Below are 72089 nucleotides of genomic sequence, written 5' to 3'. Positions count from 1 at the left end.
CAGAGAGAGCGAAAGCTCTGCAGGAGCAGAGCCAGATAGTCCAGAAGCTCCAAGCTCACTTGTCCCAATAATGAACTAGTGAAGTTAAAAGTTTCTAAATCAGGTTGGATAGACCGAGGGGAGGACTGAGAAGCAGGAGGGAAACTCCTCAAAGTACCTTTTCTCTTCTTACCAATGTCCTGAAGCAAAACTTGAGAAATACAGTGGAAAAACCTCCAGGAAAAAACCGACAAAAGGGGATGCGATGATGTCAGCGGCCTCAGCAACAAGGTTCCCGGATGTAAGGCAACTGACAGGGAAGCCTCCAGGCCCTCTCCCAGCGATTTTTCTTGCACACTGCACTTTATCAGTGCGACCTTGGGCTTGCGATCATGTCAGCGGCCTCAGCAACAAGGTTCCTGGATGTAAGGGAACCAACAGGGAAGCCTCCAGGTGCTCTTCCGGTGATGAGTCTTGAACGCCGTGCTTTATCGGCGCGACCCTGGGCATGCGATAATGTTAGCGGCCTCAGCAACTAGGTTCCTGGATGTAAGGGAACCAACAGGGAAGCCTCCAGGCACTCTCCCCAGCATCAGTAGAATTTTAATCCTAGTTTTCAATGTGCCAGCCTTCTGCTTTAACCATTAGATTCTAGTGGGGGGTTGGGGTGGGGGGGGGGGGGGGGGTGTGTGGCAGAGTTGATGGGTGTTGGATAGGGTATATGAACTTGTATCCTCATCTAGCTGCAATCTGCTGATTTTTGACTTTATATACTTAAAAATCTCTTTATTTTGACCTGCTTACCTTTAAAGTTTGTGTTGCTAATCTTAATCTATTTTGCAATTCTAATTGTGATGAGCAGTGTGAGAGTAATGAGCAGCATGAGAGTGAGCTCTTGTTGCTGTGGTACAGTTGACACAGCCTTGTAGGTGAACCTATGAGGCCTACACTGACAGCTGGCAAACATGCCCTGATATAGGACAGAATGGTGCTTGGCCCATGCCATCCGCCTCCCTCACAGGTTGAGTCCTTGGGTTCTGGTGGCCAGCATGATTTAGGTGTATCCCTAGGGCAATGAAGTGAATAATAGTCCAGAGGCACATTGGGGTCAGGAGAGGCAGCAGATTGGAGAGGCATGGAATAGGCCAATAATTAGGGTAGGTGGCAAACAAACGTAGACAGGATACAATGCAAGAGGCCAGGTTCAGGTGGCAGGCAAGCATTGTCAGGTCCAAGGCAAGAGGTCAGTCCAGGTAGCAGGCAAATAAAGTTAGGTCCAATGCAAGACATCAGATTCAGCAGATCAGGCCAAGGTCAGGTGAAGACACACAGGAGATACTGAATGAGACAGCAGGGCAAGGCAGGCTGGGCAAAGCAAGTCTGGACAAAGCAAACTGGGCAAGGCAAGACTGGAGCACAGGAGCAAACAGGAGCTCAGGAACAAATGAGAATGTAGGACAACTAGGAATGCAGGAGCAAAACATACTGTAAATAGGCAGGAGACCCATTGCTAAGGCAAATTTTTGCTGTGGGGCCTTTGCTTAAATTGCCTGGTAGAGCTGACTTCATCGGGAGGTGTTGCTAGTGTTTCCCGCTGTGGGCCTGTGTACATGCCTAAGGGGAGGTGGCGGCCTGCTTGGAATGGCGGTGACAGCAGCATTTGCCACAAGAGAAGGCCTCCAGCAGCATCAGGCAGTGGCTGGGATGAGTGTGGCAATTCATGGGCAATCCCGTAAGCTGCCAAACATGGGGCAATCCCATGTTTAATAATTAAACTTTTGTGTGTAGTTTACAAAATCTCTTGAAATGTTTTGTTTGTCTGCTCTAGCATTGAATAAAAGCTTTGGGGGTACACAAACAATAGTCTGGGTCTTGCCACTTTCTTCCCCTCCTACAGTACCCGTCTCCCACCCACCCCAGAACCTGCTTTTCTTATATCGTCTTCCTATATTCATATATATTCTTATATTTTTCTATTAAATTAAATATTAAATGAGTTCATTTTTAATTCTTTAGAATACAGGTTTGAATATCATAATTTTTTAACTCATTATTTATAATATTTTATAGCTTCAAGAAATTACTTGAGATGAAATACAAAGATAGTGTAATGTAAGTGAAAAACTAATCATTAGGAAACATAGGGCCTCATTTTCCAATATTGCATTAGTGGGTGTTACCAATGCAAATGAGGCTTCTTTCATGCAGTGGGGAAACATCATGTGTGGCGATGATTCTGAGAGAGAGAGAGAGAGTGAGAGAGAGAGAGCGCCTTACTATAGTGCCTATGCCCTAGACATGTGTAGGGCATAGGCACTATAGTAAGTCTCTCTCTCTCTCTCTCTCTCTCTCTCTCTCTCTCTCTCCCTGAAACAGGCTGTCCGGAACTATCGTGGACAGTGATAATCCTTTTCTGGCCCGTAGCGCAGTCCATAACGCAAATTTGAGGGTTGTAGTTATTAGCCGTGCTAACACTGCGGCTGTTTCGCCACACACGATAAACAGGTTCCCGCTTTACATATGCTCCGCCCCAACTCCGCCCCCTGAATACCAAATTACTAATTTGCATTCGCAAATCGCGTTAACAGCTGTTAACGCGATTTGCGAATTTATCGCACGCGGTAAAGTGCTTGGAAAATGAGGCCCATAGTAAAGGAGAAACAAAATCCCTTTTACAAATGCCAGCTTATATTATCAAGCACACAGCAATGTATACCACAATCCAAGGAATATTTTAGCAAAAAGAAGAAAGTCAAACATAATTAGAGGGACTATACTTCCTAGAGAGAGAGATGAAGAATGCAAATTGATTCAAAGGGAAGACAAGGAAGGTGAGGAATCTTCTGGTTGCCTTATCACTCAAAAACATAGGTTCAAAATAGATATTTAACACATTCTGGTATGAAATAAAACACTTTTAAGAAATATATTTTCGTACACTGTGGTGAAACACATTGGGGCGGATTTTAAAAGGGTTACGTGCATAAGTTATGTGCGTAACCCTTAAAAAAACCTCCGGGGCATGCCGAGCCTATTTTTCATAGGCTCGGCGGTGCGTGAAAGCCCCGGGATGCGCGTAAGTCCCGGGGCTTTTCTAGGGGGGGGGGGGGGGGCGTGTCGGGGATGGTGCGACATTCGGGGCGTTCTGGGGGGCGTTCCGAGGGGCATGGTGCTGGCCCGGCTGCGATCCAGGAGGTGTGGCCCAGGCCTCCAGATTAGCCCGCGGGTCGGGTGATGGCGTGCCAGCGGGCCACCGGCGCGTGCGAGTTACACCTGCTTCGGGCAGGCGTAACTTTTGCGATAAAGGTAGGGGGGTTTAGATAGGGCTGGGGGTGGGTTAGGGAGAGGGGGGAGGGGAGGGAGGAGGTGGAGGGAACGGGCAGCGCACACAGGGCTCAGCACACGCAAGGTGCACAAATGTGCACCCCCTTGCACGTGCCGACCCCAGATTTTAAAAGATATGCACGGCTACGCGCGTATCTATTGAAATCCGGCGTACTTTTGTTTGCGCCTGGTGCGTGAACAAAAGTACGCACTTGTGCTTTTTTTTTAAAAATGTACCCCATTTTGTACTTTAAGCCAAATATCCGATCCAAAAACTGAGACTTCTAAGCATTCTTCACTGGAGACAGACATCCCTTTCAGAAAGCTGGAGGACTTGCCAGAAGGAAAAGGCTACCAAGCTCTGTAAACATAGACAGCAGGTGACACTGATTTCCAATCCTACATATATCTTAAAGGCAAATTTTAAAAGCACTGTGCATGACAAAACCGGGAGATACTCATACAAGTTGGGCCGGTACGCACTGAGAGTATTATAAAAGCCACCCAAGTATGTGTCTATCTCCTGCTACAAGCACAAAGAAAAAGTTTCCAAAAAGCTGGGCGTGTCGGGGGAAGATCAATTGATGTGTAAATAATTATCATGCACAGGCATGCCGGGGTCTCCAGCTGCGTAACTTTACTACTGTTGTGGATGGCATGTAAGTAATAAAATAAAAAAATCAAGGCAAGTCATCAGGGTTTTAAGAGTTAGTACTAACAGAGGGAAAGGGAGGCTATTAAACTAGGAGGGTATGAAAGTCCTACCCCTTGCCTGGGTGAACTGAGAATGAATTGGTGAAACTGGCAATGGCATGGATGTGCGCCCCCTTTTAAATCCCCATCCCACTTATGTAGTGGAAGCAGGATTTGTGTGCATATGTGCGCAGCCCATTAAAATTGCTCACAGTTGTGCATGCGCTCAGCCTATTTTATAACATACGCACTTGCTATAAAATAGCTGCGTCCATAGGCATGAGCCGGCAAACGTGTACACGTGCGCTTGTGTGCCTATTTAAAAGTTACCATCTTAGTGGGGCCAATATTGAAAGATTTTCCAGGTTAAGTTCGAGACTAGCCAGACAAACCTTGGGATTTAAATATCCTGCCTCTCTGAGCACATCCATCTGACCCAGCTAACTGTTTAGCCAGACAGAAGTTAGCCAGGTAAGTTAGAAGAATTTTGGGCTGGAGTAAAGTTATCCGTATAAGTTATATGACTAACTCTGATATTTGGAGTTATCTATACAACTTATCCAGTTAAGTCTGGTTGTACTAGAGAGCAGTCCTAAAGTAAGTCAGAAAAGTATATCTGGCTACTGGGACTTTATCCAGCTATGTTCAGCAGAGCAGCTGTTTGACAGTACTCCACTGAATATCTGTGACAATTTATCCAGCTAACTTTAAACAGATAAACTGACTGCTCATCATGCTGCTGAATATGGACTTCTGTGTTCCTAACAGAGATCAGCTTCCTTAGGTATATATGCTTACCATAGTGTTATAGGCTTTTCTGTCCTGCCCACACCCATCTACATCTAGTAGCTCATGTACACATACACATCCATTGAGACAGCAACATAGCTGCATGCCCCCAGTCAGTTTACAAGCACTGAAATACAAGTTGCCAGCTGTACCCATGTACACATAGCTACCATGCTCATTTGTTTACCTCCCTCCATTCAGCCATTTCTTCTTGCCACCAGCACACTGCAAGCATTTACCTAGAGTCGCGAGCATATATTCATAACAAAAGAAAATGCATATGCATACTAATCCTCTCTTAGAAATGCAACCCTGACACTTGATTTCAGCCTTCCAATTCCACAAACCTCCTCCAGTACAAAACACTTTCTCCCCATCTCTGGCAGCACACATTTTCCCAAGGTACCAAAACAGCTTAGTACATTCCCAACTTGGACACATTGTTTTGAGGAAAAGTCCAATTATTAAGGTGGAGTTGCAGAGATCCTCTGCTTATGCCTGGGATAAGAAGCTTGGAATCTGTCTACCACTTGGGATCCTTCCAGGTACCTGTGAAGTGGCTTGGCCACTGTTGGAAACAGGACATTGGGCTTAATGGACCTATGGCCTGACCCAGTATGGAAAGTCTTATGTTCTTATGTTCTCTCTTTGGACGAGTACCCCATCTTTGTCTCAAGGTTGGCTTTGCACATCGCCAGTGGTTGCTTTGTAGGCTTGCTCTTTAAACACGCTCTACCTGTTTCTCAGGCTCGCTTTTCAGTCCAGTGCCTCGCCTCTCTCCTTGGATTGCTCTTGAGTCTTCTGCTCCTCATTTCCCCCAGGAAGCCTCTCTGGTTGAACTGATATTTTCCCTCCAGCACAACACAACATGGTGCAAAGTAACACAAAATTTGCTGTCTTGCCTCTATCATGCGGAATGAGAATGCAATGAGACTTGGATTCAGTTTTCATTAAGACCGCTTGTTAAGTAGTACATGCCTATTAAGTCTGCTTATTGGATACACCAAATGGATTATTTTTACTAGCATATTGTTTATGTTACGTCTGCATAACAGGAGTGTTATACAATAGAAAACCACTCTAAGGCTAGAGACTGGGCCATCTCATATGTCAGGTAGTAGAAAGCCCCATAATCGTGGAAGCAGGACATTTCTATTGTCCAGAAAGGTATACCATTAGACGAAGGTGCTAATTAGCAATAAACATCAATACAGCCTTTAGAAATAGTATAAAATTTGCCATATATTTCTTTGAGAGTGATGCCTGTGAGCCAGAGATCCAATGATAATCTCCCAAGTCACGGATTGCACATAACAGTGTGAAAGCTGCACCCGGCTCCAGCCCATGTTCTCGGTATCACTGCTCTGAAATTTACTTTTCATCTGCCTGTAATCAGTCGGGATTTATTTAATATTAACCTGTTGATAAAATATACAGAACAAAAGTCTTACTTAAATCATTTTAACCAAAAGCAGCAACACAAGCTTTTTTTTTTTTTTTAATGAATAACAATACCCATCAGATCTCTTCCCTTCTATTAATGTATCATAACGATCTCCCGCTGTTCTCTGCAGGGTCTAGGTAATTCAGTACCACTCACAAAATTAACAGCAGGAGGCAAGCCTTTGTAATTTTCCTAATTTATTACGAGCATCATTCACCCAGTAAAGAACACCAGTTCCTACTGTAATTGCCCCTGTATTAAGGAAGTTTCACTTCCTTTGCTCTTAAAAAAACCAATAGAAATAAATACACATACAATTAAATATTGAATTAAACAGCCAAGTGGGGGTTAGTGCACTTTTATTTTTGAATCTATCAAGCTGTCTCTTGGAGGACTATTGTGCTAGCATTCTTCTGTATGCACTCAATAACTCAAAAAGTGCTTTGAAGCTGTCATTGGAATAAACAGAAGAACAGATGGGGTATGAATAAACTCGTACTGATATTTTCCTAATCTGAATAAAAGCAATTTTTTTCCCTTGGCATAAAGTTAATATTCATACTACATAGATGATTGTGGTTTTTGATGCCAGATGGGCAATCAAAAGATGGGAAGGAACAGAGACCTTATGTACAAAATTAATGCTCATTTAAATCCCCCTTTATTATGGCAAAAAATATCTGTAGGACAAAGATACAGGGTTTTAAAGTTATAGAGTTACACAGGTTAAAAGAAAAACTGAGGGTCCATTGAGTTTTCTGACCACCTTACAGCTTCCCCCTCGTAATTCAGTGAAAGTGGAAAAAAACACTGTAGATTAGCAGCCAATTTAACAGCACAGAGGAAAAAAATGTCCTTCCCAGTCCCAAAATGGCCGTCAGTACAGGTCTGGTGATTACAATGCCATGCTTCATTAAAAGCTAATTGGAACTCCATATGAACTGATCTTTTTTTCCGACAGTATTCTATATCATTGTTTTGGGGTACATTAACCCAATAGACCTAATTAAAAAATTATTGGAAAATCTAAATAAACTGATTCTAAGAGTTGCAGTTGTTTGACATAAACACAATATCATGCATGTTGTCATGCCAAGGTCATCAAAGCCCGGCAATATTTACAGGATGATGTAAATTCAGCCTCGACTAAGATTTTTTTTTCTTTTCAAACACTGCATGTTTAGGATTTCATTTACCCCATTCAGAACTTAGAAAACTTTCTGGCAACTCACTGGACTGGGAGAATAAAAAGCATTGCATCGTAGATTTTTAAAATGGCACCAAAGAGACCCGGAGAAGGCAAATAACCACATTCGCCTGGTTTTTAGGTCAGCCCCAGTGTTCCAGCTCATAATATAGTAGGTTACAGTTTTATTTATCCATAGATCTATTATCCTGAAAACATACTCGGTTCCTGGGCCATGATCAATTGACTGGAAAAATCTCATTTATTCAGAATTTGCACACCCTGCAGACCTTAATCCAGTGGCCTCAACCTCTTTCTCACCTGTTTGCAGCCATAGCTGACATTGTGCATTTCTTGTCTCCTTTTATGTAATGTTCTGGCAGTGAAAGGTCCTGCAGAAAATTTTCCAAAGAAGCTGAATGTACTAAATACTGCTCCTGTGCAGACTCACGCATGGCAGAGCACATCCTTGCTTCTGGCAGTGGTGGGCCCAGCCCAGTTTAAAAAGAGTCTGGAAAATCCTAGATCATTCCAGAACTGACATTAAAGAGGTAGGTGCTAGTCCATTTAAAAAGTAAGCAAAGCTGTTTAACAGGGGAGGGGTGTGCAGGCCAAACAATTTAATTTAGGTTTGGCGATTTTTTTTTCATTTAGGGGATTTTTGTTTTTGGGTTGTTTAATGGTTTCTTTTCAGCTCAGTTCTTTCCTGACGCAAATAAACATTAAACAAACAAAGAAACAAACAAAAAATATATAACATGTCTCCCTGAGGCATCCACCCCCCCAGGAAAGCCCTGGGGGCCTTCCCAGACTCCACCAAATCCTCTCCTACCCCACAAAGAAAACTGCAAGCGCCTGGGCCTACTTGGTTGAGCGGGATTCTGAGCCCAGTCAGGACCTCCCCAGGCCTCTTGATGCCCCTTCCCACTCCTGAAAAATTTGCTGTGGCCAGGGTTCTCCCAGGTCCCCAATTACCCTTCTGTGGGGGACCCGAGATGAAAAGGGCAGGGGTGATACAAAAGGGCAGGAGGGATATTCACTCACTGCTGCCCGACTCTTTTAGAAATGTGCTGGGCAGCCCTGAGATTGCTGCCAAAGTGATATCAATTTGGCATTGGTCTCAGGGCTGGCAAATACCATTATGTTGCATGGCAGAATGATACTGGCCAGCCCTGACACCAGTGCCAAAGTGCAATTAGTTTGGTGCTGGCCTCAGGGCTGCGAGGGCCAATTTTAAAGAACTGTAAGTTAGTCAGGAGTGAGTGGCCATTTCTCCTGTCCCTTTTTGACCTCTGAGAACCCCAGAAAAGGGATAAGTGGGGCCAAGTACCTCCAATTTTTCAGGGGCAGGAGGAGATCAGATGGGCTCAGGAAAGCAATGACTGGAATCGTCTCGGCCTATCTGAGTAAGTCTGGACCTCTTGATTGTTTTGGGGGATCAGGAGCAGATTGGGAAGGACCCAGGGAGGCACTCAAGCTTTCTTATAGGGCAAAAAGAGAGTTGGAAGACCTCTGGAAAGCCCTTTTTTTTTTAACAAAATGAAAATACCAGTTAATTTCATATGGCATGAACTTAAAATGACCTGTTTTAATGTAGATGCACCATTCGTTTAAAACTAATCAAAATCCCTAGTAATTAATTCAATTTATCATGGGCATGCATTGCTAACATCCAGCTAAACTTTGGTGTTGGGCAAAAGACCCTCTATTATTTAAATACACAGAAAGACAATATTCTGAAATTTTATGATTACATCACAGTGAGTCTCAGAATTTGGATTTAGACATCCACCAGTGTGGAAGTAAAAAGATGTGCCTGTGTCAGGATCTGTGTAAATGGAAAATGCCAAATTTGTCCACACCAGGAGTAAAGGTGAAAACTGCCCTCTACCCCCCACTTTGCCTCCTGCTTTCGGCCAATCAATCAAGGAGTAAAGATGCAAATCTGTCTTCTACCATTCAACTCAGCGACTGGCTGTAATGCAACTGGTATGGTTTGGAAATAGAGACCAGCCTGCTTCTCTGGAAAGTACACTGTCCTCTTCTGTTTCTGAGGCATTATTGCTCCTGAAATCACAACAGCTTCCTGTTCTATATCAACACCATGCAACTCAAAAGCTTCACACATGTGTTAGCCCTTAGTTAGAAACAAGTAGAGACATAGGCACTTCACATGGTCAGCTTCACACTATTTTTTATGTTACTGGCTTATATTCAATAATCTGTTTTTTCTTTGAGCAATCGCATCATTGTTTTGTTTTGTTTTAAATAACATATGGGGTGAACACCCATTATCTGGAAAAATCTATTACCTGGAATGGCCTCAGACCCAAACATTTCAATATTTATGATACCCTACTATACATTTTATTAAATTATGCATAAGTCTATTTCTTTCTGGACATCCATAAGATATATTTGCATACAATGGAGACAGTGCTTGCAAATCTTTTTCATGCAGATTCATTATGGATATTCTGAAGACCATATCTGTTTGTGGTTCTTGAAGACCAGAGTTGGTGATTCCTGGAGTAGGAGCTTTTTAGCCCTCCTTCTCTGCAAATTTCTATTTATTTATTTATTTTCATTTATATACCAGTATTCTAGTACAATCATACTGGTTTACAACAGTATAAAACAATAATAAAATACATAAAATGAGATAAAAAAATAAAAGAACATACAATTATCTATATAAAATACTTGTATAGTGGGTGCCCTATTTGGCTGTATGGAATCATCCAGGGGGCTACAATGCTGGAGTTCAGGTTTCCGACAGGGGGGGGGGGTGGGGGGGGGGGTGGGGGGGGGGGAGGAGCTTAACTTCCTGGGTCCCTGGCTTGATTAGTAAGTCCAGTTCCCACTATCTATGGATGGGGGTGGGTGATCCTCAGAAAGTGCAGGAGGAACCACAAAGAGACCCAGAAAAAGAAAATAAACACTAGCCAATAACCGTCACTCCAATCATTGTCCATTCACCACTGAATAGCAGGAGGGAAAAAAGCTAAAGTCCTATTGGTGTTTGAAAGAAAAATATTTTCTTTAGTTTATAAAAATAAGAATCCAAGCAAGAACTGTGAAAACAGAAACAGCATAAACAATATAAGTAAAATAAATCATAGTTTTCCTTGTACATTTTGTTCCTCCTATTTGGTCTTCTTCATTCTGGCACCACAATCTATGCTTAACAGCCCCTCCCTTTGAAGGATAGGGTGGCTGGAATGCAACTCCAGCATCCACTGGGCAAAAAGATGGAAAAAATCCCCAAATCAAAAAATAGTCCGGAAGTTTCAACAAACAAACTTCTCAGTTCAATCACCAAACCTAGCAAATCCTATTGGGAAAGTCAGACTCTCAATCTTCTCTTCACTCTTGCCTCTGACTTTCAGCTTGGGCAAAAAGATCAACGACCTAGTCCTTCTGGATTCTGAGGGAGCAGCCTTCCTTCCAGAATGGTGAAAATCCCAAAAATCTCTCCAACAATCACCAACAGAATCCTTACTCTTTCCTTCTGATAAGGCAATTACTTAACCACCAGGAAAGCCCCTACTCTTTTCCACTCTCCAGTCGCCGTTCCACTGAATTTGAGCTTGCTTGGGGGGATTTTTATAGCCCACTCAAGCCTCTCACAAAAAAGGTGGGGTTAAAGCCATAGGAGGACTCCAAAAAATCAAACCCCCCCCTCCCCACTGCTGAAGATGTTAAAACTGAGAGGAAGGACCCAAAAAGCACGAAGGAAGGCGATCTATGAAAGCCGTCAGGATGAACAAAGAAGATAGATGCCTGATGTCTTATGAATTCCTTTATTGAAGCGGAGACACAAAATTTGCCCGACTCAGGCCGAGTTTTCGCCGTTTGAAAACGGCTGCCTCAGGGGCTACAAACATAAATAAATAAATATATAAAATATTAAAACACAATGATAGTATAAATCCAAAAGAATCCTTATTTTTTAAAAAAACCTGTTGAATATGTTAAAATGGTGACATATAAAAAGCGCATGGAAATACATAACGTTCAAAACATAATAAACAACTATGAAATACTTATATTTTAAAAAAATACTTATATTTTAAAAACTCACGGTTTGTATAACAAATTCAATAAAATTTAAGAGAAGAATTATTAATAGTTACCTTATATTCTCTCTAATTCACAATGAGGAAATTATTGGGGACATTGAACGCTGGGTCACACTTGGTTTCAGTTTGGGTTTTTTGTAGAATAGCTGCTATCCCATGTCAGGGGTTGGTGAATTAGGTCTCTCCATTGTATTTCCTTAAAGGGAATATTTTTCACCAAGTCCTTCCTAAGGAGAGAGAACTGAGGTTTCCCACGCCCTAGATGAGAGCATAAATCCTACGGCTTTTGTCCCTTGCTAGTGTAACCCCCCCTGAGGGAGTACATAAAATAATGGAAGGGGGTTCCCTATTGTACAAGGGTCATCCCTTCCAAGTTTTTTTGGTGGGTTATAAAGTTTGGTCTTGCAGATGGTGAAGTGGACCTTAATTGTAACAGCAGGAGTAGTGAATGACCCTATTCTCTTCTTTGACTTACTGGACAAGGAGGTTACACTTTAGCTCCCTTCCATGAACTCCAAGCCCATGTCTCACCCCATTGCTGGCTAAATAAATGTAGCAGACATCAAGTTTCAAACTTCCAAACCATTAACTTCATTTTTCTGAATGAACCAACCGGTAACTGTTTACATGGAAGTGATGCAGGTTGCAATGTTATTCACTGAATACATCAGAAATTCATGGGCTTTCATCAGTTATAATAACATATAACATTACTGACTTCTGGGAGCACAATAGTCCATTTCTTCCCCTTATCTCTTTTATCGCATAATTGCTTCTACCATGTTCCAACCTTAAGGGTCAATCTGATTCAACGATTAATCTTATATAGATACCTCAGTCCCAACCCTGTTTAACAAGTGATTCAGTAAAGTTTTGTGTTGGATCGCCGTTAAGGAAAACTGACTATGTAATGCCACACAGAAGTTAAGGACACATGTAGTCCTGAAGGTCAATCCTTCCTCCAAACGAGGAATCCACAACAGGATTTTTAGTGTAAGAGTCAAACCGAGCCCTGGGATTCAGTGTGGAGTCCTTAGCCTAAGGACTGACCAGAAAAGGAATTACGATTGGGCTATAATAATCCATCTTTGACTAACTTTCAAGAGATAAGCTTCCCTTATCAATTCAGTGAACAAATGGCACTGTTGTACTCTGTTTAAATAGCACAGAGTCAGCTAGGCAATAGGCATTAGGTTGTCTGCATATGTCATTACAACTCAGAAAGGAGAAGAGGAGGGGAGGAGAAGGGGAAAGGGGGTTTGTTAACAAGGTGACTGTAATAGCAAAACTTTACAATTCAAGATGCTTATAATCCGATAATAGGAGAGAAAACCAAGTACTTATTGAGTTCTTTGTATTTGTTTAAAATATTTTATCTTTTTTAATTTCAATTTTTTTTTACCTCGTTTCCTCCTTTTTTTGTGTACACAAACATTTGAAATCTAGAAGATTTATGTACTTTAAAGCAAACACGAGAGGACTTAGGGCCCCATTTACTAAGTATTTTCTTCAATAAAAATATAAGGGCAGATTTTAAAACCTGCACGCGGGTGCAGATTTGTTCGCACAACCCGGCACAAACAAATCTACGCCCGATTTTATAACATGCGCGCGCTACCGCTGTGCTGGAGGACTCGGGACCACCTCCGGACCGCCCTCAGACCGCCGCCACGCCCCAAGACCATAGCCACACCCCCGGGACCCACCTCTTCCCGCCACTTTTTCGAAGCCCCGGGACATATGCGTGTCCCGGGGCTTGCGAGCGCCACCGAGCCTATGAAAAATAGGCTCGGCGCAAGAAGGGACAGATTTTCTCAGGTTACGCATGTAGCCTTTGAAAATCTACCCCATAATGGGAGAAAATGTTTAGTATATAGACCCATTAATAAGGACATTGGCTTTCTTACCACTATCAAATAGAGGCCCTTTCAAGTTTTACCATCAGTCACCTATATCAACCAACTCCCCCCCACCTTTTCTTCGTCCCTTTATTAAGCTATAATTGAGATTGGTGGATCAGCAGACTAGAAATCATGGAAATAAATAAATAAATACCTATAATGACATATGCAGACAACCTAATGCTTAGCTGACTCGGTCCTAGATAAACCCAGCGTAACTGCACTGATTTGATGAAGGGAGCTAAGCTCTTGAAAGTTGGCCACAGATGTATTAAGTGAGTCCAGTAATAAAGTGTCAGCTATAATTTTATTCCCTGTCCCTTATTCAAGTGGACTAACAAAGTCACCAGAATACTTTTCTCTGAGGGAGTAAAGGCCGTAGACCGCTGGACTGCACCAAATGGAAACAATATGAAAAGTTCAATAGGATGAAGAGCAGAGAATAAAAAGTGCCCCACAGTCTTGTATTGCAAGTATCAACTTTATATCAGTGGATATTGTTTAGGAAACTAAAAGAGGAAAGAGCAGTCAAATATTTGTAAAAAGAACTCTGATTGGCAGTTGCCTACCCTCTCCTGCTGTAATTAGGCATTTCTCAAGGATAAATGTCATAAGGGTACCCAGCAAACAAGAAAACTAATATGGTGCAGTTAGGTTACATGGCCCTTAGTTCTCAGGTCCTATCCAAATCAGTTGTAAGTTGTCAAAGAGTTAACACTGTCAAGGACTCAAAATGATGCAGATTAAATATAAAAGCTGACTCAAAACATCACACTCCTTTTTCTGCTGCACAGGGGATTCAGGTCATTATAACCAAGTCACACTTCTAGAGAGACAGCAACCTGTGGGGATCTTGACCTCTCCAAGAATGGACCATTGCATGCGGTAGCCAGGGCCCTAATCCATGCTCATACTCACTCTAGGGACCAAAGGGAGACAGACAGAGACTTCAAAGGCTACTATCATAAAAAAAAAATAAAAATCACCTGAGAACAGCTTTCTTCCCAATGAAGTGGAAGGCATGCTTATATTTACCAAAATTCTATTAGAAAGACTAAGAATGCTATCAAGCAGCATTTCTAAAGACAAGTTCAGATTGCTCCCAATACTCCGGGAGATGAAGGAGCTCCCACCCACGTGGAGAAAGGTGAGATCACAAGTGATCTGTAAGGTAACCAGGATCAAGCAACATCCAATATAAAAGTAATCTTGCCTCTATATGTATGTTTTATAATCAGGGAGGGCTTAGTGTCTTTTTTTCGTGCATGCATTCCTAGAAGGATCCCAGAGGATCCAAGTCAGTCTGCACGTTCTCCTCCATATAGCCATTCACAGTCTGAAGGAAGAATCAGAGCACCTAAAAATAGGTCTGGAGATAAGCATTCCTTGCAAAGTAAATTGTGCCTGAGGAAAGTAAAGTCAGAGATAGGCACAAGAAACACAAACCTCTGCTGTCATACCTAACAGGTGTTAAAGGAACAACTGCATAAGGTCGCCCTCCAGAACAGAGAGCAAGGGGTTAACATTCCATGGTTTGTGTCACTGAACCCTCTAGGGGAAGAGCTTGGTCTGCAAGGGCTTCTAATCCCCACCTTTCTCCCTGCCTGTTCTTCTGGATACACTCTAGCACAATCATCTGTAAAGAGCCATTGCATATATATAATGTTCATTGTGTTCTCTGTCCTATCCCAGTTTCCCCAAGTAAAAATCCTTGCATGCTGCCACAGACGAGCTCTGGCACATTTTTACTTCACAGCAAGCGTTTCTCCTTGAGTCTGAAAGGCCCATGCTCTACATACATCGTTTGTTTGTTTTTAATAATAATTTTTATTAAATGAGAAATAAGATGTAAAATTAACATTACGAACAGCATCATTACCAAACAAATAAGCATCTTTGCATTATAACCCTTCAAGCGAATAATATCTCACCAGTTTTGCATATTATATCTCATACATTCTCCAGACATACCATCCATACTCACACTCACACCAGTTACATACATGATATAACCCGAGGCAGTCTTTTATCAGTAAACAGATGCAAACTATTTATATCCGAATATTTAGTTCCCCTTCCACACTTCTTCCCACAGCCTAATTTAATCCCTCTGAAATAACAACTTTTTCCCCCCCCCATATAGCTCCTTCGTACTTAACTTTTCCAAAGTGGCTTGCCTGTGCATCATCGATTTCCACACCTTGAAAGAGGGCACTTCAGAATCATTCCAATGTTACAAAACTGGATTTGTTTTCCAATGTGCGAGGGACAGCAATACATTATTTCCTCCCACTAGGCAAAGCAACCTTCCTTTTAAACAAATGTAAATACAACAAATTACCATTGCATTGGATGGAGGTTTTCAGCATCTGCTCCAATAACCCTCATACCTTTCACCAGACTTTTTGTAATTTGAACATATGGCACAAGTGCCCACTGAGAATATGACATTTTAAGAACATGGGAGACTCCCATAAATGCATCTGTACTCCTTTTAATCTGGTGATATATATATATACCCGATGCAGTAGTTTAAATGGGATTTCTCTGAGGTTAGCAGGGAGTAGACAGCGATAAATTGCACCAATCGCTTCCATAATTTCTGCTTCCTCCATCTGCATTACTAAATACACATTCCAGTAATTAAACAATTTTTCTAAATGAGATACCATTGGTTGTTCTTTCAGGCGTCACACCCATACACCTACTTCATTAAATTTGGGCATAGTCTCCAAAACAGATTCATCGGCATCAATAAATGTTATAGTATCAAAATCCCCTTGACTAATTTGCAAAATATAATGGCGAATTTGCAAAATATGCAAAGAAATTACACCCCAGTATATCCCACTGTTCTTTCACTTGCTGAAAAGAATACAATCTTTTCAGCTCAATGTCCACCAGTTGTTCAATACAGTGTAGCCTTTTCTCTTCCATTGATGAAAAACGGACACTTCCAGACCTACCTGAAAGCCCCTATTTCCCACCAAGGACAAAAGTGGAGAGACCTGCCATGATCTTCGATCTCTTCCTCTCCACCATTTCCATGCTTTTCTTAATGCAATCACCCAAAATGTAGAAAAATGTAGTGTTAGAATTGCCACCTTAGAATAATGCAATACATTAATGGGTTTACATAGCTTAATCCATTCTTCCAATAGTTCTTCATTATCATATTTGTTGTGGCCAGAAGCACAGTCTTAGATATAATGCATTAAGCAGACAGCATTGTATAGGCGTAAGTCTGGGACATCCAAACCCCCATGTATTTTCCCACCCATTAAAACTTCCAACTTGATTTTTGCTCACTTATTCCTCCAAATAAAATCAGAGTTTATAGACCTATACATTAGAATTTCTGCATTCCGCCCACAAAATGGAAGCATTTGTAAATTATTAAGAATTGTGGGAAGCATTATCATTTTAACTATTGCACGTCGACCCATAACACTTATCGGGAAAGATATCCAGTTTTGCAAGAGAGACCATTTTTTTTCAATACATTTACAACATTCCAAGAATACATATCTTTAATTGAGTGTGTAAGCCAAATATCCAAGTGTTGCAAGCATGGACCCCTTGGCCCGAGGTGGTATTGGCGCTACTGTCAGGAGGCGAGGCTGCACGGGAAGCAGGTTGAGCCTTTGGGTGCTGGGGCCAGCTGGTCTTAGGTGGGCCTCTGCATAGATGATCCCATGTAACATGTCCAGACGAGGCGGGTGGAAACCAGGAGCTGGTGGTCCAAGGCAGGTAGCAGAAAACGTGATCAGATTCAGTCCAGAGGTCAGAGGCAGGCGGCAGAAGACGTGGTCAGGACAGATCAGGTCCAGAGGGCAAAGGCAGGCAGCAGAAGATGTGGTCAGGTCTGGTCCAGAGGCCGGAAACAGGTAGCAGAAGATGAGGTCAAGGAGCAATCCGGGTCAAGAGCCAAGGTCCATCCGAGGGGAGAGCAGCAAGTAAACAGGAACTGGAACACAGAAACTGGAGCCAGGAATCCGGAGCAGGAGCAGGAAAAGGAACTGGAGACAGGTACAGACACAGGAATGCAGGAACAGGAACAGCAACTCAGGAACTCTGGCAGATGACAGCAAAGAGACCTGTTGCCAAGGCAAGCTCTGACTGTTGGAGCTTGCCTTATATACCCAGGGCCATTGATGTCATTACTAGGGGCCATGGGAGCTTTTTCTGCCAAGGCCCCTTTAAATCCCCAACAGAGGTGCATGCATATGACTAGGAAGAAGGTGGCAGTGGCGTGGTTGGTGCGGCGGCGTACCCCCGCCGCAGATGGGAGACAGCAGGAGAGGGCAGAGGACTATTCCAGGTTGAACAGGGTGGCCAGGAGATGGCAAGATTGCGATGGCAGCAGCCCACAGTGGCCAAGGTGAGAAGGGCTGAGGGGGCCTGGCACTGGAAGGTAGGAGCTGCCAGTCTGCGGCCGCGAATTGTAACACCAAGTACTTCATAGCTTCCACATTCCATTTCAGTGGAAAAGCCTCTCTCCATGTTTCCACGAATTCACGATAAAGAGGAAAATCCTCAGATATATTGTAATTTATTTTCAAGAGAAACCAGTATGCAAATCAGTTTGTTACCTCTTTGTGCAAGAATAGATGCTAGAATTTTAAAGTCACGGTTAAGTAAGAATATAGGCCTGTATGATTCAGGACAGAGCGGATCCTTACCAGGCTTTTGCAATAATATAATAGTAGCTAAATTATGCTCCTTCACAAATTGCCATACCCTTGTGTAGCTTTAAACATTTCTTTAGTGGAGTAAGAACTTTATCTTTTAATATTTTATTAAATTTTGCACCAAAACCATTTGGCCCTGGAGATTTTCCAAACCGCAAAGATGCAATGGTTTCTCTGACTTCAGCCTCCTGAATAGACATTTCTAAAAGTTCCCTGTCTTCTAGGGAGACCTGTGACAGTTCCAAATCTTGAAAGAATTCCTGCAACCCTTCATTCAAGCAGTTTTTTGTGGTATATTTGTTGAAAGAATTCTTCAAACACCTTGACTACCTTTGTAGCACCTTTATATTCCATTTTGTTTTAGAATACCAATTAACAAACACTTGCTTTTTATTATTCTTAAGCAAACATAAGTTTCTGATTTATCCCCCCAGTGGAACAATTTAAATTGATAAAAAACCTAAATTTTCCTTTGCCTTAAATTCCAAGAGGGCATCCAAGCCCCTAGGTGCTGCAAGTATTTGCTGCCTAAGGTCCATTGTGAGCTGCTTAAGCTCTACTAATGTTTTTTTGACAGCTCCAGTATCTGTTTGGTGCACTCTCGATGTTTTCACACTTGATAAGCAATAATTTGACGCCACAGCATCACCTTAGTGGCTTTCCAATATGTAATAGGATCCACCTCCTGCGTAAAATTACATCTTTGATATTCCTCCAATTGTTCCTTATGGAAATTTACAAAATCTTTATAATGATACCATAGTGCAAACATTTTCCACCTGGAAACTTTCCTCCTCTCTTCTGAAAAAACTAATTTATCCTCAATCAAGGTGTGATATGTGCTGGGTACCTTGATTATTTCACATTCTTGTTACCTATCAAACCATGAATTTGGCAAAGAATTGAATTTGGAATAGACATTGTGAACATGTGAATAATAAGTATAATCTTTTTCTTCAATATGAGAAAGACACCGCAAATCTTTTAGCCTCAGCTCCTGACAAAAAAACTGATAACAATATTTGTCTGGGTTTATTTGGGGGGGCATTTTGGGTGGCTAGCAATCAATTAGTAATTTAGTAATATTGAAATCTCTCCCTAGAAAAAGTGTATAACCCTCCCAGGTAAGCAGTTTAGCCACCAAAGAAGCAAAACATTTGTGGGAGTATTGATTAGGTGCACGGATGTTAACAAAAATAACTTTTATCCCAAAAAGAATACCGGCTACCATAGGAAATCTGTCCTCTGGCTCTTTGACTTGTCTTTCAAATTCTAAAGGCAAGTTTTTTTTAACCAACCTTGCCACCCCCCTCTCTGTCTAGTCAAAAAAGAGGCATAGGAAGGCTGTCTCACCTATTCCTTCGTAGGTTTAACATGCTCTGCATTGTCAAAATGCATTGCTTGCAAGAAAGCAATCTCTCTTTTCTGTTTCTTTAATTCTGTCAATACTTTTTTCCTTTTGATGGGCGAATGAAGCCCAAAACATCAAGTGAAGTTATAGTAATCACTATCTTATCTTATTATAAACATAATACATTAGCATATCATGAAGCTTATATCATTTAGCAACTTATGCACTTCCCAGCACTAGTGATCCAGGGCAGCACAAAGCCTGTTCAGCCATCATGAAACAACAAGGATTTGGCAAACTCCATTTTCCCCATCCATTCATCCTTGCACACACGTCATAAAAAAAAAACACACTCAACAACAGGCAAATTTTCCACAGTTTTATCCCTTCCCACCCTCCCAAATGTTCCATGCTACAGCAGTAGAACAATCCCAATCTCCATAGAAACATAGAAATGACGGCAGAAGAAGACCAAGTGGCCCATCCAGTTTGCCCAGCAAGCTTTCACAGTTATTTTTCTCATATTTATCTGTTACTCTGTCCACTGAGGTCAGGGCCCTTATTGGTAACTTTTTGGTTCTGATTTCCTTCTACCCCCGCCTTTGTTGTAGAGAGCAGTGCTGGAGCTGCATCAAAGTGAAGTATCAAGCCTAATTGGTTAGGGGTAGTAACCACCGCAATAAGCAAGCTACTCCCATGCTTGTTTACCTAGCCTGTGCAATTTAGTCCTTGTTGGTTGTTGTCTGAATATAAATCCTTTCTTCATTCCCCCCCTGCCATTGAAACAGTGAGCTGTGCTATATATATATTCAAAGTGAAGTATCAGGCTTGATTGCTTCAGAGTAGTAACTGCTGTAAGAAGCAAGCTACTCCCACACTTATTTGTTTACCCAGCCTGTGGAATTTAGTCCTTGTTGGTTGTTGTCTGAATATAAATTCTCTTTTCTTCATTCCTCCTGCCATTGAAGCAGAAAGCTGCTTGGATATGCAGTGAAAGTGAAGTATCAGGCTAATTTGGTTTTGGGTAGTAACCGCCGCAACAAGCAAGCTACTCCCATGCTTATTTGTGAATGCAAATCCTTTTTCCCACATTTCCTCTTGCCATTGAAGCATAGAGCAATGTTGGAGTCGCATTAATCATGTGTATGTTTATTGAATAAACATACTCAGGCTTGCCAACAGCTTTGGTTCTGGGTAGTTCCTTCCTTTAACACCAAAGCTCATACCATGCATCTCCTGGAGTCAACCGAGAACTTCCAAGCATGCCAAATCTTTATTCATGTTAAGCATGTAATATAATGAGCTCAGTACCATAGGGCAATGTGCCAAAACCTTTGTACACCATACTGTTACCTCTGTTTATCTTCGGTGCATCCTGGCACATGACATGCTGATGAAAACCACATCAACAGATAACGTAATGCAGATATTACATGTCCAGAGTGACTGTGCAACATACATTAGCTCTAGTAAGGAAATACCGCAACATGAAACCTTGCATGTTTTCAGATCTGCATATGGACGAACTGTGGCATTAACTGAACAGCTCATCACTGAAGAGCATAAGAAGACTATACATTTGTTAAACGTTGATAAAGCTTGACTACGCAGCAGCAAGTCTTTTTAGCATAGTAGCCAATAACAGCTGTTACTTTCTGAACTTTTCCCGCCCATATATCTGAATCACCAAAGGCTGCATTTAGGCTCGACAGAGAGGCAATCTAGAATAACCCACTTGACAGGTAGCTATACCCTCCTGAGAAGCATCTACAAACCACTGTTTTTCTCCTTAATTCTTTGCTCTCTTTTTTCCCCCTCCTTCTTCATTTTTTTTTTTTGCATTTTCATGAACATACGATTGTGGTGTTAGTCCACATGTGGGTATTATTATTTGCAGCATTATATCATACTTCTTGTCAATCATTAACACACAATCCTGAGCCTTACATGCGAAAAGACATCAGGGTAATGGTTCCACAAAAGCCTTTGTTTTGGGTCTTGTAGAAAAAACTCTGGTTTCCCCATGGTAAAAAATCCTTAAGCCTGGTGTGGAATTGAGCCTGGCAGGAAATTGCAGTGAAAACCTTATCCTGTTATGAAAGAGTTGTGTACAGTATGGGGTAAACTCCTTTCAGATGCAAGAACCTTGGCTGAGAAGTCACTGAATAGGGATGTGAATCGTTTTTTGACGATTTAAAACAATCGTCAGATATATTTTAAATTGTCAAAAATCGTTAGAGCCGCGATACAATAACAATTCCCCCGATTTATCGTCAAAAATCGTAAATCGGGGGAGGGCGGGAAAACCGGCACACCAAAACAACCCTAAAACCCACCCTGACCCTTTAAAAGAAATCCCCCACCCTCCCGAACCCCCCCAAAATGTTTTAAATTACCTGGGGTCCAGTGGGGGGGGTCCCGGCGTGATCTCCCACTCTCGGGCCATGGCTGCGTTAAGAGAAATGGCGCCGGTGGCCCTTTGCCCTTACCATATGACAGGGCAAAGGTAGCGCCGGCGCCATTTTGGTTCCTGTGACCTGACGTCATGAGTGCAGGAGATCGCTCCCGGACCCCCGCTGGACCCCCAGGGACTTTTGACCAGCTTGGGGGGGCCTCCTGACCCCCACAAGACTTGCCAAAAGTCCAGCGGAGGTCCGGGAGCGACCTCCTGCACTCGGGCCGATTTGCCAATATTCAAAATGGCGCCGGCTCTAGCTTTGCCCTCACTATGTCGACATAGGGTACAGCAGAGACAGTTGACAGGTTTCCATCAGAGACTGCCACATGAATGTCCTGGAGAGGACAGGTATTGAGGTTTGACTATTCAGCCATCAAGAACATCCTGCAGACCACACATCAAGGAGTTAGCAATCTTTGGTGAGTTACTTAACCCTGTAGGGAAGGGGTGGGTTTTCAAGGAATTCTAGATAGAATTCAACCTGTACTAGCATATCTAATCCCCATCTTTAGCCCTTTTTGTTGTGCTGGCTATTTTCCAGCACAATCATCTATACAGAACCATGTAACTGTTGGTATAATGTTTATGGATTTCCATCCTATTTTCCCATGTAAATAATTAACGCATGCTGCTTCAGAAGAGCTCAGACTCGTTTTTGTTTCACATTACGTGCTTCTCAAGGAGGCAAGAGGGTCCCTGCTGCACCCCCCCCCCCCCGTTCTGATCCTGAATAAGCAGTTCAGGCCAGAACTGGTACCAGACCAGGAGAGAAAAGGCCATCAAAAGGCACATGATAGTTTCACATATAAAGTATTATTATATAATTTGATATCACTTATAAAAGGTTTTGTCTGAAAGTTGTATTTCTTTTTTTTTTTGTTTTGTTTTCTGATGAAGAAATAGCAGAGCAATGCACTTTAGCTTCTAAGTGGGTGATGCCACCTAGGAGACCAGAGTGGTTAATGAAGGGATTCTTCCAATATTCACATCACTTCCATCACTCCACAAGCATCATTAATCTGCTGCGCAAGCCCTGCTCCTAACTGTGTGCCCTCCAAGGATGTTTTTTTTTGTTGTTCTATATTTTTTACAATGAACTATGTGTGTACTGAACAGCTGCACATAGATGGATGCTAAATTATTTTTTTCTGGTATATGAGAACAAAGGCCTCTTGCCTAGTATAGACACTATTCTTCTTGACATATTCAATAGGATATTTTGTCTTCAGACCCGTCTTTCATGATTCATGGTGGTTATACAGGTTAAGGTGGTTATAGAGATGTAAAACTATGTTTCTAATTTTATTTTTATTTTTTACAGCCTGATCCATTATATGCCAAGTTATATGAAAGCTTAACTGCAATGAATACTCTGTTCCTTTCTTTCTTTTTTTTTTTTCAGATGAGGGTGTTCAGTAAAGTGCCTTGAAGTCGCGCTGTGCAATAGAAAGAAGGAAAGTTGTTGGTGCAATGGTATCCTACCAGGAGGCCATCAGCAAAACCCCAGATGGCCTTAAAGAGATTGTTATGGAATCAAGAATTTTCTTAGCTTTCCTGGAGAAGACTAAGTATGCATTAAGAAAAATATGGACAAGATTGGCAAAGTAGATGTTTGCAGACAACCAGACGAGCCATCCAATCTGCCCAGTTTAATTCTCTTCCCTCTGCTTTCACTAATGATGAACAAACAAGTTTCCTACTTAAACCAAATCCTAGCCCCGCCCACCCCACCCCACCAGCACCCATTGCTTTTACCCTACCTCTCTTCTCTGCTCTTACCATTACCATTATCTTTGTGAAGCTTGCATGTATTTTGGCACAATATTGGTTTAACTACCTCTGCTGGTAGGGTATTCTAGCATCTACCACCCTCTTAGCCACTTAGTATGCCCTCCAACTTCATATCATGGACCTATGTCCATAGATTTAATTTCATATGAAAATATTGTACATTCTGGTGTTTTACTGAAGACTACCAAATACAAGAAAGTTGGCTGAACAGGGAGATAAGAAAAATTAATGCGTAAGAGTCACAAAAATCTAGTTAATATAAATGGCAGTTACTAGAAATAGCCAAGTGTTTTTTTGCTCATGAGAAAATGAGCATTAGTTTTGTATTAAAAACTAATGTAACTTAATAATAAAATAGCATAATGATGGAAATTGTTTTTAATATATTCATGTGTATCCAGATGACTAAATGAGCCTCTCAGGATATTGCTGCAGCATCTAATCAAGCTTCAAAGCTAAATTAGTCCAACTCTGCAAAAGCAAGAAAAGTGTTAGAAGTTATCAAGATTCCCTCAAGTCCATTTTGTAAAAATGTTAATACACATTTTAGTCATAACTTGATTTCTTTGGCAACTAGTAAAAATCTTCAATGGCTGTTTTAACATATTTTCCAAACAGCAGACAGCCTTAAGAACACAAGAACCTAGCCATGCTTACTGTGGTATCGGGCAGGCGCCCAGGTCGACACCACTCCCTGATGGGAGGGATCCAGTCTGGAACGAAAAGCTCCAGATTTCCTTCTGATAGGCAGGAAGAGAGGCAGCCAAAACTTAGTCCCATATCTTCTCAAAGCAATTTATTCTTCCCAAACTGAGCAAAACACCAAAAGGTCCTGCACCAGGTCACCATCTTCCTTGGTCCTCACAGATGATAGAGAAAGGAAGTTCTTCCCTAACCTGTGACTCCTAGAGAGAGCGTTCCCTGTGCCCTCTCCCCAAGCAGCGTCCAGGAGTCTTACCAGGCTTCTAACACATCAAAATCTCTTTAAGCCCCCAAACCAACCCAGGGAGTAGATAAGCAGGGCAGATCCCTAACCCATCTCACCAACTCCAAGCAGGGCGTGCTTGAGTCCTACGAGAAGGACAAAACATCAACACAGAAAAAATCTCCAACCTCCTCCAAAACTTCCAACCAATACTGCCCCCAGAGCTCTCAGGAAAAAACTGCTTATAAATCCTAAGAAGGGGATGACCACTCCTGCACCCGCAAAGCGAGGGGCTGCATACGAATGACACCACCCCTAAATATTCACTCTAACTGTACTATCTCTAGCTCAAAGAGGATCATCCAGGGCACTACTGCTAATATGCTCAGAGGGGCCATTACACATACATCATTAAAACAATCATGTCATGCTTTACAAGTCAAACATCACCTACATCAAATTCCCAATATCCCAGTATAACAATAAACAATAAAGTGGCTGCCATAGAATACTTGACTGCTATAGAATATGGCTGCCATAGAATACTTAATGCCATATAAATGTTATTACTGGGTAATAATAAGAAAATAATCCTAATCTGTCAAAAGAAACTCTTCAAAATCCTGCTTAAACAGCCATTTCTTTTTAAAATGTCCTATTATCAAGACATGGTTTGTATTTGCTCTGGCACAAGATTAGTCCAGCCACTGAAAAAGCTCGGTCCCTAACCTCACCTATGTATGTATGCTTGGTGGATTGTTGGCTTTTCAAGAACGCCTTTATTTTGTGCTCTCGATGGAGTATATATCCATAGGGCAGTGCTTAGTCATGGCGTATTAGTGTTGCTAGCTGTGGGGAAATGTTTTAAGGACGTGTGAAGCGGGCCATCTCCTAGAATCTGCTCAGGGTGGGCTTTGTACTGATTCCCAATCTCTGATGGTGGAGTGAGTGGGTGAATGGGGTTCGATTGTAGCGAATGTGCGGTGGGGGCTCTGTTCTTATTTTAAAATGATGCTTGAGCCTAAGGTTGTAATTTCTTGGCATATGCTCCTGTGTCGTGATTCAATGACCAGATTTACTATGTATTAGATTTGGCCGTTTATCTTTTTGTTGGCACAAATAAACAGATTTTAAAAAAAAAATAGTATTTTAAATTGTATTGTTGATTGTAATGCAGTCATAATTGGTGAAATGTGATCATAATTTTTGTGCCCACACAGCATCCGTGCTACTGAATTCTGTAATAACTGCAAAGGTGAAAGTGGAATTTGATGCACCCAACAACAAAACAATTACAATAGTCAAATCCAGCAAAGATTAAAGACTCTAAAATAGCCCTGAAATCCTCTTTGTTTGGAAGTGGTTGCAGATGTTTAACAATCCGTAACTTCACATGCCCCATACAGATTTGATTCTTTATTTGTGTTTTCATAGAAAGATGAGAATCAAGTAATATTCCCAAATCTCAAGCAGATGTTGAAAATATGAATTATATGATCATTAAATTCTAATTTTGAGTTTTCTGGAATTTCTTTAGTTCGCAACAACATAAAAACCTCAGTTTTCATAAGATTCAGGGATAAATGGTTATGGCTCATTGTGGTGATTTTGATATGGGTCTCAACGCAAGGGAGGATTTAAAGCTCTGAGGCAGGATTTATTTAAGTGCAGGTTAATCTGAAGCTTTGACTAGTATCTACTTTTCACCTCCCTCCCTTTTTCCCTAAGCTGGATTCAAACTCACAGCCCCTGGCACTCAGCGGAATGAGCCCTTACTGAGCAGGCCACCAGCACACAGTTTAATCTGAAGCTTTGATAATCCTACACCTAGGGAACTACATTTCCCAGGATTCCTAGGGGATGTCACCAGGAAACATCTGATCAGGGAGGGGCCAACCCCCAACCTTGGCAGTGATAGGCTGATAGTTTCCATAAAACAGCAGCAAACAGACAGCAGAGGAGGAGGAGAACCTAGCTGGCCACTATGGAGCAACTCTTGGAGGATGAGGATCCTGAACCAGATAAACTTTTGAGCTAAGTTATGTTTGATTTTACTAAGTGACTAAGCTGTAGCTATACCTGAGTAATTCTCCTGTGAAAAGGAAAGCGTGGAACCTGGGGTGTTGAGTAATTAAAGTGGAATTTAGCTGTGTAAAATATAGCAGGGCTCCTGGTGGAAAGTAAAACATTAAACCCTGTATGTTGGTTGAATGGAAGCTGAGCTCAGCTGGGGAAGAATGCTGCAGCAACCCTGCTGTAGAAACTAAGGAATTGAACCTATGGTGTTTGTTAAGGTTTTGAAAAGGATAAGACCTCTCTTCCATGCTCAAGACTTCAGAACGATCATCCAGGCAGTCATTTTTTCAAAATTAGACTATTGCAACTCCCTATTGCTAGGTCTGCCTTCTTCCTATTCCAAACCATTACAGATGGTGCAAAATTCAGCAGCCCGACTACTAACAGGCACAAGAAAAAGAGACCACATATCTCCCATCCTGAAAGAGCTACATTGGCTACCCGTATACTTCCGTATCATGTACAAAACCATATGTATCATTTTCAAAACTATACATCAATGCACTTCCCTCGATCTTCAATTTCCTCTCCAAGTATACAACTCGACAAGACCTACCAGAGATGTTTATAGAGGCACACTCCAAGTTCCCCCTGCAAAAACGACTAGAGACATTACCCTAAGAGATCGCGCCACCTCCACAGCTGGCCCCCTTCTGTGGAATTCATTGCCCACAGATCTCAGACTGGAACCTTGCCTCCCAACTTTTAGGAAAAGACTTAAGACTTGGTTATTCAAGCAAGCTTTCCAAGACACAATTTAATGACACAATCCAAGGACACAACCCAAGGACTCCTCAAAACATTCAGCCATTAATCATGCCATTTGTACATAACTTGTAATGTGACTTGTATATCGTTTAACCATTTATTCTTTCCTTTTTTCTTCCTCCTCACCAAGTTCTGCCACCCTTGTTAATTGTAACTGTACTTTCGGTCACCTGAGTTCTAGTTTGATGTATTTAATGCACTCCCGTTTCATGTAAACCAGCAAGATATGTTCTCATGATTGCCGGTATATAAAAACCTTAAATAAATAAATAAAATAAAAAATAAATAAGCTGGGTTTGGCTGGGTAAAATGCAGCAGGGCTCAGGCGTTAAACCCACTGTGCTGGTTAATTGAAGGCTGGGTTTGGCTGGGTAAAAAGACACTGGTGCTGTGAATTTAAAACCACTTGGTTTGTGAAATGAAGCTTAGTTTTGCTTCTAAAATGAAACTGTGTTCCTGGAAAAGTTAAAGAGAAACCCTGTGGGTTGAAGTAAACCTTAACTGGGCTGGACAGCTGTAACAAACCGTTCCCAAGGATTATGAATGCTAGGCTTCAATTATTCTTATTTTATGGTGAGACCAAGAGCCTAGTAGCTGAGCAAGGTCTTTGATTACAAGTCTAATGGCTGGTGGAGAGATTCATTAAGGCTGAGGTTGTACATTCTAATAAATATTTATTTTTTATTTTATTTTATATTTTTTTATATACTGACATTCGATCTCAATTGAGATATCACACTGGTTTACATTCAGGTACTGTAGGTATTTTTCTATCCCCAGAGGGCTTACAATCTAAGTTTTTGTACCTGAGGCAATATAAGCAGAGCATTCCAATGACACGGCTAGTGAACAGAAGCTAGCCCTAAGTGCTCTGGTGCCAACTGTGAAGGGTTAAAGGGGGAAAAGGTTATGTGATAGTCTTCCGGAAAATGCCCTGTGTGGGGAAAAACTGGTGATTTTGAAGATTCTGCAAAACTGCCTACAAAGATGGAATAAAAAGGTGTTTCAGTCTTTAACTTCTGAGTCAGTGAGACTTATTGGGGCGAAAGAGAACAAGAAAGGTATAACACAGATGAATGCTTCTCAGGTATTGGGTCAGGTAGAACCCTGCCTTTGTTTGTAAGAGGTCTCTAAATACCCATGTAAACCTAGGCTAGCCTTTAAGGTTCCATGCTTACACGGTGCACCAGTCCCACAGTACCTATCTAGGAAGAATCAGCTAGAACTAGGGCATGCCAGTTGGAGGTGTACTAATCTCCATTGAGACCAGATAACTCCCATCCTCTTACCTAGAATACACTAACTTGACCTCAGACTCCATTATACTGCTCCAAGTCCAGGCACTGCTCGTTATACTCATCCATTTATTAAAAAGCTCCCATGTGGATTTTTAAGAATTCTATAGTTGCAGACAAAAAAATTGAATGTCATCCGTATAAATAAAGAAGTAGAAGCCCAAACCTGTGAGCAATTTGCACAAGGGCATCAAATAAATATCGAACAATATAGAGGATAACATTGATCATTGTTGTACACCTGTTTGAATCTGGTACCACTTTGATGTTTTCGCACCAATACAGATTTGCTGTGATCTATTATTCAGATATGATTCGAACCATTTCAATACTACACTTTCCATTGACAGATTGGAATTTTATGGTTGATTGTATCAAAGGCAGCTGATACATCTAGTAACACCAACAGATAATTCTGGCCACAATCAAACCCTTGCCATATTTTATAAAAAATAGATAACATGAGGGTTTCTGTACTGCTGTTCTTTCTAAATCCCAACTGCTTGGCGAATAATAGTGAAAACTCCTTTTGATAATCTGTCAGTTGTGAAAGCACTGATGACTCAATGATATTTGCAAGAAATGACAAGTTCTAAATTAGAGGATAACCACTAAGTAGTTTTGGATTAATTTTTCACTTTTTTAAAAGGGGGTCTTACTAAGGCCTTTTAATATCACTTTAGAGGTGAACTTCTGCTAGGGAGAGATTCACTAATTTAATAAGGATAGGAAAAATCTCTTCTTGAACAGCTTATAGCAATCTTATCGAGAGAGGACAGAATTTGCAAAAGGCAGGGTTTAATTTAGAGATGATCTTTTGAATCTCCATGTTAGATGCCATAGTGAAGCTTTCACAGCAGGAGTCAACTTTGTTTTTCACAATGTCTATAGGTAGAGAAAATTGTTTACAGAGACATTACACCTTATTCTTAAAGAAAAATGCAAATTCCTCACAATTTTGCAATGGTAATGAATGTTTTTCAATGTTAGTATTGGATATTGTCAGGTTTTTTACAGAGGAAAGTAATAACTGGTTTTTGAATCCAAGCACTTTTTTTTTTGAGTAGTACTAAATTTTAAATTATTAACTGTCTGTATTTGTTAAGAACCCCAGTTGCGGCGCCCCGCGACCGGGCGTCATGGCCGCCGGCCGCGGCGGCCCGCGACCAGAGTCAGGTCGGCGGTCACAACGTTAGCTGTACTCACCGGGAGCGCTGGAGGCTCCCACGGTGCAGGAAGGGCCTGTTCAGGTGTTCGCGGGGGCTGCTGCGGTTCCGCATGGCCGCCTGGTTCTCGGCGGTCTGATTCCTCCCCCTCAGCCCTCTAGGAGCCGCGCGCACGGCTGAAGCAAGATTTAAAGGAGCCATGACCGGATATTGTCATGGCTCCTCCTGGGACTCCACCTCCTGGCTCCTGCATTTAAGGCAAGGTCTGAGAGCCAGACCTTGCCTTGGTATTGAGGCTTTGCTTGGTTCTGGTTCCTGTGTTCCTGGTATCCTGGTTCTTCATCCACGTACAGGGTGGACCCTGATGAAAAATGCCAGAAAATCATTCATACTTTCTTTTTTTTTTATTTTATATTTATTGAATTTACAATCAATTTAAGCATAACTTTCTTAAATTAAATCACAGGTTAATAAAACCATTTTGGATTTAACAGTAATAAAAAGATATATTACCAACAATTCTCAATATAATTGACCAGATAATACACTTAGAAATATACTTTCTTAATAATCTATATATATAATATATACCATTTTACTTAATTATTTACATAGAAACATAGAAACATAGAAATGACGGCAGAAGAAGACCAAACGGCCCATCCAGTCTGCCCAGCAAGCTTCACACGTTTTTTTCTCTCATACTTATCTGTTTCTCTTAGCTCTTGGTTCTATTTCCCTTCCACCCCCACCATTGAAATATCTAGCTTGATTAGTTAGGGGTAGTAACCGCTGCAATAAGCAAGCTACACCCATGCTTATTTGTTTTACCCAGACTATGTTATACAGTCCTTATTGGTTGTTTTTCTTCTCCCCTGCTGTTGAAGCAGGGAGCTATGCTGGAAATGCGTGATGTATCAGTCTTCTCCCATGCCGTTGAAGCAGAGAGCCATGCTGGATATGCATCGAAAGTGAAGTATCGGACACAATTGGTTTGGGGTAGTAACCGCCGTAACAAGCCAGCTACTCCCCGCTTTGTGAGTGCGAACCCTTTTTTCTTCTCCCCTGCCGTTGAAGCAGAGAACTATGCTGTATATGCATTGAAGGTGAAGCATCAGGCTTATTTGGTTTGGGGTAGTAACCGCCGTAACAAGCCAGCTACTCCCCTCTTTGTGAGTGTAACTCCATTTTTCCACATTTCCTCTTGCTGTTGAAGCTTAGAGCGATGTTGGAGTCACAGTAAGCATGTGTATGTTTATTGAATAAGGGTATTGTCTCCAGGCAGTAGCTGTCATTCTGGCGAGTCACCCACTCTTCATTGGCGGCCTCTTGACTTTATGGATCCACAGTGTTTATCCCACGCCCCTTTGAAGTCCTTCACAGTTCTGGTCTTCACCACATCCTCCGGAAGGGCATTCCAGGCATCCACCACTCTCTCCGTGAAGAAATACTTCCTGACATTGGTTCTGAATCTTCCTCCCTGGAGCTTCAAATCGTGACCCCTGGTTCTGCTGATTTTTTTCCTACGGAACAGGTTTGTCGTTGTCTTTGGATCATTAAAACCTTTCAAGTATCTGAAAGTCTGTATCATATCACCTCTGCTCCTCCTTTCCTCCAGGGTGTACATATTTAGATTCTTCAATCTCTCTTCGTACGTCATGCGATGAAGATCCTCCACCTTCCTGGTCGCCCTTCTCTGTACCGCTTCCATCTTGTCTTTGTCTTTTTGTAGATACGGTCTACAGAACTGAACACAGTACTCCAGGTGAGGCCTCACCAAGGACCTGTACAAGGGAATAATCACTTCCCTTTTCTTACTCGATATTCCTCTCTCTATGCAGCCCAGCATTCTTCTGGCTTTTGCTATCGCCTTGTCGCATTGTTTCGCAGACTTCATATCATTAGACACTATCACCCCAAGGTCCCTCTCCTGCTCCGTGCACATCAGCTTTTCCCCCCCCATCGAATACAGTTCATTCGGATTTCCACTCCCCATATGCATGACTTTGCACTTCTTGGCATTGAATCTGAGCTGCCATATCTTCGACCACTCTTCCAGTTTCCTTAGATCCCGTCTCATTCTCTCCACTCCTTCCGGCGTGTCCACTCTGTTGCTGATCTTCGTGTCATCCGCAAAAAGGCAAACCTTACCTTCTATCCCGTCCGCAATGTCGCTCACAAAGATATTGAACAGGACCGGTCCCAACACCGATCCTTGCGGTACACCACTTAAAACCGCTCTCTCTTCAGAGAAGGTTCCATTTACCATCACACATTGTCTTCTGTCCGTCAGCCAATTTGCAATCCAGGTCACCACCTCGGCCCTCACTCCTAAGCTTCTCGTTTTATTCACCAGTCTCTTGTGCGGAACCGTATCAAAAGCTTTGCTGAAATCCAAGTATATGATATCAAGCGCTCTTCCTCGATCCATTTCCTTGGTTACCCAGTCAAAAAAGTTAATCAGATTTGTCTGACAGGATCTTCCCCTGGTGAATCCATGTTGCCTCTGGTCCATCAATTCTCCGGACTGTAGATAGTTCACTATTCTCTCTTTCAGCAGTGACTCCATTACTTTTCCCACCACCGAAGTGAGGCTAACCGGTCTGTAGTTGCCAGCCTCCTCCCTGTTCCCACTCTTGTGAAGCAGGACCACCACCACTCTTCTCCAATCACTCGGCACCACTCCCGTTTCTAGGGATCTATTGAACAGGTCACACAGCGGAGCTGCCAGAACATCTCTGAGCTCCCTCAATATCCTTGGATGAATCCCATCAGGCCCCATGGCTTTGTCCACTTTCAGGTTCTTTAGCTCTTCCCACACATTTTCTACTGTAAAAGGATTTTCATCCATTCCACTTCCCTCCAGTTTCTTGTTGTGTAGAGATGGTCCTTCTCCAGGGTCTTCTTTAGTGAACACAGAGCTGAAGTATTCGTTTAATATGTCTGCCATTTCTTCGTCTCTCTCCACACATTGATCATTACCACCTTTCAATTTCACTATACCACTTTGGACCTTTCTCTTTTCGCTGATGTATCTGAAAAATGTTTTGTCACCATTTTTTATCTCCTTGGCAATCCTCTCTTCTGCTTGACTTTTTGCCAACTTGATTAATTTCTTTGTCTCCCTCAGTTGATACAAATATTCTTCTTTGTGCTCCTTCCTTTGGGATCTTTTATATTTCTTGAATGCTATTCTTTTAGCTTTAATTTTGTCAGCCACCTCCTTTGAGAACCAGATAGGTTTCAATTTTCTTTTGCTTTTCTTTACATTTCTAACATAGAGCAGTTGCCTTGGTGATTGCTCCTTTTAGATTGGTCCACTGTTGATCCACATCTCTCTCGTTCTCCCATCCTTTAAGTTCTTCCTCCAGGTACTTCCCCATTTCCTCAAAGTCTGTGTTTTTGAACTGTAAAACTCGGGTCTTTGTGGTTCTTTTCCCTATTCTTTTAGTGATATTAAACCATACCGTTTGATGATCACTACTGCTGAGGTGGGCGCCCACCTGGACATCTGAGACATTATCTGCATTAGTGAGCACTAAGTCGAGTATAGCTCCTTCTCTCGTGGGTTCCAACACCATTTGTTTGAACAAAGATACTTGCATGGCATCCACTATCGCTCTACTATTTTTAGTTTCTGCAGATGGGATTTTCCAGTCTACATCTGGCATATTAAAGTCACCCACGATCACCACTTCTCCCTTCTTACCTATCTTATGGATGTCTTCAACCAGATCTCTGTCCAGCTCTTCCTTTTGGTTTGGAGGCCTGTAACCACTCCAATATAAATGGACGCTCCGTCATCTTTTTTTAGGTTGAGCCATAGAGCTTCTTCCTTACCCCAACTTCCTTGTAGCTTAGATGCTTGGATGTTGTTTCTAACATAAAGAGCCACACCTCCCCCTTTTCTATCCTCTCTGTCCTTCCTTAACAAGTTGTAGCCTGGTATTGTTGTATCCCATTCATGAGATTCTGTGAACCATGTTTCTGTGATAGCAACAATGTCCAATTCTGCCTCAGTCATTAGGGCCTGCAGATCTGGGATTTTATTTCCCAAACTATGAGTATTTGTGGTCATAGCCTTCCAGGTACTCTCTTTAAGGTTATTGCTTTTCCTGGACTCCTTATAAGATATTAGTTGAGATTTGCTATTCACTTCACTCTCTCTTTTTGTAGTTGTGCCACTGTTGACAGAGTTATTCATCTCAATTAGATTTTTCTTTTGGTTATGGATCTTGAAATACTGCATGCATTGTATTTTCTCTCTCTTTGCTGGTAACACTTCAATGTTTTTCTCAAGAACTTCTTCAGTTTTTAATATAGAGAAGGCTTGTTGTTCTTTTTGCATTTGGTACATTGTGTGTCTCCTCATCACAGGTCTAATTCTACCAGAGCCCACTGTAATCCTGGATTGTAAAGAATTTCTTAATGACCTGTTTGAGTGGGGGGGTGTACCTGTTGGCTGCCCATCTGTCAAGAATGGGTGACTGTGGGTCCTACCTGAGCCTAATGACTCTCCTTTTCTTGACTCCTGGCTTTTCTGTGATATTGGGGAATTATTTTCTGAGTTATGCAATGTGGGTGTATTACTTTTAATTGAAGCTAATTGATCTTTAATCTCAGTATTTGATCAATTAATTTCACACATTTTAAGCATTTAAACTCAATTTCATTGTTTTATCTACCTGTGTCTAGCCCACATTGAAACCAAGGTACACCTTTCCAAACATTCATTAATATTAATATTTAAGGCACATCTAACTGGGATTACTTTAACCTTTTGGAGAGAATCACTTCATATTGTTTATGACTAGGCTAATCAGGTTTTGGGGTGGAGCTGATGGTACAAGATGTTTTACTCTGAATATATTGTGTTAATTGATCCACATGTGAAAAAATATACGTATTACCTTCACTTTTAATGAGGCACTTACATGGATATTTCAGAATAAATAACATTCCCATCTGAACTACTTGTGACTTCAATGCTATAAATTGTTTTCTACGTCTTTGTGTTGCAGGTGCCAGATCGGGAAATAATTGCACCTTGCACCCCATAAATTCCTTAGATCTATTTAGAAAGAATTTTTTAAAAATCCAATCTTTGTCTGTTTCTAACATAAAGGATACTATTAAAGTAGATGGTGTAACATATTCTATATCTGATTTTTCTAACATTTCTGTTATATTGAGATCGTTATTTTGAGGTGTAACATTATTAACTAACTCTTCTATTTTTAAATTTCCAATTTCTCTAAATATCGTTGACTTTTTCATTGATGGTAGATAAAACAGTTTAGACATTATAGGTAGGGTAGCTTCTGGGATATTTAAATTTTCCATCAAATATTTTCTCCAAAGAAACAATGGAGTCAGAGTAGAAGATTTTGGAAAATTAATACATCTTATATTCTTCACCCTTGCTGCATTCTCTAGATTTTCCATTTTTAATTGTAATAATACATTTTCTTTCATCATCGAAATTTGAATCTCCCTAGATTTTCCAATTTCTTCTTTTACTTTCTTTAAATCACTTTTAATTGTTTTATTTTCTGTTTCTATTTCTTCAATATTTTTATTCGTTAACAGAACAATTTTTAATAATGCAAACATTTGATCCCCCATATTTTTATTTACTTCATTTATAGCCTCCCAAATGTTTTCTAAAGAAAAATCTTGTGGTTTAGCTAAAGGTTTAATCTGAATGATACAAGCCTATCCTTCCCTCCCTCATTACCCTCTACCTCTGTCCCGATTGAAGCTTGCCCGATTCCAATGTTGTTACTTGAATCTGAGGTATTGTCCATCTGATCTCCTTGCCTCATGGGGGGGCTAGCACCAGCTTCATCGGCAAGGTGATGTCCCCCTGGTATCAGATGTAGCCGCTCAGCAGGATTCCCAGGCGGAGTTCTCTCTCTAGGGGAGAATGATGTTGATAGATCTAGGAGTGCGGAGGGCTCTTCTTCGCCCCTCCTTTCACTCAGCGATCTTTCTTCCCTTTGTTGTAATCCACGTCGCACATGCATATCCATGGGACCCACTCTAGAGATAGGCTCCATTCCGTCTGAGGCCTGGCGCTCTCTTGCCCTTCTCTTTCGCGCTGAATGTGGCATTTAACAATAATAACTATTAGGGGTGTGCATATGTAAAACGCAACTTATATTTTTAAAAGAGAAAAAAAAGGTTTGAGGAGAAACGCATCGCGAGTTCCAACGTATTCAACATAGCTATGTTGAATACGTTGAACCTAAATAAACACTTAAACCCCCCACCCTCCTGACCCCCCCAAGACTTACCAAAACTCCCTGGTGGTCCAGCGGGGAGTCAGGAAACCATCCCTGTATTCCTTTGTGAGGAGCACGTGAAGTCGGCGTCATGTCGAGTGACGCCGACGTAACGTGCTCCTCCGCGCCTCCACTCCGGGACCCCCGTTGGACCCAACCGGAACTTTTGGCCAGCTTGGGAGGGTCAGGAGGCCCCCCCAAGCTGGCCAAAAGTTCCAGTTGGGTCCAGCAGGGGTCCGGGAGCGGAGGCACGGAGGAGCACGTGACGTCGGCGTCACGTCGGAGTGACACTGACGTCACGTGCTCCTCCGCGCCTCCGCTCCGGGACCCCCGCTGGACCCAACCGGAACTTTTGGCCAGCTTGGGGGGGTCTGGAGGCCCCCCCAATCTGGCCAAAAGTTCCGGTTGGGTCCAACGGGGGTCCCGGAGCGACCTCCTGCCACATGACCTACCTGTCACGTGGTAGGAGTACAAGATGGCACCGGTGACCATGTGACAGGGGCTGACCAATGGCATGGCAGCCCCTGTGACACAGGCTATCGGCGCCATGAGGAAATCGCAGACGAGTGCAGGGATGGCTTCCTAACTCCCCGCTGGACCACCAGGGAGTTTTGGTAAGTCTTGGGGGGGGGGGATTAAGGAGGGTGGGGGGTTTAAATTTTTATTTAGGGAACCGGTGAACGTATGGACAGACCCTCAACTTATGGAATTCTCCATATGTCTGCACATCCCTAATAACTATAGGATATGGTGCGAACAAGTTAGATGTTTTACCTTGGTTCCAACACAAAATGGCAGTTCCAGTGTTGAGTTATAATCCTCTAATCAAAATTTTTTACAGAGGAATCTGAAGAAGCTGAAAAAGCTGAGGCGCGCGCATCTTCGGCAGCGCACAGGCGTCGACTGCGCGCCGCCAAGGAGCAGGTTTTAAGCCCCTTCCATCTCACAGCGATGATGTCACAAATTATCTCAGCTGTTGTCCATCGGGGCCGTCCGAACACCGCACCCCCGGTAGGAGAAATGAACACCACAGTCACTCACAAATGCTGGCGCTCTCATTCATACTTTCTACCTGTGCTGGCTTTACTTCCTCATCATTCTCAATTTCTTCTATCTCCCCCATCACTGAAGTGAAGGCTAAGATGCTACTAACTAATCCTGCCATATTTTTTTTAGTTAGAAGCTCATCAATATCTTCTGATTCAGGGAACCACATACAAGATTCTTCCTCAGTATCAGTTGATGGAACTACTACCTTCATTGCCTTAGCAGCAGTAACTAAAGAATAGCACATTTTGGGGGGAAGGAGGCACGCATGAGCACTGAGGAATATGACTGCCTAATTTCTCAGCTCCTAAAGACTCCACTTCAATTGTTTGATTTGCATTTTTGAATTCCACAGCATTCTTTCCAATTTTGATCCCAGATTTTGTCCCAGATTTAAAGAAGACAACTGACGTTGTGGCCTCAATTAAAGGGCATTCGCACAATATATGGTCTGATTTACCTGACATGGATTGCGGGTCACACTAATAATTCTACTAAAACCTATGGGCTGGATTTTAATATCTGTGCACGGGCGTAGATTTGTGTGCGCAACCCGGCACGCACAAATCTACGCCTGATTTTATAACATGCACCTTGTGCACGCCGAGCCCTAGGGTATCCCCGATGGCTTTCCCCATTTCCTCCGAGGCCGCTCCAAAATCGGAGCAGCCTCGGAGGAAACTTTCCTTCTGCTCCCCCCCAGCCCTACCTAAATCCCCCCCTACCTTTATTTTCTTATTTATGCCTGCCTCTGGCAGTCGAAACTTGCACGCACCGGCTGGCTTCCGGCGCGCGATCCTCCGGCACAGCCGCTATGCCGGAGGCTTCGGTCCCGCCCTCGGACTGGTGCTCTGCCCATGCCCCTGCCCCCTTACCACCCCTTCTTCAAAGCCCCGGGACATACGCGCATCCTGGGGCTTGCACACATTGCTGGGCCTATGCAAAATAATCTCGGCGCATGTAATCCCCCTGTGTACATAAATCCAGCCAGATTTACGCATGCAGGGCTTTTAAAATCTGGCCCTATAATTCTCCCAATGACTTATAACAGTATTTGGAGTCCTTACACATCTCTTCTGCGATACACTTGATTGTCAGATATAGGAGATCATTGTGAAGATTTCTACTTGGCTACGTTGCTCTATGCTGTGGTGGTTTATTGCATTACTTGTAATGTTTGTAGGATTTGGATGATGTTGAGATGTCTACTGTTTTGCTTATTTTTTAATTGTTCTGACTCACTTTATATTTAACAAGCCGTTAAGCCCGTTAAAACGGGCTACATCCCTCTGTCTCTCACCTCCCCCTCTTTCTCTCTCCCCTCACTCTTCACCACCCCCTCCCTCACCCACTCCTCCCCACCCTCCCTCTCCTATCACTCAGTCCCTCCCTCCCACTCAGTCTCACTCACTCCCTCCCCCCTCTCTCCCTCCCTCTCACTCACTCAGTCCCACTCACTCTCACTCAGTCCCCACTCCCTCCGTCCTCTCCCTCAGTCCCTCCCCCTCACTCAATCCATCCCTCCCACTCAGTCACTCCCTCCCCCCTCCCTCTCACTCACTCAGTCCCACTCACTCTCCCTCAGTCCCCCCCTCTCCCTCTCCCTCAGTCCCACTCCCTCCCCCTCACTCAATCCCTCCCCCTCACTCAGTCACTCCCTCCCACTCTCTCTCTCCGTCCCTCCCTCCCACTCAGTCCGTCCCTCCCTCTCTCTCTCTTCTCCCTCCCTTGCTACCGCCCGCTACCGCCGTCGCCGCCCGCTACCGCCGTCGCTCGCTACCGCCGTCGCCGCCCGCTGCCGGTACCGCCGCTGCTGCCACTGGACGCCGCCATTTTTTTTTCTTTCTGAAGCTGCCTCAGAGCGACGTGCTCGCCCGCACATGCGCGGTAGAGCTGGTCTCTACTGCGCATTTGCGGGCCGTCGGTCACAGGCCATTTATAAGGTAGATTATACTTTGGGATGTTGTTGAATATTTCCTTATGATGATGTTGAACAAACATTCCTTTTTGGAATTTAGATTAATAAATTAAAGGATAACTGCAATATTATTTATCGTATTGTCAGCTGAATTTTTAGAGCTGCCTTTCCTTGACTCTCAAAAATCTATTCTTGTTGCCCACTCATAGAGATTTTTAGTTCAGCATGACTTTTTTGGCTGCATCTCTTTGGTTCCTATTTCATTTGGTTTTGTTCTTATCTTCTGTTGTGTATTTCCAGCATTATATCAGCATGCAGATCCTTTTTTATGCATTCCTGAATTGTATCTCTTAGTATGTAACTACTATGTATGATAGTGTGCCTTTAATGTCAATGGTCTAAATCATTGTATAAGAAGGAAAAAGGTGCTGAATTAATTACAATCCCTTTGGGGGAATTGTAATCAATTAAAAAAAAATTTTTATATGTATAATTTTTTTTTTTACAGGAAATCCATTTAACTTACAGCGAGTCCTTGAAACTTAAGAGAGTGAGTTGGTCATGTGTTATTGCCCTAGCAGTGGGAATAAAAAGGGGGAGTTGCTATCTTGGCATATAAAACACTTCCTTTTACTATCATTGAGCAAGAGGAAAATCCAAATGGTCGATGGATTGCAGTGATTGTTAAGATTTACAATACATCATTGTTACTTTCTGTATTTATGCTCCCAATTCAAATGTTGCTCCCTTTTTTCAGGACATCACCATAGTGCTCTTCAAACATGCTGATCTTCCAGTGTTGATGGGAGGAGATTTTAACCAACCCCTTGATTTAGTCTTGGAAAATCTTGTCTGGGGAAAATCTCTCCTTTACATTCAGCTATACATAATATCATGCTCACTCATGGTATGGCTGATCCATGTAGACTTTTACACCCAACTGATAAAGATTGTTGTACATTGTATTCCTTTCCACACAGTCATATACTCATATAGATTACTTTTTGATTTCTAAAAGTCTCCTAGAACCAAACTTTGCAGCAAATATTTTCCTTCTCCTCATCTCAGATCATGTAGGCTTTCTATTTCCATCATTGGTATCTCCCAATTTTTGTTAGTCAGATCTGACATTTTAATGCATAGCTTTTGGAAGACCTGGTATTCATTTCACAAATCTCTAAAGGGATTGATAAATACTTTTCATATAATGAAACCCCTGAAGTTTCTAGTCAGGTTATCTGAGAGGCCTTTAAAGCAACAGTTCAAAGTGAGATAATACGTTTTTCTATTAAAAAGCATAAAGAATTGCTATGGGAGTCCAATGAATTGGAATGACAAATTGTACAAATAGAAAAGGATCACATCCAATCAAATACAAATAACTCACTTGTTTCCTTTAAATACAAATATAATAAGTTACTGAGTGCTTACACAGAGATTATTTTCCTTCAAAAATCAAAGTATTGTGCTGAACATAAGTCTGGTCAGTTATTAGCTTCCTATTTACAAGATCATAGGGAACACAGGAGGATTGTTGCTCTAAAATCAAGCTCAGGGGTTACGGTTTTCAAAAATGAAAACATACTGAAACTATATAAGGAATATTATGCTTCTTTTTATACTACATAGAAACAACACACCTAGAGGACATATATTAAATAATTGTATTCAAACAAGCTTTTTATTCGATATGTTAATACAAAACAATTTTTTAAACCTCTCCTAATACATCAGGTCACCTATCTAAGTGGTCTCTTAACTCCTAAAATCCATCATACATTCATTACCCTACATCCACACTGTACATCCATACCCAATCATACCCTCATAATAACACAACCAACAATTCCAAATATGAAATAAATCTATCAAACATATATTCTCATGGAAAGCGGGTAGTGAAACTACCTCACAATTAAATATTAATTAGAGTGTGAGAATTGATGCTACCTACTTTCATCTCCACATTATAATTTTTATATCGTGTGGTACCACTACTTCATGATTTTACAATAATGTCTCTGATACCGTCCACCACCCTAACTGCTTGCATATAGATATCCAACGAAGATCTCGTTTCGCCCGTTATGATGGGCTTCCTCAGGGAATCTTTATAATCACAAGCACAAACCCTTCTTCATATGGCAATATGATATATATTATGCTTCTAATACTCTATGTTCATCAACTTCTCTTCCTTGTAATCTTTGACTTCATCACTATCACCACACATCGATAGGATCCTATGAAAAATATATATCATTCATATTACACATAATCCTTACCTCATTATCACTAAAAATATATATACAGTCAGCTACACCACAAAACCTCCACCGAATAACAAGATTCCAACCTGCATTGCATCACCCTGGCTTCTTAAAACCATTCACCATAGATATATCCAGCGTGCTATTCCTTCACCACATGCTGCTTCCTGTGTGTTTCATGACTTGTTGCATTTAAATATCTATAACACACATATACAAAATATCCGTTACTTACACATACCCGGATATAGCAGGTATTTGTTAGGTGTTTGTGTGTGTTATAAAGTTGAGTGAGAGGTTGATTCAAGTCATTTTGGATACAGCTGATAGCTAATGAATGGATTTAAAGGTAGCCGCGCTAGGGCATGGGCAGTCATCCAGTGAGGGGATGACGTAAGTGAGATCGGAAAAAGCCCATTGGTAGAGCTTTAGTTTAAAGGGACGCCGGATTTGAGCTTGAGCGTAGCTAGTGATTGTGTAGCGTAATGGCATAAGGGTGTTCTTCTCTCTTGGAGATCGTTGAAAGGAGACTGTTGAAAGGTTTAGAGGAGTGCGGGAGAAAAGACACTGTGAAGTGTTTGCTTTTTAATCGGGTAAGAGTTGGTCTAGGAGCTTAACAGCTTTTGCAATATATTTAGAACATATATTTTTTGCGGAGCGATATGGGGGAAAGAAAAGTTGAGTAGTAAATGTATTCTTCCTCATTGGATGCAATTAGTGTAAGTAACGGATATTTTGTATATGTGTGTGTTAGATATTTAAATGCAACAAGTCATGAAACACACAGGAAGCAGCGTGTGGTGAAGGAATAGCACGCTGGATATATCTATGGTGAATGGTTTTAAGAAGCCAGGGTGATGCAATGCAGGTTGGAATCTTGTTATTCGGTGGAGATTTTGTGGTGTAGCTGACTGTATATATATTTTTAGTGATAATGAGGTAAGGATTATATGTAATATGAATGATATATATTTTTCATAGGATCCTATCGATGTGCGGTGATAGTGATGAAGTCAAAGATTACAAGGAAGAGAAGTTGATGAACATAGAGTATTAGAAGCATAATATATATAATATATATCATATTTCCATATGAAGAAGGGTTTGTGCTTGTGATTATAAAGATTCCCTGAGGAAGCCCGTCATAACGGGTGAAACGAGATCTTCGTTGGATATCTATATGCAAGCAGTTAGGGTGGTGGACGGTATCAGAGACATTATTGTAAAATCATGAAGTAGTGGTACCACACGATATAAAAATTATAATGTGGAGATGAAAGTAGGTAGCATCAATTCACACACTCTAATTAATATTTAATTGTGAGGCAGTTTCACTACCCGCTTTCCATGAGAATATATGTTTGATAGATTTATTTCATATTTGGAATTGTTGGTTGTTTTATTATGAGGGTATGATTGGGTATGGATGTACAGTGTGGATGTAGGGTAATGAATGTATGATGGATATTAGGAGTTAAGAGACCGCTTAGATAGGTGACCTGATGTATTAGGAGAGGTTTAAAAAATTGTTTTGTATTAACATATCGAATAAAAAGCTTGTTTGAATACAATTATTTAATATATGTCCTCTAGGTGTGTTGTTTCTATATATTAAAGATAGAGGGACTGCATGATCATTGTTTATCTTTTTATACTACTGCGTCTTGCAATGAACTTTCTCTTTTTAAGAATTTTTTATCTACTCTTGTTCATCTAATGCTAACCCAGGAAAAAGAAAAAAGGGAATTGGATTCATACAGCATGGGCCCCAAATGTTATGGTCTGGGTGTACTTATATGCAGACATAAGGGAAAAAAGCACAGGACTGCTTCTACGGCCAAGTCCAAAAGCAAAACAAGTATTCATTGTTGGAATTTTATGAACAGCTCCTCACTAAGGGGGTTATTTTCTAACTTGCATTATTGCATGCATTAAGGGGGTCAATTTCCAAGGAGATAATTCCACTAACAGCTGTTAACGTGATTTGCGAGTGCCATGGCCAATAACTACACCTCTTTCATTTGTGTTACAGGCCGGTAAAGGTTTATTGCAGTTCATGATGTTTCTGGACAGCCTGTTTCAGTATGCTGCAGGCTAAGAGAGAGAGAGAGAACCTTGCTATAGTGTCTCCTCCCTAGACAGGTATTTGTATCCCTATGGGAGGCCCACCTAGTAACTCGAGGTGGGAATTAGGTATGAGTGTAGGGGGTTGGGGGCCACTTTCACTTTCAATATGAGACGTACGAACAGAATAGTGGTCTCTTGTGAAGATTTGATGGCCTTCGGAGTGAGGAAACTCACTCCAAGATGAGATTTGGGCAATGTTCTCTCCACCTAGCTTGTTGTTCTATCAAGCTAGGTGGAGAGAACATTGCCTCCAGGCCGCAAAGGCTGAACAGCGGCGGCTCCGACTACCGCGGAAGACAGGCGGCAGCCTCCAGGCTGTGGGGACAGCGTCGGGGGGAGACTGGCAGCAAAGTGAGAGGCTGTTCGTGGCTAGGCCTGCAAGCAGCATTGCAACAATAATAAATAACCTACTGGCCACATTTCCTGTTGCAACTTGCCACATGTCACAAACCCAACAGCCATGAGGCAAGTTGCAACAGGAAACGGATGCCTGGATGCTATTAATGACCTGCTGAAGAAGCAGGAAAGATGACATGTAAAGAAGGGCCGACATATGAGTGTTGGAAGTGGCCTGATACTGTCTGCAGTGGAAATCTAATAGCAATTGGTAAGTAGCAACGAGAACAGTGGCAACAGTAGCCCAAGCACAGCTTTGGGAACCCTATGCCATTTAATTTACTGCCATCTGAAAAGACATAAAATGAGGGCTTTGTGTCTTCTCCTCAAAAATACCATGTCAGAGAGACAATCATAGGGGCACAAATGGTTATGGAGGGGCAACCTCTAAAAAACCATGTCCATAGACTACAGAGCTACCTAATCTCACTTGAACTGCAATCACATTCAGTATATACGTGAAGGGGGAAAAGACTCCATGGAGCAAAATCACTTACTGAAGAAGATGTGTGACAAAGACATACATGAGCTATTCTAACGTCAAAGCAAACATGCACACCAATGCCATAGGCAGAGCACAGCAAAGAATAGATATCTGGATACAACATAATGTAATGAATAAAGTAGCTGATAGCTGCTAGTGCTAATAGTGATATGGCCCCAGGCTATTTTTGGAGATGCATGAGGTGTCATACTGGTCAAACCACATATGTCCCACTGCCAGGCAGGCCATGGCAGATGCAATCAACAATGGGTGCAAATCTGCAGTCATATAATAAACAGCCCAATAAGATTACTGTTACCATCCTAGTGTTGTAGGTTGGCGGGTTATAAATATTGTAAGTAAATAGATAAATTACTCTTTCCTGGGATTAAACATTGCTTAATTCAATTATGAACCTATCTGGACTGATTTCTTGGTACTGTCCTCTGCCTGCCTGACCATTCTCTTGCTTGCTGCCTGGAACTGACCATTGCCTACCTGACCACTCTACTGTCTGCCACCTGGAACTGACCCTCACTAGCCTCGACTATGCACGGACTTATTCTGGTATTGAACTCTGCTTTGGCTGACCTTTCTTGGACTGATACTCTGGCTCTGACCCTTGCGCTTCACTCGGACAATGTACTTGGATAACAACCATGGTTTCCACGTGGCTAGACCTGCAGGCGCTGCCCATCTCATCCGGAGGACCTCCCTGAACTGTTGCCTTCCCAAGGTCTCCGGAGCTTCCGGTTCAGGTCTAGCTCATCCACTCTGCATCAGCCGCGCACCCTTGCTCGTGGTGGATACACCTCTCCGATACCTCTCCAGGAGACCATCTGAGGCCAACCTAAGTCCAGGCAGTCCGGGTACCCAAGGGCTCAACCTGCGGAAACCCTGGACTATTATTGGTGAAGCTCCAGCTAGCCTCTGTCTCCTTGTGTGCTCTGCCTCCTGGAGGCAGGCGCTCTATGGGTCTGACCAGAGCCCATACTAATCCTGCACCAGGCCAAGGCTCCACCTCCAGCTCAACAAACTCCAGCTCTAGGGCTGGCATTAACTTTGCTACATTAGCGAGTGTGCATTGGGCACTGCATTGGGAGTTCCTGCATTGTCAGTAATAGCTAATTGCCTCATCTACATGGCATTTACATGTCATGAGTGTTATGAGCTACGCACTTGTTTGGAAGCACATTTTGGATGTGCTAAACCCATTACTGTATTGGGAGTTATTCTAGCACAGGTCTAGCACACAGCTTAATGAGTGGTTGAACACACGTTTTGGATGTGCTAGAACGGTCCTCGAGTGCCACAAACAGGCCAGGTTTTCAGGACATCCACAATGAGCATGCATGAGAAAGATTTGCATCCAATGGAGGCAGTGCATGCAGATCTTTCTCATGCATATTCATTGTAGATATCCTGAAAACCTGGCCTGTTTGCGGCTCTTGAGGACTGGAGTTTACCATCCCTATTCTAGCACATCCAAAACGTGTGTTCAACCACTCATTAAGCTGTGTGCTAGACTGAGTGCACTATATTGAATCTGCCTACAAGTGTCCTACTGCTGGGACTTATGCCTTCCTATGACGGTGTAACTGCCTCCATTGAACTGCCACATTCTTGTGCACTCATTAGCAACAGCTAGCACTTTTTTGGCACTTAAATAATGGGAATGCGAGACTTGTACACCCATGACAGAGTCTAAGGAACAGATAAGGTACTGGTCCTGGCAAGACCTGCCAAAGTTGTTTATGCTCATATTAATGATGACTGTCTACTCTACATACCCTAAGTAATGTTGCAGGCCTTTTAATTGGATGCCATCATTTTATGCTCATAACATGTCCACTTTCATTACTGCAACTATTAAGAAGATCAATGCCAGCAGGAAACTGGTGTTGGGGAAATCGCCAACATCAGTGATTCCACATTGCGGCCAAAATTTTTTATTTGACTTGTGCTGTCCACTTGTGTGTCCTGCTGTTGGGGCTATTGAAAGAAGATCAATGATAAGTTTGATAACTTCTATAATAGCGTCTAGCACAAAATGTAGCTGAAGGGGAACTTTGCATTTTTGCCTGGAATTCACGTCCCAGCATGTAAGATGATAGCTCCACCCTGGCAGGAACACCTGGGTGCATGGCAGCGATTGCCAATCCCCTTTGCTGTAATGCCTCTGTTCATTTACATTTATCTATATTATAAATCTAGAAGGGAAATACCACTAGAGTAACTGAGGTGTGATCAAATATCAGTAAATTTTGGTATGTGCTAGCAATGTACTCCATCATTTTAGAGCCTCCTATGTTTGCTTATTCTCATGGATAAAATGTGAGCAATTATGTGGTTCACTCGATGTAGGAAGAACAAACACAATAAGGCAATAGTGTTGCCCAACATAAATGATGTGGTACAAGTGATTGGTGTGATCAGACCATAACAGGAGAAGTTTGGACACATCTCGCCACACAATATCAAGTTACGTGTAAACAAAATACCAATTGTTTTTCTAGTTTTTCAGTATATGCTTATGCTATAGTATGTCCGTGTCCGAAGGTAAACATAGAGTAAGACTTAAAGAACACTGGAGCAGTCTTCAGATGGCAAAAATACAAGCACCAATAATAGTGGCTCTCTGTCTACAGATTACAAAATCATAATAGTTTTGATCAGTTAACATGGACTGTGATAAAAGAAGTCCCAGAGGATATTCGAGGGGGCAATAGGGAGAATAAGTTGAATGAACAAGCGGGAACTGTTCTGGATATTTACATTATGCACGTCAGCACTAGATGGACACAATGAAGTGATTGGTTTGAAGCAGTGTGATGTAGATAAGTTGGTAGATATAGGCAGCGTGTTATTCCAGTAGTATATTTCAGATTTGATGACGTTATTATGCTGACTGCCTCTTCCATTTCAGAAACAAGAACCCTATAAAAAGAAGATTAGATTTCCCCTAAAGCAAAGGCACGGTCATGGTCTCAAAACGCTGATCAGTGTCAAGTAAACCATGATTTAATTAGATAAGTTTGTTTTTATATGCAGGGGGGACTAGGTGTTGTTTTTATTATGGATTTCCTATGTTCATCTAACCAAAGTGATATAAAACCAGAGAGGCATAATCTCGGCTGTGCAGACTGGATGAGCCAATTGGTTGTGTTACATTGTTACTATACTGTATTACTTCATCACCAAAAAGAAATATCTTTATCTATCCTTGATATCCACTTCATTTAGTACAAATAATTCTTTTTGTTCTCTGAGATTCAAGCCTTTATTTTTTTTTCTGTAGGAGGGCAGTAGTACAAATGCTTACAAAATCTTTCCTTTTTGTTCTGCAACCAAAGGTGCATAATGATTTAACATGATGCAGAAGATAATTTACCAAATGCATTTCTAAGTTGTGAAACAGCCTAACTCTAATGTGAATGGCTTTTCAGCAAAATCATGTGTGCAAACAATATGACAATGGAAATAATTAAGACCTGACACTTTCTTGCAAAAATAGGCTGCACAGTATTGTGCAATTTGAACAACAGCAAAATGCCAAATGGATTATATATTTCCCTGAAAATCTATTCTATGATAATAGCAAAGGATGAACAAATCTTCTGAATGTTTCTCTTTCAACACAAGATATAATATATAATATAATGTTTTTTTTTCCACTAAGGTACCATTTCAAATTCTTGCAGAATGAAAATAGAAGTAATTTTAAGAAATGTAGCTTGCGTATTCTGGAAGTCGGTTCCTGTAAGCAACTGTTGTTGCTACATAATAAGTCTTTTGTTTTATGGAAATGTCTGGCTTGTCTTCCTCCACACCTGAGCTTCCAGCCCTCTGCCCCAGATACTGCAATTTGGGACAAGACTTGCAGCCTTCATTCAGTTAGTGGGGGATTTTCCCTTGATGAGACCCAGGCACGAGAGTGACAGGGAGGGGGTTTAAACCTGCAGCTCCCTTCAGACCTCAGTGTGCGCAGATCCATGGATTCCACCAGCAGGCCTCACTCTTGTGCGACGACTGGAATTCCACTCATTGGGAGCCATGGATTTTGCCTTCCTACCATGCATAGCACCTATGGCGCACTGAGCAAAAACAGAGCCCAGGAATCCAACATAATTGTACCACATGGCATTGTACAGGATTGCCACTGGGCTGTCAGACCAGCCCTAGCATGAACGTTCTTTTGGTTTCTGATAAATCATGGCTTTATTCTATTCTATGCTTTTGTGACAAGCCCTTTGTAAATCAAATCAAATGATTTTTTTGTTTTTTAAGTTTTATCATTTCCTCCTGCTCCTTTGGTCTTCTTCCTTGAACAAACCCAGCTCTTACTGGGTCTCTGAAACGATGAGCATTCCTTTACACAAACTTGAGTTTTCTCCCCATTCCTGTCTAGTCCATCTAGTAGAATGACAATCCTCAGCTATGCTTCGGACATTCAGCTCCCTCCGGAGCAGAGTACGGGCGCATCCTCAACCTGGCCAGTAGATCCTGATGTAAGCCCTGTGGCTATAAAAGTTTCCTCCAAGGCATCCCCAGCAATATTTGTCTTGAAGATCCACAGACAGGACCAGAAACTGAATGTGTGTTTTCTGCATGGCAGCAGACAACTATTATAGTCATGAAGCCAATCCAACCTTGTTTTGTTGCTGCTGGATGATCCCATCACAGCCTCAAGGAGCCTCAACCAATGCAGAGGAGGAGGCTGAGGGGGCAGCTATTTACTGCCACAAGGAACCCAAAGCAGTGTGGTCTGAGGGGGAAGAAGAGAGGAGCTGATTACCTCTGTGAGGAGACAGAAGCCACATTGAGAGCACGGGAAGAATGTTGCCACCGGCATCTTCATTAGGCACTACTCCAATGATTGGAGGAGTTGAGCAAGGTGACAGCCCTGATGAGGAGCATTTCTGGCCACTGATATATGTGCTATGACTGACCTGCTGACCTGACAGTGGGAGAAAAACTGCGATGAGTAGTATGACCATGGGGTGGATGGGAGAAGGAAGGCATGAGAGAAGGAGTCATTGCAGGGACAACTCTAGTGGATGAGGGGTAAAGATTAATAGAAGGGGCAGATGGGGCTGCAGAAGGCAGAACACTCAAGAAGGGGCCATGGAGAAAGGGCAGGAGGAAAGAATGAGAACAGGAGGGAAAGCACTTAGGAAGTGGCTGGAGAAAGAGGAGGGCAAGAGGGATGGTATTCAGCATAGGGCCATTGATGAGGCCAACAGGGAGATAACAGAGGAAAGATCCACAAGGAGGAAGGGCATGAGCAAGAGGTCCATGGAAGGGGGTCAAGTGGGAATAAGCAGAACAGGAGGGAAGAGAGCATGAGAAGGGGAGGAGGAAGAAGGCAGAAGATATGGCCACTAATTAGGGGAAGCAGGTCAGGAGGGAAAACACTCAGGAAGGAGTCAAGAAGGAGAGCAGGAGGGAGAGAACTAGGAAAGGTGCCACAAGACTCATAAACACAATCCTTTTCATGAGCCCGACCCTACTCCTATTCCCCCATCCTTCTCATGAGCCCTCTATTCCCCCTCACCTTCTTTTCCTTACTCCTCCGCCTCCTTCTCCCAACCCTTAAGCCCCCTTCCCCTCCCTTCACCCTTACTAGATCCCCTACCAACTTCCTCTCTCCTTATAATCTCCTCCAAGTACTCTCTGTACTTTATCAATTCTTGTACATTATCTATATTCGTATTAACTATAATTATCTTGTACGCTATTTATAATTGTATTTAACCATGTTTTATGTTAACATATTTGTACAGCCTACCCGTCTTCTCCCTCCCACTTTAATCCCACCCCCTCCTCCCCTCTCCTTCCCTGCTCTCCCCCTCCCCAGTTTATCATATCAAGTTCATTGTAAAGCCCTGTTGGCTAATTATTGTTCTATGGAAACCGATGTGATGTTTTCTTAACTAATGTCGGTATACAAAAACCTTCAAATAAATAAAATAAATAAATAAGGTGGGACAGGAAGGAAGACATTCAAAGAGGAGGGTCAAAAGAAGAGAGGAGGGAGACCTGACCACCAAGAATCATGAGGAAGACGAGGATAGACAACTATCCTGGATCAAGATGGGGGGGAGAGGAAGACAACTGTTAGGAATAATTTTGAAATCCCTTCATATAAGGTCTGCAGCTACTAAACTAACTACACAATGCCACTGGGCCCAGAATTTTCATGGGAAACTCAAGGAGATTCCCTTTGAAAATGTGATTGCAGGCCTGTCAGTACAAAGTACAAAGTTGATTGCTGGGGAAGTGGCACCGGAGGAGGGGGTGGTGGTGACAGAGGGGGGGGGGGGGGGCAGTGCAGCAATCTTCTGCATAGAGCGGGGAATTGCTAGTGCCGGCCCTGACAAAGCACCATCATTAGTTTAAAAACCTCTAATGGATCACTGTGGTGTCTTTTTTTAAATTTCCTTTTCTTAAATAAATTTTGGCTTTTTAGTGTGGAAAAACTGCACCGTCCTTGAAAGTGTCACAGCCTGGGAAATCACAAAAGTTTTAGAGGAACTTAAAGTGCAGAAAAATACTTAGCTTGCCATCCTTTCTCCCAGAGATTTAACTTTCAGTGCTGTCAGTGTTTCGCCTATTATGGGCTGTGTCAGGGAGAGGAGAGCAGGTGACACTTCATTGCTTAATTAAAACAAAAAACCATGACTTATGTAATGAAATCTAAATTCACTTAATTGATTATAAATAGCACCACTTACCAAGCTTTGTGCAGTTTTTAACCCCAAAACTTCCAAGTATGTGATGTCTACCTAGTTCAAAAAAATACATGGCTGATGTGCTTCCTTCCAGCTTTTTAAATAGCTTGATTAACAAATCAAAAAAGCAGTCCAATTGAATGCACAAAATGCGACAAATGAGGTTTGTAGCAAATGAAATGTATTGAAAATAGCCTACAATGAAAATACACACAACGTTTTGGGCAATTTTCTATTTGTATATTTAAAGAAAAAAAAGAGACTTTCAGCATGACCACGTCTTAGCTTGGTATCATTGTTGAGGCCTAGGCCTGGCACCAGGGCTGGATACCATTACCAAGGCCTAGGCCTAAGGTTAGGCCTGAGGCTGTGGCCCAGAACAAGATTAATTCTCATTGCCTAGACCCAGGCCTTACGCCATGGCCTAGACCCCACTGTGTTCTGTCTTCTTTCTTCAGCAAAAAATGACATCATCCACTTGAAGGATATGCTGCAGTGACGCCACAGTGGTGCCTCCTCCCCTGTGGCACCATTTTGATGTACAGCTGGTGAATTTTACAACATATATCAAAATGGCACTGGCTGCTTGGGAGGAAGGCACTGCCGTGGCATCACTGTGGCACGTCTTTCATCTACTGGCATCATTTATTTGTCAACAAATGAAGAAGGAAGATGATGGAAGGCTTGGACTTGGGCCTGGGCCTAGGCCCAACAAAGAACTGATGGGCTCTGGCGTCAGGCCTGTGTGTTGGTGATAGGACCAAGCCTTGTGCTGAGCCCTTCTCAGGCCATTTTTTCTTTTACAGTGAAGTTAGTAGGGTCTATAGATTCTTCCCCCCATTGACTTCAATATAAAATGGAAAAGCAAATAAAACAAACAATTTTTTTTTCATTTGAATGAACCCGTCAAATGACTTTGACATATGAAATGAATGAACAAATTGAAACAAATATTTTGACTCTGCACCCCTCTATGCCTATCCAAGCTCCTGGTGAGATATGTAATCTGGAGACTGCACTTTCTAAAGGATATAAACAGGAGGGAGTCAGTCCAGAAAGTGGCTATTAAAAAGGTCAGAGAGCTTCAATTTAAATCATAGGGGGGGAAGACTTGAAGAGAAAAGGCGAGAGAGGGGTGTAATGATAAAGACGTTTAAATACCTCAGAGATATCAATGCACAGAAGGTGAGTCTCTTTCAAGGGAAAGGAGACACTGGAATAGGGGTCCTGGGAGATAAGTGAGAGGAGTAATGAAAGGAAGCATTTTGTTACAGAAAGGGTGGTGGAGGCAAGAACCTTATCTGCGTTCAAGAAGCATGGGACAAGCACAGGGGATCTCTGAAGGAGTGGTAGAGAGAACAGAGCAGTTCCATCAATAGGCAAGAACAAGAGAAGGCTTCCACAAAATTCAAATACTCAAACACCTAAAACCGCTGCTCCACCCCCAGGAGCAGGATTTCAGAACCGTTCTTCAAGCCCTCATCTTCTCCAGTTTGGACTACTGCAACTCCCTTCTAATAGGCCTTCCTAAATCAACCTTAAGACCACTGCAGTTACTCCAAAATGCAGCTGCCAGAATTCTGACTGGTAAAAGAAAATCCGACCACATATCCCCAGTACTCTACAACTTACAATGGCTACTGATTGAAAAAAGAATAGAGTACAAAATCCTCACAATCCTACATAAGACAATTCATAAAGCAGACTACACTGCCCTGGACAATATTATACATTTACATAATCATCACGTACAACAAGGTCAACATATAAAATTCAGCTGGATGTTCCTTCACTACCACAAGCCAAACTTTCCTCCACAAGAAATAGAGCCATCTCCATCGTCGGCCCAAAATTATGGAACTCATTACCTCATCACCTCAATTCGCAAGAAAGCTTTAAATCTTTTAAAAAAGATCTTAAAGCTTGGCTACTCACACAGTCTTGCAATGGCTGTTCACCCAATGACAGCAGAGAATAAATCTTTGATCACATCTACTGCGCGATCCATTTTATGCTAGCAATCCCCCTTCTACGACGACCGCCCCGACTCACAGAAACCTTTCTCGTTTTGTTACGGTATCAACCGTCCCCCTACAAGATTTGTATACAGTCATTTATCTAATGTATATTGTATTCATTGACTATTATTAAGTTATAGTTCTGATTCAATTTCTATTATACTGTTATGGATTTAAATGTAACTGGTTTGTTATAATGTAAACCGGAGTGAAGGCAATGTCTGCTATACCTCGGTATATAAACAAATGCTAAATAAATAAATAAATAAATAAATAAATAGATAGGCAGACCAGATAGACCATATGGTCTATTTCTGCCATCGTATTTCTATGCTTTTGCTTCTAATTCCTGAGTTCATGCCGGTAATGTGCATTGCTAAGGCTGAAGAGTAAACGTCTTACCGACTGCATGAACCCACATTCCTGGCCACCCCTTCACCAATCCACAATCTCTACAGGGGCAGCTGGCCCTGTATGGTGTTCCCCCTGGCACAATAACCCAATTCCCAAAGCAAATCTCCCCACTCTGGTTTCCCCACTCCTCCATCTCACTTTATCCACTAGAAATCCTGTCTTGAATCGGGCAGGAAAGATTTGTCGTCACACTCCCATCCTACCGGTGCTATAATAGGAATAATGAATGACCCAGGGTTCCCCTTTGCATCTCATGTGCATGGCAGAGGGGAGCTTCAGCTTGGCTGACGCTATGTTGAATTACGGCGCTGGTGGGGCTGGAGAGACGCTGAATCACTTTTGCCTGATGTGGGAATATAGCGGGAATGGGGGGAGGCAGCAAGGAGTATGGATTTCTTTGGTATTCGGTAGCAAATGAGGCTTGGAGCTGGGAGGCAGTGGGGGAGGTGATGTGCTGGAACTGGAGAGAACTGCAGTGAGTGAGTGAGTGAGTGTGTGAGTGAGTGTGTGTGTGAGTGAGTGAGTGTGTGAGTGGGGAGGACATCAGCAGTCAGTTCTAGCTCCTCCTTTAGGGATCTTGGGAGGGGAAGGCCTTGTTCTAACTGCACAGATAAGGTGGCTTTACTAAACAAAAGAAATCTGGGAGTGAAGAATGCAGAAGGAATAACATTCACAGATGGCGGGTTTTATTTTAGGCCAGGGGATATTAAATTGATGAGACAACTGAGGTGGAAATGTAAGAAATCCAGTGGTTTGGTTTTTTTTCCCCCAGCTATTTATTCTGGCATTAAGAGTAAGAAGTGAAAATTGGCCCTACTTTGACATCCTTTTCTTCTGGAGCGGCGTCGAACTGCTGCGTTTGAGAGAAGATGATTTGAGAAATGCTACATGAAGAGATCGTACGTGTGATAAGACGGGGTATCCTAAAATGCCCGCAGGTGTGCTTTCCACACCTCCCCTGCCCCCACTCCCACACGCAGGTTCCAGCCGAGTCCCTCTCCCACCCTCGGCTCCTTTTAATCAAGCCCCTTCTTCTTCCTAGCCCCCCCCCCCCCCCCAGGTCTTTTTGATTTTTTTGACCTTTCATTGTATGGAAGCCAAAGCCCAAGTATGTTTACTGTATATTCTCTGCCTCTTTTTAGTGTCATCATCTATTTCGTTATGAACGCATGCACATCCTTACGCGATTATTTCAACAGAGGAGAGAAGCAACCCTGCAGGCCCCGAAAAGGGATAACGAGGCTGAGGGTGGGGGAAATAAGGACGGTCTGGGGTCCTTCACGTTCTCTCTATTTCACCAAACTTACCCACTCGCACTTCCTCTGCCCCAGCTTTATGTAACAGTGGTTATATTTCTGGGACCTGTTAGATTCTTGTAACCAAAATTAATTCACATCAGTTGGAAATGAAGGCACCCCGCAAGCGACCTGCTGAATTCCTAACTGTTCATGATATGCGCCGACAGGCCCAAGCCGTCTGCCGAAAATCAGTGCCCAGGCGCTGAACGCGCAGATTAAAATGTGTTTTTTGACCCCCCGAGGTGGCAGGCGAACGCAGCGGGAGTTAAAGGAAGGGCGCCGACCGGTCCACGTGCATTCAGCACAGGCGGAGCGCGGCTTTTAATGCTCAGGCGCTGCCCCTTTAAGGGCGGGGGGGGAGGCGGGCAGGAGAAGGCTGAGGGCTCTTACTGCGTCCTGCTTCCTCGCCATTTCAGACCAGGCGAGACATTGAAGGAGATAACGTATGAGGGGAAATACAATCTCCCCCTCCCCCTCCTCCTCCCCCCCCCCCCCCAAAACCAAAAGAAGGACAAGTCATTTTATGAGTTAGAGAGGAGAGGACCTGCTTGCATTTTTTTCAAGTCTACCTGAACTAAGAGATAAACAACAGCGCCTAGCCCGGGGCGGAAAGCTTAGCAGAGAAAGGGGAGGGGAGGGGGTCACTGGTGGGGGAGGGGAGGACGAAAGCTCAAGTATAGTCTCACTGAAGCCGCCGGGCCACTGGGACAGATGCTGGAAGGCTGGGTAACCGAGCCCTGTGGCTTCCTATTCAGTGTCTCTGCCTGCAGCCTTCTTTCCAACTTTATTAACCAGAGGTTTCTGCTTCTTCCCAAACTCTCCAGGTGACATCTCCAAGGCCTCTCCCTCTTGCCACTTCTAACACGGGTGCTGGAAACTTTAGTCCACCTCTGACCTAGATTTCCAGCGCTAGGAAAATGTCAGCTAAGCCAGGAGACCCCTCTGCATGGGGGAAAACTACTTATTTAATAGAGATGTGAATCGTGTGATCGATCGTCTTAACGATTCGCGGCAAAATGGCGCCGGCCGTAGACAACACGATTCGCATGCAGGAAGTCGTTCCGGACCCCCGCTGGACTTTTGGCAAGTCTTGTGGGGGTCAGGAGGCCCCCCAAGCTGGCCAAAAGTCCCTGGGGGTCCAGCGGGGGTCCTGGAGCGATCTCCTGCCGCAAATCGTTTTTCGTACGGAAAAACCAAAGGTAGCGCCGGCGCCATTTCTACAAGCACCGGAGGTCCGAGAGTGGAAGATCACAGCGGGACCCTTCCTCTGGACCCCAGGTAATTTAAGGCATTTTGGGGGGGTTCGGGAGGGTGGGGGATTTATTTTAAAGGGTCGGGGTGGGTTTTAGGGTTTTTTTAGTGTGCCGGTTTTTTCGCCCTCCCCCTTCCCCCGATTTACGATTTTTTTGACGATAAATCGGGGGAATTGTTATTGTATCGCGGCTCTAACGATTTTTGACGATTTAAAATATATCGGACGATATTTTAAATCATCAAAAAACGATTCACATCCCTATTATTTAATGCTCTCATTTGCATTGCATTTCTGCACAAGGGCGCTAAGCTGACTGAAGATTTTTAAACGCACATTTTGTGCGTGTAAACCTTCATCCTGCATCGGCAGCAGGGTTTATGCTCACAAATTGTGCGTTCGCGTGCAGGTGAAATCATGCGTAAGGCTGAATGCATCTTTCTGCATTGGCCTGTGAGCTTGTAATGTAACAATTACCCCAGAGGAGGTCTCAGGAGAATGCACAGAAAACATTCAGTGCAAATCTGACATGACACTTAACATGCAATTTAGAATTGCAGCTGATTGAATGTGTACTTTGCTATATAAAAAGATAAGGCACAATTTGCCAAACTGTGATTTTTATAATCACAGTCCTTTGAAAATAAATACAGAAACTCATTCTGAGGTTGTGCAAAGGGGGAGCAATTCTCAGGGGAAAAAAATCACAGCGATAGTTAACAGGGAAATGCACAGATGTTTGCACATCTCAAAGCTAACACAATAGCGGCACAGCTTTTCTTTCTTGTTTTAGCATAAACCAAATCCAAGTAATGCAGTGAGAGAGAGAATGCATGCAGTTGATAATATTGCATCCTTGCATTCTGTGACCTTAAAACCACAGGCTCCTGTTTACTGACAGCAAAGAACTTGTGCAGGGCAATTTTGAATTCCTGTTCTGTTTGGCTTCATTTCCATTCTTAGAATGAGTGAATCACCCCCCCCCCCCTCTCACACACACACAAAAAACAACTTTAAGCTGTTTCTTAAAACCATATGATTAAGGGAAAGCAACAGAGCTAAATTAACATTCTGCCCTAGATGCCAACATATCTAGACAGAGCCATGCCTCTAGGGTAAGGAAGCATATTGCACTGCATTTTTATTTACAGTTAGGGCTTTATGACAAATACAATGGCATGTCACACTAGTGCCAGTAAAGCAAATCATATAAATGAATGTGTTTTTTCTGGTGGAGAAAACTACACAGAATATCCCAAGCCCTTAAACTCCGAACTCTGAGATGAAGGAGTCTCCCTAACATGCTCAGCATGTCAGCTTCCAGACCCAGTCCCTCCTTCCCCCTGCAGCCCTGGGTATAGTCCTTGCCTAATAGCTGGGGAGAGAGAGAAGGAGAATGCAGTTGACTCCTGCTGGATAACATCCCGAAGCCCAGAAAATCAGCAGCACCAACAATAGCAGGAACACCCTAAGAGAGCATGAGGGGGACAATGCAGCACCAACTATGCAACAAGAAAGAGACAAAGCAGCTCACAGGAAGTGGCACTGAAAGAGGAGCAAGGGACACTCAGAACAGTGGCATGAAGAACCCAAGGCACAAAATGTGGCAAAGGGCACCAACAACAGTGACGTGAACAGCCCCAAGACAACAGAAGAGGAGCAAAAACAGTGCAAGTGCATGCATGCCACAAGGTACCGTGAGAGTAGCGTGCGGGTGATCTGGCTGAGACACCTGGCACCCCATTGATCACTACACTAGATTTGGCTGATCTGGCTGGCTCCATGCTCCTCCTAGAGCTGTGTACTCAATCAAAAAAGATTTAGGGATGGAGGCAAATACTTTGCAAGGCACCAAGAAAGTGACAAAGGATTAGTAGCACTGGCATTGAAACCCCAAAGCAGAGGTGTACAGCAAAGCAGGAGAAGGAGTGGCATCAAAACCTGAAGGCGCGGAACATGGAAGGATGCAGCAAGCAAGAGGATTGAAGACTCCAGAGGTCCATGAGGGGTGCAGCAAGTGCCTGAAACGTTGGAGCAGCTTGGTAATAGTATCAGCATTTACAGCCCTAACCTCGCCATGTCCTGCCAGATAACAAGAACCAAAACGTACAGGGGAACAATCATTTTATGTATTTTATTCCTTTTATTTGATGACCTGCTTTTTACCATCTCCTTAAAGCCTGGCCCATTGAAACAGTACCCTTTGTTATTACTTAAAAATAACAATAAAGGATAAAATAACTGTAGCAAACATAATTAACAGAATTTAACCTGTAAATAAAATAAAAATGTATTCACCCCACTCCTTTTATTCAACAACAACAAAGGTTTTAAAATAAAATATAACACCAGCCAAACACTGGATGTTAGTTCCTATCACAGGATGTAAATGCAAGTATCTACTAGCATCACAAGGTCTTGAATGTCTAGATAACAGCAAAATTATCCCGTTGATGTCCATGTTCAACCCAAAATTTGCATTGATTCTAATCTTTAAATCTAATATTTTTCCAGGGAGAAAAAGGTTTTTTTTTCCATGTTTCCCCCACGTTGTCTCCTCCAGACCTGGTCCAAGGTAAAATAGAATAAATCTTCAAAAAAATGTGGATATGAATAAAATGTTGTATTATGGGAACCTTGCTCTGGCATTCCATTAATCTAATTTCTAACTAATGCTAGGTTATTTCCACATATCACAAGTCACAAGGACACTGTTGCGTCCGTCAGTCGCAGATGGCTGCGACCACTCTACCTCACCTCTCTCTTACCCTTTTCCTCCTCCCTTGGAAGGATGGCTGCCTCCACTGCTGTTTGCCAAAACCCTCGGCGTCTCTGAGCTAGCATGGGCGTCCTCGTCCGCCATGCTTCTTCCTGAGGCCTCCTAGGGCACACGCACGTATGCTGCCTACATTTTTGAATACGTCATGGCGAAAACCTCGGAGGCAGCCCCACCGCATGATGTCAGTACCTCCGGGTATTTAAATCTCCGCTCCGCTCCAATTCAATGAGTTAGCAAGGACTTCGGTTTTGCTACTCTGACCGCTTCTAAGCTGCTCGCTTGGATTCCTCACTACCCTCCGGGGTATCTCACTCCTACGGAAGCTCTGGGTACACGCTCCACAGGGGCCTCTCGCTCCTACTCACCCTTCGGGGTTAAACTGCCTAACTTTAAGGACACCCGCTCCTCGGGGGTCCTGTCTGCTTTCTTTCAGGAACCCTCGGCACTCCTAGGTACTCGCTCCTCGAGGGCCTATTCTGCTCAGGGTATCCTGCATCTCAGAACTGTTTTGGTTATGAGGTGTTGGAGTGGATTCTTGGGTACTGCGGTGATGGCCACTCCCACGGGGAGGATCCCCATGAGGAACCACAGTACTAGGATATACTCTATACACACAGACACAGAGAAGTAGTATTTATTGTACAGCTTGATGGTACTGCCCGGGGCAGGCAGCAGTGAAGGTAGTCCAGTGAAGAAGTCCAGGGGTCTTCAGCAGAGGAGACCAGTCTCACACTCAAGTTGGTGATAGGCAGCGCGGCGTAGCAGGGACAGGTCCCAGATGTAAACCCTGAGCTCTGAAGCTAAAGGTGAGACAGACTGAAAGGTAGTACTCACTGAAGCAGAAAGCTGTATTGTAGAAGGTCCTGGCAGGCAGAAGTTGTTCAGTGGCAGGCACCAGATTAGGGAAAGTAGGCCCTCGAGGAGCGAGTACCTGGTATCCCAAGATAGGTACCTGAAATAGAGCAGAAGGACCCCCGAGGAGTGGGTACCCAGGTTAGTGAAGAATTACCCCGAAGGGCAAAGAGAGCTTCCTGCTTCAGCTGGGAAGTGGCAGAGCAGCTTAGACTGGAGGCAATCCAATCCTTGCTAACTCAGATTGTTAGCAAACGAAGGGAAGGCTAAATACCAGGATGTGATGATGTCACTCGGAGGGGACACCCCCGAGGTTCCTGCCATGACGTAGATATAGACGTGGGAGGCCCTCAGGAAAATCATGGCGAACACCGTCGCCATTGCCGATCCAGGGATGCCGGAGAGAGCAGCATGAAGACGTGTCAGCAGCCATCTTCCCAAGGCTTGAGGAGAGAGAAGGAAGAAAGGTGAGGCACTGATGTCGAAGGCATCTGAGACCGACGGACGCAACAGGACCACGGGTCCCTCTCTTTTCAACTACCGAAGGAAGTTATCAGCACTGCTACTCTGTGAGTATCACTACGCTCCAGCTGTCCCCATTCCACCCTTCAGGTTCACAGCCTATTCCACGTTGCGGAACACTACTGGACCTTTGCTACATCTGGGTGAGACCATCTACTACAGAGTCTGTCTGAGCTTACTGTGTTATCACTGGACTACAGCACTGTCCGTTCCTTGGGCAAAATTCAACTCATCAATAGCAGTATAATAAAGCCTTCTCTCCTGCTTACTAAGAGTCTAGCCAATCACTGTGGTTCCCCACAGGGCCCCTCCCCATGGGAGGAGTCATCACCACTTCGACCAAGAGTCCACAATATGCCACAAACAGACACTGCATAATGTAGTTAAACTATAAATGTTAATCGAACTGGTAAATATGATGTAACTGTTGGTTCTTAATTTTTTTTTTTTTTTTTTTGTATTCATTGATTATGAAACCGCTCTTCTTTCTTCTTGCTCTCTCCTTTTTATCTTTTAATAATAAGGGGTTAGAAGTGTATTTTCAATTGTAATGATTACTTCTATATTTTCTTTTTTGTATAACCCACTTTTTTCAAATCAAGGTATTTCTTGAAATAGTTTTTGAAAGTGTATAAAAAAAACCAAGAAAACTGTAAATGTTCAGGTGCAAGCTGATAGATGGATAATTCTATTCATTTTAAGGTAAGTTTTAAAAGCCCTACGCATGCCAAAGCAGGGAGATACACGCGGAAGTCGGGCCGCAGCCCCGTGCAGATTTTAAAAAGCGTGCGAGTATGTGCACATCTCCCTATATGCACTCACAAAATAGTTTGCAAAAAAGGGGCGGGGCATGGGCATTCCTAGATTTCTCAAAGAAATCTGCAAGCAAGTATTTACATGGACAAGTGCGCGCCAGGGTCCCCTACAGTGTAACTTTACTTGTTTTTTTATTTATTTATTTAAAGTATTTTATATACTGTTTTTTATACAAATGTAATCAAAACGGTTTACATCAGAAACATAAATAATAATCACACACATAAATAGGTAAAAAATAGAAATACAATTCATAGAAAGTAAAGAAGTACAGAGAAATAAAAAATTTAAATTAAAAATAAAAGTAAAAATATAATAAAAATCTGGAGGCAGGGCAAATATTATGAATGGAGTGTAAGTCCTGAAACAACAAAAAAAAAAAAAACTAAAGAGGCTAGCAGGGTTTTAAGGGTTAGGGTTGGGGTTAACAGAGTAAAAGGTAGGCTAATTGACTAGGAGGGTTAGGTAGTCCTATCCTTTAACTGGAGAAACTGGCAATTGCATCGGCGTGCGTATGTACCAAAATCCATCCCCCCACTTATGCGGTAGAGGCATTTGCACAGACATGTGCACACCCATATAAAATTGTGCGCGCATGTATATGCGTGTATGCTATAAAATGGCAGCATCCATTAGCGTGAGCCAGCATACGCATGTACATGTGTGAGCGTGCGACTTTTTAAAAGTTACCATCCCCACCTGTATGTGGACATAACAGTAGATCTCTGTTCCAAAATTGTTTGTTTGTGGGTATCTCACGCTTACGGAAGCTCTGGGTACACGCTCCTCAGGGGCCTCTCGCTCCTACTCACCCTTCGGGGTTAAACTGCCTAACCATAAGGACACTCACTCCTCGGGGGTCCTGTCTGCTTTCTTTCAGGAACCCTCGGTGCTCCTAGGTACTCGCTCCTCAAGGGCCTATTCTGCTCAGGGTGGAGATGGTCCAGCTGTGGAGATTTTAGGTCGAAAGAAACAGTCATGTCCCACACATTTTGACCCCCTGGAAAAAGATGCAAGAAGGAGTTCTTTGAACGCATCATGCATGCCCAATACCTTCTATCTTTTGATGATTTTCAACATATTTAAATGGTCATTGAAGTATGGGCAAGTTTGTCACTTCTTGTCCTTACTTTCTGGTGTCATCAGAATGGGACCACACTCAGATTTCTCCTGACCGTTTGAGATGCTAATGGCAGTAAAAATGTAACGGTGGGTCATGTATATTACAATGCAATTCCAATCCAGGGTAGGTGAAAAAAAGCTTTGTAAATTCTGCTTATGAGATATGTGGGTCTCTGAACCACATTTTTACATTTTACTTAGGATTTGAATATATTTTTTATTATCCAAACTTAAGGGGTCATTTACTAACTTGCAATATTTTGTCGCAGGAGGGCCAAAGATCATGGAGAGGGTGTTCCTATGATATTTTGCCCCTCCCTGACAAAATATTGCTGCAGTCTTGCTGTGCTATTTCTTATCACTGGAGAAATGCGTAACAAAAATTGTGCAGCGAAAAAGGGTCTACAAGTGTGATGGCGACCCACTTCACCTTGGCCAGCCATCGTGTTAAAAGATGTTAGGCCCAAAATACCCCCCTCTAAAAACAGAAATGTCCTCCGGCGATCTTGGTAGACCCTTGACCAACCCAGGACTGCTTGTTGAGGAGGCCCTGTAATAATTTTTTTTTTAAAGTGTTAGAAATCATGCAGTGATGCCCTACCACCTACCCAAACCCCTCCCCTTAGTATGAACCCCAATCAAAGACCCCCCACTATAGTATGCTTCTCTGGTTTCCCCCAAGCCCTTCCTCTCCCTGGACCCCTACTTTTCCAAAAAAATAAGTTCCTGGTGGTCTAGGGTAGGCCTCTCTCCCCCTCCCTTGCCTCAAAATAATTCCCTGGTGGTCATAGGGCCCCCTCCCACACCATTGGACCTCCAGTCCTTTCATATCTTAAAATGAATTACTGGTGGTGCAGTGGGGCCTAGAGCACCCCTAGCTCCTGGACTGGTTAACATGATTTTTCAAAATGGTACCAACCAGCTTTTGCCCATATTACATTGTAGGGGCAAAGATCGGTCTGCACCATTTTAAAAAATGGTGTTGACAAGACCCAGAGTTAGAAGGCACTCTGTGCCCCCACTGTATCACCAATGATTCATTTTAAGATATGGGGTGGGTGGAGGTGGTGTCCCGGAGCGCGCCTAGACCACCAGGGAATTATTTTATGGCAAGGGAGGAGAGGGGGAGGGGTCCTATCCTAGACCACCAGGTACTTATATTTTTCTAGAATGGGGAGGTCGGGTGGAGGGCAGTTTGAGGGGGAACCAGAAGGGCATACTGTAGTAGGAGGCATCTTTGGTTGGGACAGCAGAGAATTTATGTTAAGGAGAGGGTTTTGGGTAGGGATGGGGCATCACCGTGTGATTTCTAATTTATTTATTTTTTTTAGTTTTTTTATCATGTGGCTGCATCAACAGGTGGAGTAATCAGGAGTCTACCAAGAACCCCGGGGAACATTCGTGTATTGTAGGGGGGCATTATTATTTGTTGGTATATCTCTTTAGCAGGCTTCCTGAGGACATCAAGATGCACATTAGTATCCCAATATCTCTGGGAACAAATGATTACACCACTCTTAAATGCAATAAAATATCATGGCTGAATTCTTTCTAAATCAGCAGCATTGTTTTATTTGCATTGAATTGCTTATGTATTAGCTGCTTTGCATGTATTAGGAAATTTTATGCACGTGCATGTTTGCAAAACAGCTAATTTCCACAGGGGAGGAAATGTATGAAAAAATCATGCAATATCGTGCAATATTATGCGATATAGCTTTGATATGGCGATATCATGCAATTAACCACTTAACCCTGATTAATGCAGGTTATAGCATTATATGGCATAGTAAATGTACCCCTTAAATGTCAGTTTTCTAAGACATTAGACAGATAACTCACAGCTAACTTACCCCCTCATTTATCAAAATGTGCTAAGGTATTTTCGCATGCGTTAATGGGCTTATCGCATGCAAAAAGCCCCGTTAACACATGCGATAAGCCCTTAATGCATGTGAAATGCCTTTAAAGCATGCAATAGCACCATATTGTATGGTGTGATGCAGGAAGAGAGTCCATCAAGCTAGGTTGAGAGAACATTGTACAAATCTTATCTTTGGGTGAGTTTCCTCACTCCGAAGGTCATCAAATCTTCACAAGAGAGCACTGTTCTGTTCATATGTCTCACTTTGAATGTCAAAGTGGCCCCTAACCCTGTACACTAATACCTAAACCTCACCTTGAGTTCCTAGGTGGGCCTCCCATAGGGATATAAATAGCTATCTAGAGAGCAGACTTTATTTATTTATTTATTTATTTATTTATTTATTTATTTATTTATTTATTTATTTATTTAACATTTTTTATATACCGAGGTCCTGGTAACAATGTTACCAATCACTTCGGTTTACATATAACATTATGACTAAACATATGAGTCTTACATAGAACATTATGTCTAGGTGTACTTTGAATATTGACCTCTTAGTGATCATGTAAAGATGCTGCTGACACTTTCTTTCCCGTCTCTTATGGCACACATGATTTAACTATTAGAGCAGCACTGGGTCCTACTTCAAAATCAGCTCATGAACAAAATAATCTCTCTATTCATAACTTTTAAAAGTAGAAATAGTTTCTATCTCAGGGAAAAATCATTCACATATCACTTCAAGAATATCATAAGCAATCTGTTTCCCTAGTGGTGCTTTAGAGTTTTCAGGGGCCACTTCAAGACACCACAAGATTCCCATTTGAATATTAGCAAGTATAGACCCCAGGCTGATTTAAGCTGTTCAGTTTGACCTTTGAATATGTACTTTGGCTGCCAACAAATGTAAATTCTGAATGAATGCATTACACAGCAGGAGACAATAAAACTGACAAAAGATCCAGATTGATGCCAAGAAATGTAAAATATATTCTGGCCATTTTTTTAAGTTAGTCTGCATAGATTTGCATATATCTAGGGACAATGTGCTAATAAATTCCTTGATAGAGTTGGCTTGGAGGATGACTGACTGATAGTGAAAGTTAATATCTTGGACATGCTTAGTTAACATAAATATATATCATATATATAATGCGCTTAGCCTATAGTTGTTTCTGTCTGTTGGGGACTGGTTGGATGCGCATGTGTATGTCAGCTCACATTTGGCCCCTGCCGGCTGTTGAGGAGTGTATATGCACATGGCTTGGATCTTATACATATACTTGCTGAGATACACACATACCATAAAGTATATGTGTATTAGGGATGTGCAGAGCAAAATTTTATGTTCATATTTTTTATGTCCGAAAGGGGGTCCCACTTGCGGCCAATATGGACATAAAAAAAATCCAATGAGTTGGGTATATGTACATATGTGCAAAAAAAAAATTTAAACCCCCTCACCCTCCTTAATCCCCCCCCCAGACTTACCACAACTCCCTGGTGATCGAGCGAGGAGTGAGGACGTCATTTCTGCAATCCTTGGCGAGAAGCATGTGATGTCGGTGGCACGTCGAGTGACGCGGCGTCACGTGATTCCCGGCGAGTTCGCGCCGGACGGCTTGTTCGGCCCAAAAAGAACTTTTGGCCAGCTTGGGGGGGCCTCCTGACCCCCTCAAGCTGGCCAAAAGTTCTTTGCCGCCGACGTCACATGCTTCTCGCCAAGGATTGCAGAAATGGCGTCCTCACTCCTCGCTCAATCACCAGGGAGTTGTGGTAAGTCTGGGGGGGGGATTAAGGAGGGTGAGGGGGTTTAAATTTTTATTTTGGCTCAACAATCGCGATTTCCCACATATCGAACATATCTATGTTCGATATGTGGGAAATCCGATCGTTTATGTCGAATCAATTTTTTAAGTAAAAAAAAAATATGAGTTGCGTTTTACTAATGCGGTCAATCCGAATGCACACCCCTAATGTGTATATCTTCTGAGTTATATGAGCACGTGTACATGCACAATGTTTGAGTTATGTGAGTACATGCATGTGCATAAGTATCTAGTTATACACATAAGCTTTGATGCAAGACTAGTGGACAGAGGGATGGGTGCATATGGAGCAGAGCAAAAGGAGATTGGCTGAATGGGGGATCATTGGGTGGAACAAAGAGAGAGGCTGAGGGATGAGAGGGGGATCATCTAGGGGGAGACTGATTTAAAGCAAAGGGCACAGGAATAAACTAGTTTTCAGCTTCTTAAGGCCAAAGGAAACAGGAATAAACTGGTTATAAATAAATACTAAAAAAATATTTTACCTATACCTTTAAAACTATTTAATAGATTTGTAAGGCAAGACTTCTCTTTGCTAAAACCATATTGGCTCTTTCCTTTAAAGCCATGTCATAAGAATATAAGATTTTCCATTCTGGGTCAGAGTAAAGGTCCATCAAGCCCAGTATACTTTTTCTAGCAGTGGCCAATCCTGGTCACAAGTACCTGGCAGGATCCAAATAGGATACTAGATGGCATGCTGTTTATTCCAAGGATAAGCAGTGGATTTCCCTAAGACCACCTTAATAATGGTTTAAGGATTTATCTTCCAGGAACTTATCCAAACCTTTTTTAAACCCAGTTACACTAATAGCCTTTTCCATGTCCAATCAATGAAATAATTTTTGAGAAGTCTTTGATGGAAAACTGCAGCAGAGGTGAAGGAAAAGCTGGATTGCAAGATAACAGCCGGATGTAGATTACCAACGCTAGCAGAATCCTCAACTCGACCCACTTTCATTCGAACTGAAGAACTGGTACCCGATTCTGGAAGCGGAAGTGGAGAAACAATCTCAGGATGAGGAAGAACCTAAGCTCATGTGCTCCAAAGCTCCAAGATCAGCAACTTCTGTGTCTAGGAAGCAAAGGGTAGCGGTGGTTAGTGACTCTCTTCTGTGGGGCACAGAAGCAGCCATCTGCTGACTATGACGTGTGCTGTCTGCCAGGTGCCAAGAGACGAGACATCATAGAGATACTGCTGAGAAATCTTCAAGCTACTAATACCCAGTGCTGCTCATCCATTTTGGCACAAATGGTACTGTTAGGTGTCCCCTGGATTATATAAAAAATGAATTCATGGCTCTGGGAGAGAAACTGAAGTAGATAGGTGTAGCTGGTTTTCTCCTCAGTTCTCCCAGTTGAGGATAAAGGCCAAGACAGAGGAACTCACATTCTGGAGAAGCATGAATAACTGCGTACATGGTGTGGATGAGAGTGTTTATGCTTCTTGCAGCTTGGGATGGCATTTCAAGGACTTCTGGGTAGAAATGATGTCCATCTATCAAAGAAGAGTTGAAGTGTCTTTCACAACAGACAGCAAACTAGGATCATCTGTGTTTTCTGGAAAAAGGTAAGTATAAGACCTCAGGTAAGTAAAACATTGAACACTTGTTTAGAAATAGGAAAAAAAGAGCAACATCTGGAAAGCTATCTATACTAATGTTCACCGTATGGAAAATAAAATCCTAGATCCACAGGGAGTCATGAAAGAGACTGATTTGCATGTAGTGGCTGTCACGGGGATGTGGTACATGGAAATACATGACTGGGATATAGATATTCCAGATTATAACCGATTCAGAATGGACAGGGTAGGAAGAAAGGAAGGAAGAGTATATATAAAAAATATTATTAAAGTAACAGAACTGTAGCACTTACAAAGTAAAGAGGGTGCTCTGTGGGTTAATCTACAAAGAAGGAATGGAACATCCATCTGTCAACTGGTAACCAAACCCACATGGGAGGACAATATTTTTGATCTGAAACTTAACAAAGGGGACATTGTTTCTGATTTCATAGTGGATAATCATCTGGGATCTAATGATTACTGGATGATGTGATTCTGTAGATGGTAATGACTCATTCTCAGGTAAGGGTCCTAAAATGAAGATGTCCAGGAGTAATTTGCTGGCTAGGAAAATCTAGAGGAAACAGAAGAGAAATGGGCAAACTAAAAGCTGTTATTGTAAAAGCAACTAATCTTTTTTAGGGTCATTCATCAAACTGTGTTATGGCATTAACGCAAGCGATAACACATTAAAGCATTCGTTAATGCCATCACGCATGCGATAAAAACACTAGGTCATGGCACAAATGCATATTTTTGGAAGGGATGGGATCAGGGAGGAGTTTGGGTGGGATTTACAAAACTGAGGGGCAGTATTGCACTTTGTGATAGCATAACGCATGCTATTGCACAGTTTTAATGCTGGAAATAACTATACCATTTGTCCTGGTGTTAGGCTGTGCGATATGCCCGAAATGGCCTTAAAGCAATTTGTGATACATTTTTAGAATTGCATTTTGGCCATTTCTGAGCTTGGGCTAGAGTGAGAGAGAGAGAAAAGAGCCTCTGGGGAGGCCCTCACAGTGTGTAACTATTTATATCTCAATAGGTGGGCCATCTAATAGCTTGAGGTGAGGTGTTGGTGGTGGTTTAGGGGCCAGTTTCTCATGTTGAGTGAGACGTACGAACAGAACAGTACACCTTGGTGAAGATTTGACATCATTTGGAGAGATGAAAGTCTCACAGAGATTAAATGTTGAACTATGTTATCTCGCCCTAGCTTGATGGTACCCTGTTATAGTGTCCTTCAAGCTAGGATGAGAGAACATAGTAGAAAAAGCATCTTTTGTGAGACTTTCCTCACTCCAAATGATGTCAAATCTTCACAGAGGTGTACTGTTCTGTTCGTACACCTCACTCTACATGAGAAACTGGCCTTAGACCTTAAACCAACACTTCACCTCAAGCTATTAGATGCCCATCCTATTGAGAAATAAATACTTGACCAATATGAAGATCTTGTAAATTCTCTCTCTCCCTCTCTCTCCCTCTCCCCACCCCCTCCCTTTCATTGTCCTGGAAGAGATGTGATTAGGGACTACTCTAGATCTAATCATCACCATGCTGCACAATATGGAATGAGAGGTAACAGTGGTGGAACCACTTATCTATAGTTATCATAACATAATTACTGAAGGGAAGACATTAAGGAAAACTACTGAATTAGCATTTAACTATAAAAGGGAGACTATGATAAAATGAGGAGATTAGTAAGAAAAAAACATAAAAGGAGCCTTTTCAAGTTTAAAAGTTTGTATATGGCATGGATGCTATTTAAAAGCAATATCTTGAAAGCCCAGACTAATTGTATTCCATGCATTAAAAAAGAACAAACAATGGCCATCATGTTTAAGTGGTGAGGTAAAAGGACATCATTCAAACACGGATGGCAGATGATATAATAAAGGGTTATAAATCACCAGGCAGATTATATATACTCCCGAGTTCTGAAAGAACTAAATATAGAATTGCAAGCTTATTACTATTAATCTCCAACTTCTCATTCAAATCAGCTTTGGTACCTGAGATTGGAGGGTGGACAATGTAATGCCCATTTTTAAAAAGGGCTCCAGGTGTGCTCCAGGAAACTACAGACCAATGAGTCTGATGTCAGTGCTGAGCAAAATGGTAAAAGCTATTTTGAAGAACAAAATTACTGGCCATCTGAGTAGAGACTAATGGGGAAGGGCCAACATGGATTTTGCAAAGAGAAATGCCTTTAAATCTGTTAGATTTTTTGAAGGGGTTAACAAATATATTGACAAGAATGAGTCAATTGATATAGTGTATTTAGATTTTCAGAAGGCATTTGACAAATTCCTTATTGAGAGACTCATCAGAAAATTGAAAAGTTATGGAAAAGGATGCAATGTCTTATTGAGGACTGGTATCTGGCTAAAGGATAGGAAAGAGAGTAGGACTGAATGATCATTTCTCTCAGTGGAGAAAGAGAAATAGAAGTATGCCTCAGGGATCGGTTCTGGGACTGATGCTTTTTTTTATTGCATTTTCAAAACTTTATAACAAATTATAATAGAGTACAGATATTTTGTAATACATCATAATATATTGGTCGAACATATCTTGAAACCTTATCTGCTTCATCAGGAAATAGAGGGAGAGCTAATATTAATGAGTGGAAAGAAAAAAGAATAGAGGAACTGAAAGATCCAACAAATCATTAGTAATATGAGGCGACAACTGGTTACAATCCTATTCTCCTAGCCATTTTCTGTGGTCATTGGACATGAGAGTCCAAAAACACTTGGAGTTGAGAAATGTCAAAGAAAATATACTTATGATTTGAGTACATTATGTCACACCTACTGTTACGCTCCTGCCCACAAAGAGCGTGGGCAGGCTCTTACCTTGCCACAGCCAGTCGGGCTGCTGACGCTGCTTGCTTTCTCCCTGAATCAGCTGGGGCTGTCCCCGCAGCTGTTCCTGCCTTCTCCCGACGTGCTGCTGCGATCCCGGGCCCTTGAGTCAGCAGGCCATCTCTGCTGGTGCCTGCTACAGCCCAGGTCCTTGCCTGGCTGGGAAGCCGTCCCTGCCAGTGCCTGCAGCCTGCTACAGCTCTCTACTCTGCCTGCAGTCTTACCTCTCCTCCTGGGGCTGTCTTCACGGCATGGAGCCGTTCCTGCAGTCAGCCCTTCTCCTGCTTCAGTCCTTGCTGCTCTCTGTTCTCTCTGCCGGTGCCTGCAGCCAGCCTTACCTCTCTCTGCTTCTTCCTGCTTCATTCCTTGCAGCTGGGAGCTGCTCCACTGACCTACCTTCACCCAGCTCCAGCCCAGGGCTGCTCCACTGCTTCCCTGGCCTTCCACGTGGCTGAGGACGCCACCAGCTTCCAGCTCTTCTCTCCAGCTCCCTAGGGCGTGGGTGTGCTCCTCTCTGCTCCTCTTCAAGGGCCAGCCAGGTGTGGCCCCCTGCTGACCCCTCCCTGGGCATTGTCTACCTCAGCCCTACTAAAGGGCTCAGCTTCCAGTCTGACTTTGCCTTCGCAAGGAGTTGGTCACTCCTGAGATCCTTCGCTCCAGGAAGTCGTCCGTATTCCAGCACTTCTGCAAGGTCCTGTGTTTCATGTTCTCTGTCGGATCTCCTTGTCTAGTTGTTCCAGTCCTGATGTTCCTCTCCTGATGTTTCCAGCCCAGATGATGCAAACCTTGTTCCTGTATTCGCCTGTAAGCTAGCACCTTGTTCCTGCATTGGTTAATGTCCTGGTACCTCGCGGCAAGCCATGTTGTGGTCCGTGACCAGCCCTCGGGGCGGGCTGTGTAGGGCGCTTCATGATGCAAGCCATGTACCTCGTTTCTGAATCTCTGAGAAGTATTTACCTTGTTCCTGAATCTCCTGAAAGCTAGTACTTCGTTCCTGTATCTTCAAAATGTCCTGGTGTCTCGCGGCAAGCCATGTCGTGGTCCGTGACCAGCCCCACGGGGCGGGGCTGCGTAGGGTGCTTCGTGATGCAAGCCATGCACCTCGTTCTAAGTCCGTGAGAATGCCTTACCTTGTTTCTGAACCTGCTGAAAGCCTGGTATCCTGCGGCAACCCCTGTCGTGGTCTGTGACCAGCCCCACGGGCGGGCTGTGTAGGGCGCTTCATGTTGCCAGTCTCGAACCTCGCCCTTGAGTCTCCTGTATGCATCATACCTCGTTCCTGACTCCACGTCTCTTGTCCAGTACCACGTTCCTGAGTCTACGTCTGCACTTCCAGTACCACGTTCTTGAGTCTACGCCTGCACTTCCAGTACCATGTTCCTGAGTCTCGTCTGAATCTATGTTCCAGTCATCGCTGTCCTGGCCTCCATCCGGCCTGCCGCTTCGTGCCGTACCCTGCGGCAGGTCCGAAAGGGCTGGGAACGGTCGGAGGACTGTTCACAAGACCAACATTGCGTTGTTGGGTCTTCCGAAGCGTGCAGGTCCGGAGGAGGGCCTGTCAGCCATGTCACTCCAGCCCTGCTCCCGTCCAGCCCATGCTCGGGCATGCCACGCCTCCCGCGGCACCTCTTCAGAGCCCTCTGGGGTCGAGCCGTGGCCCAAGGACACACATCACCCAGGAGTGGGATCGCTCTCCTA

Source organism: Rhinatrema bivittatum, chromosome 1 (genome assembly GCF_901001135.1).
Source record: "Rhinatrema bivittatum chromosome 1, aRhiBiv1.1, whole genome shotgun sequence".
Classification (NCBI taxonomy): domain Eukaryota; kingdom Metazoa; phylum Chordata; class Amphibia; order Gymnophiona; family Rhinatrematidae; genus Rhinatrema; species Rhinatrema bivittatum.
This window is presented reverse-complemented; position numbering follows the sequence as displayed.